Genomic DNA, 69090 nt, shown 5'->3' with positions numbered 1-69090 from the left:
TTTTTTTTTTTTTTAAAGATTTTATTTATTTATTCGACAGAGATAGAGACAGCCAGCGAGAGGGAACACAAGCAGGGGGAGTGGGAGAGGAAGAAGCAGGCTCATAGCAGAAGAGCCTGATGTGGGGCTCGATCCCAGATCGCCGGGATCACGCCCTGAGCCGAAGGCAGACGCTTAACCGCTATGCCACCCAGGCGCCCCCCTTAGGCCTTTCTCAAAAGCTTCACAGGAAGAAGGGTTTGGCCAGATTAAAAGGCAACCAGGAAAAGCCCAGGAGGTCAAAGGCTGGGGCATGAGGCCTAGAGCCCAGCACAGGGCTGGGGAAGCCGAGGCCAGGGTGGGGCCAGCACAGGTCTTGAGTGCAGGGCCAGGTCTGGGCAGTCTCACCAGCAGGTTGAGTTCTCGAAAGGCAGGGGAGGTACAGTTGAAGAGGTCAGGCTCCAGCCAACCCTGGTCCTCATCACACAGCCGCATGGCAGCACCTAGGGGCAGATGACCCCTGGTCAGGCCTGGGTCCTGGACACTTTCACTGAGGAGGGAGCACAGCACCCTCCCTGAACACAGCAGGGAGCTCTGAGGCAGAGACCAGAATAATCGGCATCTGTGGCTGGACCCCTGGACACTGCAGCCCCAGCCCCCAGCCCCCAGGCCAGGTGGGTCCCAGCTGCCTATCAGTTAATTCATGAGGGGTCTGTGGGTCATTCTGAACCACTGGTTACATAAAGCTGAGCATAAGGGCTCTCGCTCTCTCTCTCTCTTACACGCACACACCCACACCCACACACACACAGAGGCCAGGCCACGTTCACAGACACGTGGCCCAGGGCAAGCACACACACACCAGCACTCACATCTGCACACACATAGATGTGTGGACCAGGACAAACACGCAGACACACATGCGCTCTCGTGTACGCACACACAGACATGCGCACACAGACCAGGTTTTCCAGGGGTATTGTGACCAAAGTGAGGGTGGGGTGGCAGTTCTCACACTGGTTTTAACTGCCCCAGTGGTGGGCTCTGCTGCCATCTCTCCCTTGTCTGTGCGACTGGGATGGGGGTTGAATGAGAATCAACCTGGGCCTTAAGAGAGCTTATAGCCACCAGCAAGAGGGACCCTAACTTAAACACAGAACCCCCTCCCCTGCAAGACAGACTCACAGACACGTGCACAGGCACAGAAAGACACACACATGAGCATGCGTACACAGACGATGTCTGTCCAGCCACTGTGGAGACCTCAAGCAGCAGGGAGGGTTCTGCAGGGACCTCAGGCAGTGGGGAGGGGCCCTCAGGCAGCAGGGAGGAGTCTAGAGGGTCCTCAAACAGAGGGGAGGGGTCTTTCGTGACCTTAGACAGTAGGAAAAGGCCTGAAGACCCCAGAAACCGAGGAGCAGTCTGCAGGGATCTCAGGAAGTGGGGAGGGGCCTCTGAGGACCTCAGGCATCAGAAGAGGGCCCCCAGCATCCTCAGAGAGTGGAAAGGGGCCTCCAGGGACTTAAGCAGCTGAGAGGAGCTCTCAGAGACCTCAGGCAGCAGGGATGTGTCTGCAGGGATTTCAGGCAGCAGGAGGGTCTGCAAAAGCTCTGGCAGTGGGGGGGGGGGCAGCACACCTGAGCAAACACGTACCCCTTACCTGCACCCCGCAATCCTGCCCAGAAGCCAAGAGAAACAGATGGAGGCTCAGTGAGGGTGTGGGGAGGGACCCAGAGCTCCGAGGAGGTAGTGAGGAGCCCACGTGGACCCCTCCCCCACTCCCACTTCTTTGCAGGAGCAGGGCCACCCAACTCAGGTAAGGAAGTAGCTCCAGCAGTCAGAGGACAGGCCTACTCCCACCCTCAGTGATGCCCCTGCCCCCCAAGGTACTCACCCAGGGCCCCCCGAGGACAGGGCACTGAGGCCAACATGCCAAACTTGGTCTGGGGCCACCACACACCAGATCTCAGGGACTTGGGGCAGGCGTCATAGAGCACTGGGGAGAGAGGAGGCACTGAACCAGATGGCCAGAGGCTGGGGCCAACGACAGCCACACCCACGGCTCCTCTATCCCCCACACCAGACCCACCACCCACCACTCCCCTGCTGACCTTATTACGGGAGCTGGCCTATCAGACTCTGTGACAAGTCATTGAATTACGTGGGGCAAATGTGGGGGTCCCTAGGTGTCAGTGGTCTCCTTCGGGAAAAACCTCCCGGGGCCCCTATCTAAGGAGCCACGCAGGCCAGGCAACTTGGTGGCAGTGTGCAGAGCCAGCCCTATCTATGTGGAACTGCATGGAGCCTGCTCACCTCGGCAGCCACTGGCTGTCACCTCTGCAAAAGGACTGTCACAGCTGTTGCACTGGCGGCCGAGGGCTCCTGGGCGACAGGGGCACTGCCCACTGTGGGGTGCGCATGAACGCGAGGTGGAGCCCACAGGGTAGCAGTCACATGGGAGGCATGAGTCGCTGCCCCGTGGTCGGTAGTGGAACTCCTATTTGAGAATGGATCAGGGGCCTGAGGTCAGAGATCAGGGCTTAAGGTCGGGGTCTCAGGCCTGGGGAATGAGTGGAATCAGGGGCAAATGGTCAAGAGAACAGTACTCACAGGCCAGAAGGAAGGTTGGACTTCAAACGAAACGTAAGGGAGGGATCAGATGTCAAGGACAAGAGGTGGCAGTTAGGTGACAGGACAGGGTAAGAGGTTAGGGCCTGAGTCAGGTGGCAGAGATCAGCAAGCTGGATAAGAATCGAAAATCACAGCTGGAGAAAAGTTCAAAGGTCAGGGGTCAGGGGTCAGGCATACCTTGCAGTGACACTGCCCGTTTGTCTTATTACAGTTGGGGTCAAAGCCCTTGTGAACGTCACAGTTGCAGGGGCCACAGCTTGGGCTCCCCCACCAGCCCCGAGGACACTGTTGGTCCATCCTGGAGGGAGACAGCCAGGTGAGATGCCTCCACGTCTTGGTGACCCTTCCCGCCCCCGGCCAGGTCTTTCCATCATCTCAGCCTCTAGCCCCTCACCTGTGCTCACAGTGGTGCCCAAAATAGCCACCCACACAATCGCAGGTATAGCCATGGGGGGCTCCTGGGAGGTGGCGGCATGAGCCCTGGTTCTGACAGGGATTCAAGAGGCAGGCGTCCACACACCCTGGGCCATAGTAACCTGCAGGTTGGGTCAGCAAGCTCAGGACACCGGCCACAGAGCACGGGAGGAAGTAGGCACCTGTTCTTCCAGTGCCTGCCTCCTCCAGGCTCTCCAGATCCCCCAGTCTTCACCAGGAGCCCCTGGTTCCTACCCAGATCACTCTGCCCTATCCCCAAGTCACACCTGGCCAGCAGGTGCAAGAAAAGGTCTGCCAGAGGTCTCGGCAGTCAGCATGGGGTGGGCAGGGTCCAGATGCACAGGCATTGGTCACGACACAACCAGGTTCCACGTTCACTCGGTGGCTGGGCGGAAGCAGGGCTGGGGATCCCAAAGGTGTGGAGCCAAGCCATACCCCCTGCGGACAGAGCCAGCAAGGCGTGAGACCCATGTTAAAGCACCTCAGTCCCTACAGAGCCAGCCACCTGATCTGATGACCCCTGACATGCAGACCCCCCAAAAGACCCAGACCCTGACCCCAATATCCCCAATTCAGCCCCCCCATGGGACCCCTAATCATGCTGTCCCTGACACAGATCTCTAATGACCCTTGATAGTCTAAGCTAGACCCTCACGTCCAACAGCACAGAAAGGCCTGACCTGTCTGATGGCTCTGGGTCACATCCCCTCCCTGTGCCAACCCCTATGTGAATGCAGCTTTTCAGGCCCCAAGGTGCTCCTAACCTCTGACCACTCACCCTAACGGCCCATACCATGTTCCCATGCTGACCCCCACCTGGATACAGCCAACCAGACCCTGAGGAACCTCCTCTTCACTGCTGGGGGGCAGGCCTCCCACATGGAGTCGCTTTACCTTCAGGCCCTGTAGTTCACTCCCCACTGCCATGGTGTCCTGGGGGAGGAAGACAGTCAGCACTGGAGGTGTGGGGGTGCCTGATGGATCCCTGCCCTACCCCAGAGTCAGTCTTGACCTTGTCTTAGCCCTGCATGACCATCCTCTGTCTGTCTGGACCAGGGGATGGGTCTGGGAATGAGCTGCCCCGGAGTACGGAGGACCCGCTGGAGCATGGGGGATGGGTAAGAGCAAGGTTTCGGTCAAGAACTGGGCCCAGATGGGCCTCTCTCCTGGACCCAAATAGACCCTGAAATTTCATGGCTTTGAAGAGGTTAGGGCAGGGACCACAGGAGGTTTCCAAGAGTTAGGGAATGTACTGGCTGCAGAGATACCCCAAGACCAGGCAAGAAGTCTGGAGAGCCTCTCTGACATGAGCAGGCCTGGCAGCGGAGCAGCCTGACTGGCAGGGTGGGCTCAGAGCAAGGGTATGAGGAGGGCACTGCAGGGAGAGTGGGGTGCAGTGGAGGGAATTGAGAGGAAATGGACTGGGGGGGGTCAAATGAGGTGGGTCTGGTTGGAAGACTGAGAATGGACTACCACAGAGTAAGCGATCAGACCTGAAAGAGGCTAAAGTCCAATGAGACCATGAGGACATGGTGGCCCCGCCGGCCCCCTGGCTCCTCCTGCAATTCCAGCCGCAGATCGTGCCACCGGCCATCACTGACAGTCACCTGGTCCAGGAGGAGATGGGCAGCACGGCCCGTGCCCCTGGTCACCGTCACAGACAGCAACCCCCGATCAAGCTGCAGAGAGAGAAGCGCAGCCCTGAGGTCAGGGCCCCAAGCTGGGCTGGGGCTGGGAGTGTCAGGAGGCGAGGTCTAGGGGCTCTGACGTCAGCACTGCAGGGCCAAGGCTATATCTGGCACACAGGGGGTTGTGCCCAGGGACGTCATGTTGCTGAGAGTGAAGTTAGGGACAGACGTCAGGATCAGGGGTTGGGGATCGGTGCCGCTAGCACAAAAGAGACATGCTGGGGCCCTGCGCCTGCAAGGGATATCATGGTGGGAAAGAAGGTCAAGGGCTAGGATCCGGAGCAAGGTCAAGTATGGTCAGTTCACCTGGTAGGAGCATGCGGTATGACCAGGCTCAACCCCAAAGAAGTGTTGCTGGTGGCATTTGAAGTTGAGACCTGAGGGTCTGGGGAGGGGCCAGGAGGACAGACACACCTGACAGAGGAGCGTGCTGTGTGGCCCAGCCTGCAATTGCATCAGGACTCCCTGTGTCGCCCGTGTCCGGAATGCCAGCCCCAGGTACCATGGCACAGACACAGCCATGTCGTTTCCAAAGTCCCAGCTGAGTGTGCCATTGCCACGGAAATGATGGGGGTAGGCCATGGCTGAGGGGATAAAAAGAGCAGGATCACAGGCCCCACCTCAGGAACAAACCTTACCCTGCAGGCCCCTCTTGCCCCGTACTGCCCACTCACTGAGCCTACAGTCTTTGCCACCGAAGCCCACAGGGCAGTCGCAGCTGAAGCCGCCCCAGCGTTCTGAGCAGAAGCCGCTGTTCTTACAGGGGCCCGAGTCACAAAAGTGCAGCTTGGCCTGGCAGCCTGGGAGAGGAAGGCACATGGAGGGTGTGAGAACATGGAGGGGCGGGGGGCACGAGTGCTAGACAGGACACAGGGGTCCAGGGGGGCCAAAAGTGGCCACGATTTCAGCCCTGTGTTCTCTCAGGGTAGAGTTGGAAGGAGGTGGGCCCTAAAGGCTAGGCTATGGCACAGTGCTTGCCCGCAAAGGAAGCAAAGATGAGGTCAGATTTGGAATCACTCCATGTAGCCCTCCACCACCCCCCTCTAATATGGGGACACGGCCTACCTGCCATGGTGCCGTTGTTCGCAACAAAGGCTGCCATGTCCACTCGGCGGCCATCAATGTACAGGTCCCGCATGCAGCCAACGAACTCCTTGTGCGACACAGGGAAGTTCTCGGGGAGGTTGGGGACACCCCCCAGGAGCAGAGGGCCCGTCAGGTCCAGGGACCTGGGGATCAGGGGTCCACATCATTGTTGGGATGGGGGCCAAGGTAGGGGTGCTCCTGAGGGTCATAGGAAGTGTGGGGGGGGGTAGGACTCAGAGGGTAAAGGTGATCTGGGGGGAGGGTAAGGTCAGGCTAGGGAAGAAGCCGGGGCCTAACTTCAGTTGTGGGCATGCAAAGGAGAGCTCATGATGGACAGATGGTATGGGGAAAGGTGAAAGAGGGCTAGGATGAAAGAGTGAGGCATTTGGGTGGTTGGTGAAGAGTCTGGGGCACCAAGTGGGGATGTGGGGCATTAAAAAGGAGCAGGGAGAGTGCAGCCTAGGGGCTGAGTACCTGGGGACCATGTGCGGGAGTGGGGAGTCTGGGGTAGAATACAGGGATGGAGCTAGGTGAGGTGGGGTTTCAGTGTCCTAATGGGGAGAGGGAAATGGTGATATGGGGAAGGATGGGGAGTTTGGCGGGCTGGGGTGGGGAGTGGGATATGTGAAAGGTTGGGGTGGGCTCTGGCAGGCAGAGGGCATGGGGATCAGGGGCTGGGGTCTCACTTCTTGGAGCTTGTTTGCACGCCAGCAGCCGCACATGAGTAGTTGCCAATCTCAGCACCGAACTGCAGAGCCACCGCCACGTCGCAGTCATCCACACTCAGCACAGCCACCTTGTCCTTGGAGGGGCCCTGAGCACCCCCCAGGGCATCTGTCCGGGGCTAGAGACCCAGGCATACCACTCAACAGGACCCCCAGGGTGACCCCGGAGAGGCAGAATCTGGCCTCCCAGCTCCCCTCACACTCCCATGCCAAGGGTGGTGCCCACCTTGTTGTAGTATCTCAGATGCACGGTGTGCCACTGTCCGTCACTCAGGCCCCCTGGAACTGTAGGGCTGACCACTGTGTTGGACTCACCTGTGGGGAGGATACATGTGGAAGGTTGTCTGGAGCTGCCTAGTTGCCTCGCCCTCCCCATCCCAGTCATAAAAATGCAGCTACTCCCAGAATGTAGCATACGGTCCTGGATACATCAGGTCAGTCCCATCCACTGGTGACCAAACTGGCTCGACCAGAGTGCCAGAAAGGAGACAGATAGGAGAGACAGGAGATAGGACACACTTCTGGACAGATAGGAGAAGCACACACTTCTTGGAGAGATGGACCTTCCCCCAGGGAATGCGTAGGAGGGTCAGATCCTCACTGATGTCTGCTTGGTATGGAAGTAGGTATTTAGGGGTGCAGTGAGGCAAACCCGAGGGGACTTGAGGCTTATACCCCCGAGCCATCTCACCCACGCATGTACACTCGCCCACACACACATCCACGGGAGCACCCACCCGTGGAATATGTAAGCCGCACTTGCCCGGCCACGAGCTCCAGGGCCAGGAAGTCGTGCTTCTCGTTCAGGCGCCCGTTGTAGAAGAGCAGCCCACTTGGCTGCACCGTTGCGAACCTGGGTGGGGTGGACAGGGAGCGTCATGAGCAGGACACCTGGCAACCACCACCCCTCGACAGAAGTTTCGCGGGGCGCCCGCACAGGCTCGGATGGGGCAGGAAGTGATGAGAAAGGATGCCGTGATGTCAGGGACAGTGCAGGACGTCAGGGACAGTGATGTTCCGAGACACCCAGGTGAGGCATCTGGGGAGGGGGCAGTGTCCTGTGGGACATCAGGGTAGGTCAGCTGGGAATCTGAGTCAGGATCATGGACGGCGTAGGGTCATGGAGGGACGACGTGGAGGCGCGCAGATATACCGGGCGAGCACCTACGAGAGGGACAGCGTGAGGTGGAAGCGCTGTCGCAGGCCGCGGAACATGACAAACGAACTGGGAGGGAAGGAGCGCGCCGCCACCTCGCAGCGCGGGCCCTCGAAGGCGCCGCCAGCCGGGCACTGGCAGCGGAAACCGCCGTCGGGCCCGTCGGCACAGGTGCCCCCGTTGCGGCAGACGCCGGGGACGCAGCGTCCGGCCTCCGTGTCCAGCTCGCAGTCTTCTCCTACGGTCAAAACGCGGCCGGAGGTCACCGCCTGCGCGGACTCCAGCGGGGCCCGCCCCTCCAAGGACTCCCCGCCCCCCCCAAAGGGCGAGCTCCCTGTGGGCACGCCACCTATCAGCCTGGCCCCGCCCCCACGCTCCCGCGGCCCCGGCCCCGCCCACAAGGCCCGCCCCCTTCTACGGACACGCCCCCTTCACAGCCTCAGTCCTGTCCAGGCCTCTCTCTCTTCCTTCAGGGCCTTATGCTCCTGCACCGCCGGGCTCTACCGCCTCGCCCGAACCGCGCCCACTCGACCCCGGTAGGCTCAAGACTGACGCTGCATCCTCACTCGCCCCCACGCTCTGCCCAAGGCGCCCCAGCCCCGCAGCCTGCCCACCTGTGAAGCGCGGGCGGCACACGCAGGTGTAGCCTCCCTCGCGCCGCGCGCAGGCGCCGCCGTTCCGGCACGGGTTGGAGTAGCAGAGGTCTAGCTCTGTCTCGCAGAAGTCTCCGGTGAAGCCGGGAGGGCAGCGGCAGCGCAGGCCTGCGATGGGCTGGATGGGTCGGAAGAGCGTGGAGGCCGAGGCCAGGAAGGGCGCGGACGAGTCAAAGCGCAGCACCGACACGCACTTCATGTAGTTCTCACAGGGCTCGCGCAGGCACACGTTGTCGTCGAAGGGCAGCACTTCCAGGAGCGAGCGGGCGGCAAGGGCCGCGCGGCGCACGTATAACTGCTCTTGCAGCTCCTCGGAGCTGAACCAGGGACCCGCAGCGCCCGCCCCGGCCCCGCGTGGCGCCAGCGCCGAGAAGCTCACATTGAGCACGGTGCCCCCCACGTCCGTGTCGTTCTGGATATTGAAAATGAAGACGTCCTCCGCGGGTGTGGCAAGCACCGCGGCCACGCCCTCCAGGAAGTGGCCCAGCAGTGGTGACAGGAAGCGCTCCTGCCACATGTTCTCGAGGCGTACGGTCAGGCTGTTGGCCAGCAGCTCCTCCGTGATGATGACCACGCGCAGCACACACTGCGCCGTCACGCTGTGCAGCCCATCTGCGGGTGGGGGTAGGGACAGAGGTCAGTCTGGAGTCAGCGGCTGCCCCTCCCCAGGACTCAGAGGGCTGGGGTCAATGAATACCTAGACCCCCAGCACCTGAGTCAGCAGGCTGACCTTGCCAGGACACAGGGGGTCTGGGGCTTGTGACCACCAGCATCAAGGTTCAAAGTTGCTGCTTCCTCTCCCCTCCCTCCAACACCAGCAGAGATCTAAGCCAGCCTATGGGTCAGTAAGCCATTCATCCAACAGCACACAAGAAGGTCCCTAAGTGGTCAGTAACCCACCCTCCCCCGGTTATCATGGTCAGCAAGACACCCTCACTCAGAACTTAAAGAGGAGCCAGGGCCCCTGACAACCCGCCCCTATCCTCAGGCATTGCATAACCAGCAAAACATCCCCTCAAATGGGGTTCTAGATCAAGGATTACCCATCCCCTATCTCTGGTCAGCAAACTGGTTTCCCATGGCACTAAAAGGGTGCCACTCAGCCCCACCCCACAGAACCCTGACTCAGCAAGCTCCCTCTCCTCAGGAAGGTCTTGGACCCTGACCACCCACGCCCTCCTCAGCATTCTTGGGTCAGAAAGCTGCCCATTACACCAGACCCGGGTCCCGTGATCTCAGTGGCCACCTCTCAAAATGAGAATGAGGTGCTTATATCCCTTGTCCCCAGGCTCTAGTACACATTGAATGGCCAATAAGGATTGGTTGTTGAGTGAACTGAGGGATAAATGAAGGCTGCTCCTTCTTTGGCAGAGCCAGGAGCCCATGCTCCAGAACTGGGGAATGAACACCAATTGAAGCCTAGCTCCCAACCTCTGGAGCAGTAGACAGAGTTGCAAGAGGCTCTCCCACCTGCACCTGCCTATGAGGGAGTGTTTGTGGAAGTCTGGGGCTTGGGAGGTGGGAAAGAGGGAGGTGAGCCTCTGGACATTTTCCGGAAGGGCAGGGACTCAGTCCCTTAGATAGCAGCCAGGCCAATGTGGGCCCACTCTTTGTCTGCAGCTGCCAGAGTAAGCTGCTGTTTTTGACTACTAAACTATTGGCCTACCTCCCCTGTAAAAGTGAAGGTCAGATTGGACCCAAAGTAATGCTTCATCTGAACAAGGGTGTGGTGTGGGCTGACTGGCCCATATTGGCTTTTCCTGTGACCTCCAGAGCATTAACCCAGGACCTGCAGCCTTTTGGGGGTGGGGGCACTATCTCTAGTGTAGTAGACAGTTCATACAGTCTTTATGGGGTCTGCTAGATGTCCTAGAATCTTTGGGGTTCTGTGGAGTCTACCCAAGACCCTAAGCAGAGACTATGTGAACCTAACCTGTGAAGCCTACGGCAGATCCTGTGAGGTGCAGGAACTCAGCACTTAAGGGATTCTTGGAAGGCCTGGGAATCCTTCTTTGGTTTGATGCCCTGTGGAGCCCCTGAGGCCCTGACAGGTTGAGGTCACTGGGTCACTTGCCTATCCCCACCCCTCCCCTTACCTGTGACAGTCACCAACATGGAAGCCACCAGTGGGCGGTTGTTGTCTAGCTTGCGGCTGAGTCGAAGCTCCCCACTGGTCTGGTTGACCACCAGCAGCTGCAGCTCATTGCCCCGCTCAAAAGAGTAGGAAAGGTGGTCAGAGACATCAGGGTCATAAGCTGGGATGCGTCCAATAACGCCTGAGGGGAAGGTGTCTGAGCGGTTGGATACGTAGTTGTTGAAGAGGATCTGGAAGTTGTTGAGCACAGGGCTGTTGTCATTCTGGTCAACCAGGCGGACGTGCACAGTGGCCCGACTGACCAGAGGGGCAGATGTGGCCTGCACCACAATCACATATTCCTGGCGAGCCTCATAGTCCAGGTCAATGAGTGCAGTCAACTCTCCAGAGAAGATGTCCATTTGGAACAGCTCAGGGATGTTCCCCTCCACAATCTGGTACATTATATGGGCATTGGGGCCTTCATCAGGGTCTACTGCAGTAATCTGAGCCACCACGGAGCCCACAATGCTGTTTTCCTTCACTCGCACCTCAAACTCCTCAGCTGGGAAGACAGGTGCGTTGTCGTTTACATCCTGCACCGTCACCTGGATGCTGACTGGAGTTCGCAGTGGGGGCACACCTCGGTCTACTGCATAGGCAGTAAGTTCATACACCGGCACTGCCTCCCGATCCAGCCGCCTCACTGTGCGGACAATACCAGAGGTGGGCTCAATGGTAAAATCTCCATCCCCATCTTCCCCATTCTGGAAGGTGTACTGGACCCGGCCATTGGCATGAGCGTCCCGGTCAGTGGCTGAGATCTGCAGGACACTGGTGAAAGGTGGGGCATCCTCAGATACCAACCCTGTGTAGTGGGAAGCCACAAACTGTGGAGCGTTATCATTCACATCATTGACCATCACCTCCACATAAGTGGTGTCTGCCTTCTGTGGAATGCCGTTGTCCCGAGCAGTGATAGCCAGTGTGTAGGTCACCTGGTCCTCATAGTCCAGTGGAGCCTGTAGTGTAATGGCCCCTGAATCTGCATCAATTCGGAACTGGGGCAGGTTGTCCTCCAGGAGATAGGTGATACGAGCATTCTCCCCCACATCATCATCAGAGGCACTGATGACCACCACCGTGCTACCCACTGGCCGATCCTCATTCACACTCACGGAGTAGTGGGCACTTTGAAAGACAGGCCGGTGAGTGTTGGCATCTGTGATGTTGATGTGCACATAGCAGTGATCATGAAGGGCACGGTCCGAAGCGGTTAGCACCAGCTTGAAGTAGCGTTCCTGCTTGTAGTCCAGTGGCAGAGCCAGTGTCACCAGACCTACACCCCCCTGGGTGCTGATGGCAAAGCGATTCCGGGTGTTGCCGCCTGTGATCTGGTAGCTGATGGCACTGTTGGCATCACGATCTACAGCGGTCACACTGACCACCGTGGTGCCCACAGCTGCGTCCTCATTCAGCCGTAGGTGGTACTCCTTCATTGTAAACTCAGGCCGATTGTCATTAACATCTAGCACAGTTACTGTGACACTGGCTGAGGCCGAGAGTGGGGGTATGCCATGGTCTCGGGCCTCCACACCAAAGAAATAATGCTGCACAGACTCACGGTCCAGGGGACCACTCACAGAGACCCAGCCAGTGGCACTGTTTATCACAAAGGGCATATCAGGTGCCACACCAGTTAGGGAGTACTCCAATCTGGCATTCTCCCCATGGTCCGCATCCACTGCCTGAATGTGGATGACCGAATGGCCCAGGGGTGCATTTTCCAGTACAGAGACCTGGAAGGGTGTGCTGACAAAGATAGGTGTATGGTCATTGATGTCCACTACCTGGATGCTGGCCAGGCCTGTGTTGTTGGACAGTGGTGGCCGGCCTGCATCTTGCGCCCGGATGCGCAAGGCATACTCTCGCTCTGCCTCAAAGTCCAGAGGTGCCACCACCTGGATCTCGCCCGTGAGGCTGTCAATTGCGAAATGACCACGACTGTTGCCGCTGATAATGTTGTAGTGCACCAGTCCGTTGGCATCCTTGTCCCGGTCAGTGGCTGTGACGCGTAGTACCACCGTGTGAGGGCGCACATCCTCGCGCACCTGCGCCACGTAGCGCTTCTCGCTGAACTGGGGCGCGTTGTCGTTCTCATCCAGCACAGTGATGTGCACACGCACAGTTGCGGAGCGCGGCCCGGGCTCTTGGCCCTGGTCGCTGGCCTCTACCACCAGCTCGTAGCTTTCCATGTGTTCGCGGTCCACGCGACCGCTGGTGCTTATGAGGCCAGACCGCGGATCAATCTCGAAGGCAGCGGAGGCAGCGGCGCGCGCAGCTGGCGGCCCCACGAAGCGGTAACGCAGATTGGCGTTGGGGGGCGCGTCTCCGTCTGTGGCACGCAACTGAAGAATGGGGTAGCCCTCCTCCACGTTCTCGCGAAGCGTCTCCCGGTATTGCGCCTGCTCGAACACGGGCGAGTGGTCGTTGCGGTCGGCCACTGTAACGGCCACCATGGTGGTGGCCGAGAGGCGCGGCGAGCCGTGGTCCTGCGCCGTCACGCGCAGGTAGTGCCGCTCCATGCTCTCGCGGTCTAGAGCAGCCTCTGTACGGATGAGGCCGCTCAGTGGGTCAATGCTGAACAGCTCCAGCGAGCGGCTGTTCATGAGCGCAGCCAGAGAGTAAACTAGGCGTCCGGCCTCGCCTGCGTCCGGGTCCTGCGCCGCTACGCGTAGCACCGCGGTGCCCGCCGCCTCGTTCTCTGGCACTAGCGCCTGATAGTTGTACTGAGGAAACTGCGGGTGGCGGTTCGCAGCGCGACGGCGGCGGACCCTGCTTGCTGGGGATATTCTCCAGACTCTTGGCTGAGCCGGGAACCCCGGGGGGCGCGGCCCCGGGCGCTGCGGGAGGAAGCGGCGGCGGAAGAGACTACGCGAGCGCATGCGCTCGGGCGTCGGCTCGGGAGCTGTCCGAGACTCGAGCGGTGCTGAACCAGGAGCGGGAGCTGTCCTCTCTGTGCGCGGTGCTGAATCCAGCCCAGGGCCAGATCCCGCAGCCCTGGGGGTACAGTCCGGATGGGAGGCTGTCCTCTCTGCTCGAGATGTCGCAGTTCTCTCGCCCTGACCCCTGCGCTTCGGCGCCCACAATCCCCCGCAGCAGCGCATGGTTCCCACTTTTTTGGGGGTGCCTCTCCCAGCATTCCTCTGGGAAGACACCAGCTTGTAACCACGGGGCCGAACCAGAAGGTCGGAAGGGAAGGGCGAGTTGGTCTCCAGGCTCGGGACCCCTGGGGACAGAGCCTCTGGAGACAGACTATCTCTTCGCAAGGGTCCTGACTGCCTGCAAGAGGAGACCTCCGCGCGCCAGCATAACAGAGACCCTGGTCCCTGTCCTGTTTCTCGCCCGCGGCTGTTTAATGCCTGGACCCCATATTTTGCCCCCAGCCCCGCGTCCGGCTGCTCAGGGGGCCCTCGACCACGCTGGGCGCTTTGCCTTCCCTCTCGGGGCCCCACGAAGACAGGCTCCCTAACTCCCAGACCAGGCTCTCCATCCTCCTGGACCCCGGGCGTCTCGGGACAAAGAGCTAAGGCTCCGCCACCGGTCCGCGCCCCTGGCCCCGTAGCGGCAGCTACTTCTGGGTCCCAGCCTTGGCCCCCGTCGACCCCCAGCTCCTCCCGGCTGAGAGGGAACAAAGAGAGGAGGAGAAGGAGCAGGAGTAGTGGGGTCGTCGGCCCCCTGAGACTCCACCACGGCGGCCGCCTCGCCATCACCCCCCGCCTCCCCACACGGCCTCCACCGCCCCTCGCCTCGGTCCGGGCCTTGGGCCCGCCCCGCCGCTCGGGCCCCCTCCCGGGCCCCTGCCGCCGCCCCGGTCCCCCGCCTCTCGGCCTGTCGCTCCGCGCCGCCTCCGCCCTCTGGGCACCATCTACTCCGCGGCCAGAACCCCTTTGGCGTGCGGCTCCGGCTTTTGCCGCCCCCACCACAGCATCCCCGAAGCTGCTGTCGCCTCCCGCCGCTCCAACATGGCTCCCGGCCTCAGCGATGGTTCGTTCCACCTCCGCCCCGAAGGCCCAAATCCGGTGGTACAGCCCGTCGCGCATGCCGACTCTGATTACTGAAGCTGTTTTCACCATCTTTGTTGAGGGCAAAGCATAACTGCTGCCCGAGGTGCTGAACAGGGCTAGGAGGTTCGCCGCCCCTCGATCCACCCCCCTTGCTTTGAGCCACCGCCCTCACCCGCCTTCCCCCTTCTAGGCGCGGTCCCAGCTACATCTCCCATCCTTTCTTCTGCTTGCAGGTCTCTTGTCCCCCTTCCTGAGCACCAGTTCCGAAATCCGTCCGGGATTTTGGCCTGAAAATTTGGTGCCCATGACGTGCAGAGAGCGTTCTCCTGACTCTTGGCATGGGTACCATGTGGAATCCTGGGGGTGGAAGGGACGTTGACTGGATGAGGACCTGGGACGCCAGACCCAAAGTTAATAGCTTGAACTCCTCGATCATTGAATTTTAACTCATGACACATGTCGCGACCATCTGCCTTTTTGGAGCGTCTCTGCAGAGCAGGGACTGGAGGTGACCCCAAGGCGTGAGTAGAGACCAAACTCTCTCTGCCTTGCTGGTTCCCAGCAGTCTCCCGCTCTGGGGACCCCTCCACTGAAGGCTACACCCTCTTCCAGGCCGCAGGTCTCGAGTGTTCTGGGATGCCACTGGAGCCCGACGTTGCCACAGGGCTACTGCCACGGCTTCCTCGGATCCCCGCCCCTCGCCCGCCACGACCGCGTCCCTTAACCCCTTGAAGGGACTAGCGGAAGCTCAACCTTCCTCCCACGATTCATTATAGTTCTCCCAGCGCTGAGCAACTCCAGGCGCCAATCGGTACCAGCTGGCCAATGGGCAGACACGGCGGAATGGACGTCACAGAAGACGACACGGGGTTGAGGGAGAACTATTGGCACAATGGGAGGCTCCGCCCCCGACGGCGGACTCATTGTCTGAGGGGAGGGTTCTGTGGCTTCCAGGCTGGCCGGGAGAGATCATCCTGGAGGCTTTCTACGGTCGCGCCGGCAAAGGCAGCAGCGGCAACGCCCTGCAGCGTGTTGTGTGAAGGGCGCGGGCGTCCCGGGACCGAGGAGGGGTTTAGGGCTGGATCCCAGAACGCTCCAAGGGGCGCGGCTCCTCCTAGGAACTAACGGAAAACTCCTGGCTAAGGCCTCGGGCCCACTCCGACGGTACCTATGACATCATCATCAACCAATCAGACGGCACATCCTTTGGCCTCTTGACTTCTTCGCTTCCGGGAGGTGGGGTTCCCGTGGACTCCACCTCCCGAGCGCTCTGTCTGCCTACGGAGAGCCGGCCAGTGGGCTCCAGAATCTGAGGATTCCTCAAAAGTCGGAGATTTGCGCCGGGTGTGTTGTCTGGGTTCCACTCGGCGTGAGGGTGGAGCATCTGGTGCGCGGCTGAAGGCGGAACTCGGCTGGATGGGGGCCCAGTCCGTGGAGGGGCTGGAGGGGCGAGGCCGAGAACGAGGTTTTGGCTGCACGTTCGCCCTCCGGGTCCACAATCTAGCGAATTCAGGGCACAAAACTTAACACCAGCCAAGGAGGGAGGCAGGCGGAACGCTAGGGGGAAGGGTGCTAGGGTCCCGGAGGAGGTGCCTCAGCCAACTTAGCGATCTGGGACGGCTTCCCGCTAGAGAAAATGCTTGAGCAGAGCCTCAAATAACCAAGAGGAAGTCTGCCGCTGCGAGGGAAGGAGGAGCCATCCTAGCTCTTGGAGGCTACGTGGGCATATGCAGAGGCGTAAAGAACCGCCGGCGGAGGGAAATAAGCTCTGCTGTCTTCACTAGGGCTAGCGGTGGCTTCAGCGGATCCTCCTGTGGAGAGCAAGACCTAGACTTCTTAATATCCCTGGCTCGCGGTGTGACTGCGGTGGCTATCCGTGTCGCGCCCTACTGTTCCTGCCTCCACTGCTGTCCTCTCTGGCTGCTGTACCGTGGAGGCCTCCCGCTCCCCACGTGCACTCACCTCCGCGCCCCACCCCCAGCGGCAGCTTCTTAATGTGCCCCCGCAAAGACGGAAACCAAGTATTGGTGATAGTTTCTCCCTTCAACTCCAGACCTGCCCCTACTTCCTAGGAACATAGCAAGATCTCTACGGTTCATCCTCTGTCTTGTCTTTCCAGCTCTAAGCTAGAGGGTCCACCCAAGGGCTCAGAAACCTGGGTTGGAGGCTGCTTGGGATAGATGGAGAGTAGTCCAGAGACCAGAGGGCAAAGGCTGGGCAGAAACTGCTCTCTAGGACATCGTGGCTACTCACTTCCTGCCTTTTCTTTCGACCCTGTGTTTAGCCCCCCTCCTTCCTCTCAGTCAGGTACCTTGCTGGAAGAGCAAGCCAGAAGACCTGGCCAACCCATCCAGCTAATTATCCAATAGTTCTTTGATCTCACTGAGATCTCCAATTCATCATTCCTCACCTCCTCAGTTCCTTACCTTTACCATTAGCCTAATAGAATCCAGTGTTATAACAACTCAACTGCCCTGCTTTTCTTAGATAAACATGGGCTAAAACCTAACCCTACCCAAAATAGACTATTTGTGTATCCCTCCCCTCTGGAGCAGCAGAACATTACAAGAGGAAAACATTTTACATTCATGACCACAAGTCTCAATACTATATCAGAAAGCATAGCCAGTGCTGTTAAGGCAGGAAAAATAATAAAAAGTTATGAGGATTGGAAAGGAAAAAATAAAACTTACGCACAGGCAATAGGGTTGGGTGTGTAAAAAATTTGAAAGAACCTATAGATAAGTTATTAGAGTAAGCTTAGCAAAGTTCTTGAACACAAGGTCAATATATAAAAATCAGTTGCAGGTCACCTGGCTGGCTCAGTTGGTGGAGCATGCAACTCTTGGTCTTGGGGTTGTGAGTTTGAGCCCCACGTTGGGTGTAGAGATTACTTAAAAATAAAATCTTTAAAAATAAAAATCAGTTGTAATTTCTATATGTCAGCAACGGAAAAAATGTTTTTAAATATTTACAAGAGCGTCAAGTAACAAAATGCCAGGAATAAAGCTAATGAAAGTCATGCAATGACTCTTTACACACACACACACACACGCACACACACACACACGCACACACACACGCACGCACACACGCACACACACACACACACACACTGAAAGAAATAAAGACAAATGGAGTGAAAAGCTACGTTCAAAGATTGGAAGATTTAGTATTGTAAAGATGCCATTTCTTCTAAAATTGACATTGACATATGGATTCAGTGCAACTCCAATAAAATCCCAGTGTGTGTGTGTGTGTGTGTGTGTGTGTGTGTGTGTGTGTAAACTGATAAACTAGGTTCTAAAATGAGGGCCAGGAATACCCAAGAGAGTCTTGAAAACCAAAGTAGGAGGACAGCTTCCTCTACTGGGAACAAGAAAGGTTCAGAAACCAAGCCTATGGTTCCAGAGCAGGAATAGACTGCTGGAACATAACCCAGAGACGGGCCTAAAGATGTGTGGAGACTTGAATTTTGGCGAGGGTGGCTCTTAAGAGTCAAATGAGGAGAAGATGGGTTTTTCAAAAAATAGTGCGGGCTCAGTTGGATATCCATGTAGAAGAAGTTAAATGAGAACCCTACTTCTTATTACCCACGTAATCAATTCCAGATAGATTTGACATTTGAATATGAAAGGAAAGACAACACATAAGATCTTCATACTTGAAGCACAGATTTATTAGGATACAAAATGCACTAACCACAAAGAAAGTCCTGAAAAAATGGATTACATTACAACTAAGAACATCTTTTCATCAAAAGACCACATTAAGGATGGGAGAAGATATTGCAAGATAGACAACCCAAGGACTCATATGCCACATATCACAAGTCAACAAAAGATAGACAACCCAGCAAACGAATGGGCAAGAGATTTGAACGGGTACTTCACAAATGATCCAAATAGCCAGGAAACTAGCGAAAAGGTGCTCAACCTCTTTAGCCATCAGGGAAACGCGAGTTTAAAAAATAAATACTGCTATGGCCTAGGGGAATGACTTAAAAAAAAAAAAAGCCTCACAATACCTTTTTGGGAAAGAGACAGAGGAGCTGGAACTCAGCATGACGAGGGAGCATACACTGGTACAGCTACTTTGCACAACTATTTGGAGAGTGGACTTTCGACCCTGTAGTTCCACTCATGAGAACACACCCCCAATATAATGCACACGTGGGACAAGATGACCTGGGTAACAATGTCCCTGATGCCTCTATTCATAATAGACAAGAACTGGAAACTGAGCGGTCACCAGCAGTGAATAAATGAGGGTATATCCCACACGACTTTGGGGGTGAACAAACTGCAACCACATACTAGGACACAGACGAATCTCAGAAACTTCATGGTGAATGAAGAAGCCAGACACAAGAGTTTATACTGTATGGTTCCATTTATGTCAGGTTAGGCAAAACTTATCTGTAATTCCCTCTAGGGAGGAGGTCTAGGGAGGACGTGCGTGTCAGGACAAGCGGGCTTTGGGGACTGGTGATAGTGTATTTCTTGACTTGGGTGGTGGTTGTATCAGCATTCTCTCATAATTCATTCAGCTGTACTCGCTGTACACTGTACTTTTCATGGTTATGTTATTCTTCCATAAAAACAAGAGAAAAAAGATTGTTTTCACCTACTTGGAGTCTCTGTTATCTTTCAGGGACTGAGCAGGCATGTGATCTTCACCCAACGCCTTACCCTGGCGTTGCCAGATATGTGGGTAGCCTGTGGTCCGCAGTGCACGTCCCACAAGCACCTTTATGTACCCGCTTCTACCGCAAAGCTCAGCCCAAACAAACCCCCATCCCTCACTGCCCCTCAGAATCTCCTCTGAGTTTTTTTTCTTGGTCCATGCACCGAACACTCCCGTTTGAGTGGCTTAGTTGTCTGTCTCTGCCCTCTTGCCTCACCACATCCCACATTTTCCATCCTTCCAAGCAGCCGAATGGGTGTTCTTGCAAAGATAGTTCTCTCGCTGTGGAATTCTGCGGCTCATCATCTTTTCCCCTTACGGTCGTCATTTTGTTTTGAGAGTGCCATCAAGGTGTTTGCTGGGGGGGTCGTGGAGCTCTGGATCCTCTCAGAGCCTGTTTGCTGCCAGAGGCCAGTAATTAACTCTGTCAGCGGGGGCTCTTGCGACCCTTACAAACACATGCCAGGGCCCCTTGGACAATTGCGCAGAAACTGACCAGGGCTTCTGACCCTCCTGCCATGGGTTCTGCTTCGCTCATCACAGGTGCCAGCACTGGGACAGATGGCACAGCACGGCCCTTGCCCTTCCACTGTCAGTGTGTGCATCGCAACAGCGAACAGAGCAAAGCACGGAGGCCGTCGAAAGTTCCTGTCTCAGCTTGCTGAGGGACCTGTGCTTTTCACTGAGTTACTCTCTCAGGGGCATCACGGTTCTCTGCCTTTCGCTCTCCAGTGAGGAAGGAGTCGTGACTGGAAGGCCATGTCACGGACTCTGGATGTGAAAGGCAAGGCAGAAAGCCGCCCAGGGTGAAGAGTGACCAGGTTGTGTCCCACAGTTCTACTGGGGGGGGGGGCATTTTGTCAGCCCCTCTTCAGGTCCAGCAGGGGAGCCTGTGTGCTTAACCCGAGAATCAAGAGTTAGGGAAGGACATCTCCTCATCAGCTTCCCACGCTCTGCTTCTGTGACCTCCCTGTCAACGTTCCTGCCTCAGTTCCCCGAGGTCCTGTGCCCGGGGGACCCCACCCCTCACCCTGGCCTCTTCTGTGCTTCTTACTGCATTACAGTCCTGTTGGGAAAATAATGGAACAGCCATCTGCCTTCAGCACCCCAGCGAGAAAAGTCGTGACTAGAAGTCACGGTATCAATAATCCTGAATGTGTGCAAGTGTCAGATGAGGATTATCCTGGGTGAAAGTTGGACGGAACTAATGAAAACCACTTCTGACTGGTGTCTGCCTGTGGCCTCCTGACCCTCCCCCATTTATGGCGAGAGCCTTCGTTAACTTGGGAGCCCACAAGGAAAATGACGTTTTTGCCAACTCGGTCCCCAACTGTCTGCCAACAGTAGTGCGAGCCGAACCCCACGCCTGTCGAGATACTCTTTTTGCCCTACGTAATGACATCTCTGAGGCTGCAAAACGAGGGGATCCTGTTGGACCCACTGACAAACGAGGAAGGGAACAGAGCTGGGCAGAGCCTGCATGTGCAGGGAGGCTGGGGTGGGGCCTGCTTCATTTGAGAACAGCTATGAAGGACAGGGTTTCAACATGGGAGAAGGGAGGTCTGCAAGGGTGGTCGCCTGAAAACAGGCCGCGGGGCACTCACTGGCTTAGCTGCGGCCCCGGAGAAATGGGAACTCGGGGAGAGAGGCTGAAACAGGGCTCAAGGGACCTTGATGGACAGGCCTATGAGGGACCATCCCCTCCTCACGCTGGAGAGGTCAGGGCAATCAAGTGACAAGGTCCTGAGGCCCCAGCGTCCCTGCCCATCCTCTCCCACCCCAACCCAGGATCGTGCGGGGTTGCTGATCACACAGCTGTTTCTGGATGCCTGTGATTTATTCCCGAAGGTGAGCTGCAGGACACAGGAAAATACACACGGCTTTTCAGTCTGTTTTTACGGAGAAAATAGACTCTGTCATTGGCTTTCTCGGTGCCATCACCCTATTCTGTGGAGCTCCAGAATAGATGGCCCGTCTCTAAGATTCTGCTCTCAAAGCAGCAGCTTGGCCAAGATCTCTGGGGGTGGGAGCAAGGGAAAGCAACCCCCACGGGGAGGGGGGAGCACATGAGCAGCACTTACTTCGAAGCTAAGGCAAAGAACAGAGCTGGCGGAAGGCGCCTCCCCTTACCCCAAGGACATGGCTTGCTGAGGCCCAGGACCCAGACTAGGCAAGACAGGGATGGGGCTCTGGCCCAGCCCGGAGCAGCAGCAGGGCTCTGAGTGCGCGTCTGTGTTGAGGGGAGGGGGCATGCTGAAGAGGCGGCCTACCGGGAGATGGAGGGGCTTCAGCTCACACAGGCCCTCTGCCCCAGCAGAGCTCCCAGAGCGTGGTCCCCAATCCTGCACTTGGCCCCTCGCACTGGTTCTACTTCAGGTGTGGGGGGGCCCTGCTCAGGTCCCTTCCACCACCACCTCCCCCACACCGTCTGTGCAAAACATTCTGAGGGCCAAGCCTCCGCGTCCCCTGCACCCTGACCAGGGCTGAGGGGAAGGGAGGGAAGGAAGGCGCTAGCTGGGTTCCTCGCCCAGCACGGGGAATTCCTTGCACATCTCTCGGACAATCATGCGGTCCATCTGGCCCTGGGGCGAGGCTTCCTCCTCGGTCAGGATGCGCCGCAGGGTGGCTTGCAGGTCGGGGAGCCGGTGGCGGTGCTGCAGGTAGGGTGTGGAGCGGATCACCGCGTGCATCAGGGAGAGGTACTCCACGCGCAGCTGTGGGAGGAGGGGCTGAGCTCAGGGACCCCAGGGAGGCACCGCCACTGCCACCAGACAGGAACAGGCCGCCACGTGGGCCCCCGGGCCGTGGACCAGCTCACAGCACTGAAGATCAGGGCTGCACCCCCAGCACCCACCATGTGCTTGGCCCAGAAATGTCCCTCGAGAGCCGCTGAGTAAGTAAATGAATGGATCATCCCAGACACAGACAGTCCCAGAACGTGGCCAGCCCACAGGAGTCCTGGCTCAGACAGGTGGCAAGGGGAAATGGCCAGCTTCTGCCCATCTTTACTGCTGGGCCCTCCCGGGGCCGCTGTCCGGTCAGAGGCCCCCCGCTTCCCACTCTCTCCTCCCACCCTGAAGATCTCACGCACACCCACAGCTTCAAATAATGACCCCCACTCACATCTCTGGCCTAGACCTCTCCAGTGAGCTCCAGAAGAGAATATCAACTGCCCACTTCTCATCTCCTGCAGACCTCAAAGAGACCCCTGCCACACATGTCCACCATCAAACTCCTGACCTTACCCATCCTCTCAAAACTGAAGACTGTCTCAGTTTTGTTTTTTTTTTCCGTATGAAAGAGCATGGCTGTCCATCTAAACGCACAGGCCAGAAGCACAGGTGTCCTCTCTGATACCCACCCTGAGGCCCTGGCTGCCATCCTACCTTCCACATATGCCCTCAGTCCAGTGCCAACATCCCCCACCCCAGCACTTCGGCCGAAAAAGCTTCAACAGCCCCTCCAGTCTGATACCCCAGCTGCTCCTTTTCCTCACTGAGACACCCAATCCACTAACCCACCCGCACCCCTGCACTTTCCCTCTGTCTGCCCCCTCACCATCCCTGTCACCACCCCTCCCCTCCCTCTCTACTTGTGCTTAGGGGAGTCAATACCTTCTTCAGGCAGTGTCACCCTGTAACCCCCAACCCTGGTCAGATCTCAGCGCCTGCAAATCGGCTCCCAGCATCTAAGCAGTGGACAGCCTCAAGGCCAGGCACAGGCCTGAACCTCCTTCCCCACCACAAACTTCAGATGGACATGCACTGCCCTGGACTCCCACCACTTTTCTCTGCTACATTCACGCACCCTTAAGGACCACTGCCCACCTTCTTCTGTCAGTTTTCCAGATTTAAAGTACCTGGACAGCTGGCCTTGTGCTTCATGGAGAAAACACGCGATCTTTCAGAAAGCTCTCTTCCCCTCCCAGCACGCGCATCGAACCTGTGCCCGCCAGAATGAGCTGCCCTGGCTCCTGTTGGTGGATGGGGGGTCCCCCCAGAGGTCTGGTCCCTTCCCCACTGCCTGATCTACTTGACTCCTGCAGCGGCCCACTCTCCTGAACACGCCAGCCATTTCTTGATGCTTACTGGATCATTCCCTCTGGCCCAGAGACTACACCACCATCTACCTTTAAAACATTTCCTGAGGGGCGCCTGGGTGGCTCAGTCGTTAAGCGTCTGCCTTCGGCTCAGGTCACGGTCCCGGGGTCCTGGGATCGAGCCCTGCATCTGGCTCCCTGCTTAGTGGGGAGTCTGCTTCTCCCTCTCCCACTCCCCCTGCTTGTGTTCCCTCTCTCAGTGTATCTGTCTCTGTCAAATAAATAAAATCTTTTAAAAAAAATGTTAAAAAATTAAAAAAAAATAAAACACTTCCTGACCCCCACATCTCCTTCCAGGGCCCCCCCCCCCCCGCTCTTCTGCTCCCTTCATAGAAAGACTCACAGCAGTTGTCTCCGTTTATGGCTTCCAATATCCCTCTCACTCCCCTCCAACTTCAAATTCTCTCTTACACATTCCATTCAGACCCTCTTCCCTCCACTTCTCGGATACTGCTTATCAGTCACCTCTGGACTCAGGGGGGCAATTCCAACAGCCAATTCGCAGCCTCTGTCTTACTCAGGCTCCTAACCGTGGGGACAGCTCATCTCCCACCTCCTCCAAATCCTGCTTTGTGCTCCTGCTCTCTGGGTCTCCCCCTGGGCTCCTCCCTACTTGTCCGCACTGTGCCCTGAGCCGAGGCCTGAGCTTCCCGTCTGACCTGTCCACCTCACGCCCTCGGTGTGGCCCTGAAGCAGGCTTCCCGTCACACCTGTGCACAGGCAACCCCAGTCCCAACTCAGCTCCACGGCTCCCCGACGGGCTCTGGACCTGGATGACTAGCGCTATCTTCTCAGTCTTGACACATCAGAACACAGCCCTGTCTTCTTCCCCGAGAGTGCTGCCCCACCTCAGCAATCACACTTCATCCACCTGGTTGCTCGACGGAAGTCCAGGGCAAGCCCTGAGACTCACCTCTGATACACGAGCCTGCCCTCGCCCCCACGGCCATGGCCTCTCACCGCCCACCTGGGCCCTGACAGCCGCGGCTGCTTCCCTGCAGGCCTCCCGCCTCCCCTGGGCTCTCATACAGTCTACGCTCCCTTTGCGGTGTCAGTCGGTCTCCCTCCTCTGAGACCACGAGCTCCTGCTGCAGCCTCTGAGGCCTTGTGGAAAAGCCACCTCCTCCTGCCTGACCCCCCGGCTTCCTCCACCCCGGCTCTGTCCAGGCCGCCTGGGTCTGGGCACACCTGCCATGGTTTCTGAGTGGCCCCCCACACTGGCCCGGCTCCAGCTGCAGCCTGTCCTCAGTCTCCGTTCAGTGTCCTGTCCCCCCTTCAGTTTGTTTCAGTGTCTACGCAGCTCCCACCCCCGCCGCCGCCACCTTGTCTCCAGGCGACAGGTCCGCGATGTGACGCACGGTGATGTCGATGAGCGCCATCATGTCCGTGTGGTAGAAGATGGCGGCTGTGGCGGGGCTGGCGAACACGTCCTGCAGGAACTTGAGGATGGAGTGTGGCGGCTGCGGCTCGTGTTTGAAGATGCGCACGGGGTCATCTGGGAGGCAGGGGGAGGAAGGGTCAGGGTGGTCGTTGTGGGGAGCCCGGGGGGCACCGCAGGGAGTTATGGGGGTCACGGAGTCAAACGGCAGGGCAGTGGTACCACACGGATTCCTGGGCCCTCACCCCCTCTGTTCAGGAGCAACAGCAGCTTCTCGGAGAAGATCTTGACGTTGGAGTGTTTGCTCAGGGCCGTCATGATGACGTTCTGGTCAGGGGCTGAGGAAGGACACGGGTGTAGACCAGCGCACGGGCACCGCGCAGGGAGCGCCCCCGCGCCCGTCTGCCCCCTCCCGCCGGCCCCGCCCCCACCTGGCAGGTGCAAGTTGAGAGCTAGGAGCAGGTTCATGCACAGATCCGGCAGCTGCTCTGTGGTGTCCAGGGGCAGCCCGTCCTCGACGATGCTCAGCAGGAACTGGGCGAAGGGCGTGCCCAGGTGCTCTGGGAGGGGGCGCACAGAATCTGAGCCTCCCCGCCTCCGCACGCCACCCAGCCCCCTGGGTTCCTGTGAGCCCCCCGGGAGGACGCCCTATCCCCGTCAGCCGTGGGTGGTGGGTCCCCCGGGGCCCCGGGCTCCCAGCGGTCGGCGGCCTGCCCGCTTACCGTAGTGTGCGTAGGGCACTGCCTCCCCCATGGAGAAGACCATGGCCAGGATGAGGGCGGAGTAGCAGAGCTTCTGGTGATCTGGAGGGCAAGGCAGGCGGTGAGAGCCCCTACAGCGGGTGGGAACCCCCCACGCGGCAGGAAGCTCCCCGTCGCCTCACCCTGCGTGTCTGTCTGCATGTCCCGTGCCAGCTCCACAGGCAGCACGGACGACACGAGCGTGGAGATGATGGCCGCGTCCAGGTTGCACATGGCGCCAAAGCACTTGAGAAGCAGCAGCCGCAGCGACGCCCGGTGCTCCTGGCAGGAGACCCTGTGCGCTCAGAGCCCGGAACCCCCCCTCTGCCCGGGCGCCTCCACGCCCCCGCCCCTCTGCCTCACACACACCATCTGGTAGTAGGCCACCAAGGCCAGGACAGACTCGAACTCATTCCTCTTGCACATTTTCTTGCAAACTTCAGGGTCTGCGTCAGTCTGTGGGGAGGAGGAAGCGGGACAGACTCACTCAGTGTGAGCCTCGTGGCCACACACGAGTGAGCTGAGTGCACGCAGGGGAGACTCCTGAGCAACGGGGGTGGGGGGGGCGATGTGGGAGGGGGACACCTGTGGGCCCCCACCCCGCACCAGAATATGCAGCAGCTCCTCCAGGTAGCAGCGGATGACGCCCTCGTCCTCGTACAGGGCCCAGCTGCGCTGCTGGGCATCGTCCTTCCGCCGAGCCAAGTCTGCAAAGATCACCTCCAGCCGCTGCTGGTCATGGCAGACCTGCCCTGAGGGCAGGGCCGTGCTCAGGTCCTGGGGGCGGGGGGCGGGAGAGGGGGAGGAATGGCTCAGCACACTCCTTGCCCATCCCCATCTCCAGGAAGCCCCCAAGGCTTGGAAGTCAACCCAGACCCTGAGGATGTCACGGGCATGAGCTCCAGGCCAACAACAGGCAAGGGTCCCCAGCCTCACCTCTCAGAGCTGCCTCTAGTTCGTGTCCTCCCAGAACCTGTGATGGGACCAGCCCCTGGTTCTCTTCCTTCCTCTCCTCTGCCCCGTCTCGAGCTCCCACTGAAGACCTGCTCCCACGGCCCACACCTCAACACCAACACCCCCAAGGGCACCAGCCCAGTTCTACACGCCCTCTGCAAGTAACCCCACTGCCCCCAGTCTTGATAACATGCTGCGACCAGATTCTGCGGGGTGCCTTCCAACAACTCGCCTCTCATCCCAGCCCTGTATAAACATCTTCCATGAGGAAGGCCACCGACTCAGTCACCGCCTGAATGTGACTGAGATGCTACCCTCCAAATCCACACAACGCGCTACCAGGCCTTGTCATCTCCCCACTTCCCGTCTCCCAAGCAGCTGCCATCTGATAAGCACCTGCCGTGCAGCACAGACAAGCCCGTTGACCTGCTGTTCCACGCGCCCGCCCCCCACCACGGCTGCTGGGTTCTGGGGCCCTAAGGAGGGAGCTTGGGCCCATCTGGTCCCCATATGGAGAAGATTCACTGCCCTCCAATCCTGCTTCCTGACCAGTGCCCCAACCCCAGCAAAGGATCCCACCCACCCCACAATGCCCACGCACCTGACTCACACCTGAGTCAGCCCCGAGGCCTCCGCCACAGCTCTCGAAGCACCCACTCCTCTCCACTGCCAAGGCCAGCAAGCACGGCCCTCTCTCATGCCCTTTGTCCACTCTTCCCCACCAGCCAGAGAAGACTCTTGGCCACTCACATCTGGTCTCATCTGTCACCTGCCCCGAGTCTCACCTCCTCCCACACCCCGTTCCCCCACTCCCCGTGTTAGAGCCATGCTGGCCTTGTTCCACTTCCTCCTGCGAGCCAAGCATGGTCCTGCTTATGGCCCTTGCCCAGGCTAAGCCTCTGCCTGGAATTCTCTTCCTCCCTTTCTCCTCCGGGGATCGGCTCATATGTCCCCAGCACCCAGCACAATGAAGGCTGAGCTAGAGCTCAGCAGACGCCTGTCAAGTTAAGGCTGGACACAAGTGTGAGGGTGGGGATGGGGGGGGGGAGGCAGGGCGGCCCAAGGATGGGGAGGCCCCTGGCCCTGCCGCCCACCCTCACCTTGCCCTCTACCAGCGAGAGGAGGACCTGCTCCATGACAGGCGAGCTGGCCGGTACGGAGGCCTGGATGTGACCCACCACGACGCCAATGGCCACACGGCACAGCTCGTGGCTCAGGCCGGTGTTTCTCCGCACGAGCTCCATCAGCTCTGCCCCGATGGTCCTGGGCACGGCAGGCTCAGCCACCACCTTCTCCTCTGTGGTCCCCAGGCTCAGTGCGCCCAGGGCCTCCAGCTCATCAGGGGCTGAGGCTGTATCAACCGCCACCTCCTCTGTCGGGGGCTCAGGGGCTGGCACCTTGGAGGGAGGGGGCTGAGCTTGGGACACAGTGGTATGGGTGCCTCGGCGGGGCACAGGTGGGGGCGTGGGTGAGCAGCTGGGGCCCAGCTCAGACGAGCTAGAGCCGGTACAGAGCGTGTCAAGGGAGGTGCTGCTGACTGAGGAGCCGCTGGACACAGAACTGCCCCCGGAGGGCGTGGTGTTGCGGCCGCCTGTGGGCAGAGAGTGGATGCTGTGCTGGGACAGCCCCCTGGGTCCCTTACCCCTCCAGGCCCTGAGCCCCGCCCCTCCCAGTACAGGGCCTGGTTTCTCTGCCAGACCCGCCCTGCCAAGCCCAGAGCCCCTAACTTCCTGACACAAGCAGAGCAACCATTCCAAGCACAGGGTGCCCCCCCAACTGCCCCAACCCTGCCTCCTCACCACTTCCTGGGGCCATCAGGGCCTCCCGGTCTCGGCGCTTCACGGGCGGGGGTGGCGTGGTGGGCGCTGCCCGGCGAGGCTGCGGTGGGATCTGGGGGGACAGAAGTGGGCTCTGGGAGGACAGGCTGCCAGCCGGGGTACCGCCTGGCTAGGGAACTGGGCTCTCGGCATGGACAGGGCTACGGCTCTGCACCACTGACCCGAGTGGACTCTCGGAGCCTCTGGACCAAGCCTTAAGCTCCACCCACCCCCCTTCCCCTGCATATCCTCGCCACATACCTGGTAGAGGCCTCCGTCCGCTCCGAGATACTCGGAACTGGGCAGGCTGTGCTGCCGCTCGAACCCAGCTCGACACATCCCATTGGGCTGCCGGGAGGCAGCAGCGTCCAAATGGTGATCACTGGTGGACGGGGTCATGGCTGCGGGACTGGAGGCTGAGGGGCCTCTGCGGGACAGGGTCTCCTTCCGGTGGTGGATCAGCTTCCTGATGGAGGGACAGGGAGATTACTGGGCGAGTGACCTTAAAACTCCCGAAGTCCTCACATGCTCCTTGTGGGATGCAGACGGGGCCCCTCACAGCCCAGGCTCCTCCCACCTCCCTCATGCTCCACCCCACTCTGCCCTACCCCCAACTCTGCCTTCCAGGCATCCCCAGTACTCACTGAAGGACCCCCACCCGACTGCTCACTGGGGTAGGGAGGTGGAGGGTGCCCTCCTCCTCCCCTCCCCCACACTCACTGAAGGACTCCGCGCTGCTCCAGGCTGTACTTGCCACCATCCCGCATGGCTGCGTTGTGCACAGCCTCGATGGCCCGGTCAATGGCTTGGAGGACATCCTGCTCCAGGCCCTGAGCAGGGGCAAGAGTGGGCAGTTAGACCTGGGGGCCTAGGGAGGGTGAGCCCAGACCCAGCCCAGGATGGAGCCCAGGGCAGACAGGAGACCGTTACAGCTAGAGCCTGGAATGCTCGACATGAGCATACAAAGTTGAACTATGATAAGAAGTAAGGTTCTCAAACTGTGTCACTCAGGGAGCTGGGGCACGGGGTGGCCCCATGCTGCTGCTTTACATACTGGGGCCCCAGTCAGGCCCCACAGTGAGGCGCTCAGCTGTCTCTGAAAACCAGGGGTCTAGACTAAAAACACAGCCCAAGGACCCCCAGCTTGAGACCAGGAGGACATACCTAGTCTATCCCCAGGCTTGGCTCAGAGCCCAGGCTGATATGCCAAGCAGGGAGCCTCTAGCGTCTGGAACCCTTAACAAATCTCTCTGGATCCTGCTGATCCTTTTCCAAACCAAGGTCACGCTCCAGAATAGCCCTGTCCTCTCAGAGCCTTCTGCGGACCCCAGGGATGGGCCTGAGGGACCTCCTCTTTCCACCCCTGCTTCTAGCCTTTATACCCCCTAGTTATTCCAGGAATCTTCCAGACTTGCCCTGGGAAACAGCAGTTCTGTATTTGTGGCGAAGGACGGACATAAGAGAGGGGCCTGGCCCCTGTCCCAGATTCCATGCTCCCAGACCCAGCAACTCAGGGGTCTAACCAACCAGCCAGCCTGGCATGGTGTGACGAGTAGGGGGTGGCAGCTGTGGGACCATCCACCTCCATCCCTCCCCTGTCCATGATGGTCCATCAGGCTACATGGAAGTCTCAGAACTGAGGTGACGTCACACCAAGCGGGGTCAAAGAAGCGTCCCTGATGGGGACAGACAGATGGATACAGAGGTCGGCAAAGCCCTCCAGGTAGCATGGGGTATGCCAGAATGCAGGGAGACAGCAGACAGAAAGGGGGACAGAAAAAGAAACACATATCCATAGAAAACAACAAAGAGAGAGAAGGGGAAAGAGGGAGGGAGGAGGGGAGGGAGGGAGAGGGAGAGACAGGCAGAGGGAGACAACGCAGAAAGAAATTGAGAGCCGGAGACAGAGAAAGGGAGAGAGTCCGAATAGCAGACAGAGTTAGGGAGACAGAGACAGGGAGATACACAGAAAGAGACTACGAGGGGTTGGTAGCCTTGCCGCCCTCCCCAAGCACCAAGCCCCACTAGCCCTGGAAAGGATCCTCACAGGCCCTTGAAGAAAAGGCTTCCAACCAACCCCCAACCCCTCTCTAGCTGGGTCTGACACGCATACTCCAGAGCCAGCAGCCCTAGTGTCCAGGGCCCCAGTCACACCCCAGGCACTCCGAAATGGGAGCAAGCTGAGGGTCCAAGGTCTAGGGCCCAGCCCCTCTGGTAAGACCAGACGACATCTCCAAATTTATCCAGTTATTTCTGTCCTGAACTGGGCTGGGACAGGATGTTTCCTAAAGACTAGGGACTAGGATGGGGCGGGGGTGTCTGGCATAGGCCAGGCCTGGAGGCTCCAGGCCCTCCTTTCCCCTGAGGTCAGAATAGACCAGCTGGAGACACGGCACCCCAGCCCCCACAGCAGGACTATTCTTGGGGAAACAGAACTGGAGATGCAGCCTCTGGAAGGAAACAGGGCCATAGTCAGACCAGGGGAAGCCATGAAGAGGTCTCACTTCCTCACAACCGGAGAGGCCCCCACCCCAGGCTGCGGACAAGGAGGAATGGAGCTTTTCAATTTCAGAGAAAATCAGTCTGAAAAGTCAGGGCCTGAGGCTTGTGATGGGGGGCAGGGAGAGCAGTGCCAGGGAGTGCCAACAGGGGCTGAGATCTTTGGTTCCAAGAGGGTTGGGGGTGGTCTGAAGACGAGCTTAGGGGGTGGCTGAGTACAGAAGAGCGAAAGACACTGGGGTATTAAGGTTTGGTGGGTCATCAGGGGCTCCAGGGTCTCAGTGGGGGAGTGAGGCCATAGGCAACGGTTGGGGAAACAGGTGGTGTCCAGGGTGGCCCGGGTCTCGGTGGTGGAGGCAGTGGCTCCAGGTGCGGGTCTGAGGGTGGGAGGAAAGAGTGTGGGATCCAGGGGATCCAGGGAAAGGACCGATTATGGGTCTGCGGTCTCAGGGATCTGGGGAACTGATCAGAATTCGGCCGTACTGGAATCTCAGAACTCAGTCTTGAATTCTGCTCAGATGGGGCTTCAGATATTGGGTCTCAATGGGTCTGGGATCCCAAGGAGTCTCAGTCCCAGAGTTAGGCTTGCAGGTCCGTAGTCCTCAGAGTTGGCTGTCAAGGGCCTGGCCTTTTGTGGGGGTGCGGGCTCTTGGCGCCCCAGTCCTTTTGAGTCTGGGGTCTCAGGGTCAGGTGCTCAAACTCTCTATCTGCGGGAGGTCCCGGCGGGCCTGGGGTTCCGGAGTCGGTACCGAGCGCCTGTGATGGGGCCCAGTTCAGGGACCGCGGAGGCCGGGCCGGGGAGGGGAACACTCACCTGCAGGCGGCGCAGGTAGGCGGGCGGCACGTAGCCCGTCTCGCCACTGCGCGCCCGCGCCGCCAGCCACCAGTGCGCGCTGCTGCGCTCCAGCACCAGGAAGGTCTCGCCCGCAGCGAACGCCAGCGCGTTGGGCTCCGCCGAGCGGAACGCGTAGAGCGCACGATACATGGAGCCGGGCCGGGCCGCGCCGGGGTAGTGGAGGCGGCGGGGGCTGCGGAACCAAGACGCCAGGCCCGGAGCACCGCGATCGCCCCGCCCCGCCCCGTGACACACGACGCGTGCGCGCACCCGCCCGCCGCAGCCCCGCCTCGGGAGGGGGGCGGCCCCCGCGCGGCTCGCGGCGCCCCCTGGCGGCTCTAAGCGGAGCGGCCCGGCGCGGTTCTAGACCACTGCGGGTCTGGTCCGGACCCCTCCGACTCCGAGCCAACGATCCCTGCTGCGTACCCGTCCGGGGAACCCCACCCCAGCTTCTCCTGCCTGGCCCTCCACTCAAGCCCGGGTGCTGCGACCCGTTCGACCTCCCGAAGGAGCGCTCCGTCCGCGGCCCAACGGCAGAGCCCGTGTCCTGCGCCCTGGTCCTGAGCGTCCCCGCCACGCCGGGAGAGTGGGTCCTGACCTACTAACGGTAGCGTAGTCCCATTGTTGCATCTCACTGATCCAACACTTGGAGGCGCCCGCGGGGGCCGGTCTCCTTGGTGTCCGCAGGCCGCATGATCCCTCTCCAGGGAGTCCCTAATGCAGCCGCACGCACAGAAACCAGGTTGGCCGTTCCCCAGTCCAAAGTCCTCCCGTCCTAGTTGCCCACCCACCTCCTCTCTTCACTAGCTTCTTTCTACTCCTCTAATGTGGGTCTCTGCATATGGTTTCCTCTGCCTGGGACTCATTTCCCTCCCTCACAGCATATGGTCATCAGGGTCCCAGTCGCTGTCACATTGCTTTCTTTATAGGACTTACAACTCCAAATTCTTATTTCTGAGCAGACAGGAGAGCTGGTGAGGGTGAGGAGGGGCGTGCTTTGTGGCCGTAAGAGCTTGTTTGACCCTGCACACCTTTTCTAGTCAGCCCTGACCTGTCCTTGATGTCCTGAGAGAGGGAGGGACCCAGGGGAGAGGCCCGAAGGGTCCTGGGGGTTTCCTATTCCTGTCCGGGTACTGGTCCAGCCACATTCCCCACTGGAAGCCTGGGCCCAGGGTACAGGAGGTGTGGGCACAAACAGGCCAGTGTACACAGTTGGCATTTTGGGACATAGCGCACATAGGCATAGTGGGCCTTGGAAAGGAGGTGCTGGGAGTTTCAGGGAGGTGTGGGTCTGCTGGAACTGGACATCAAGACCCTACTTTCTTGGCATTGGGTCTGTGCCCTTCTCCCTGGTGTCTGTTCTGCAGTTCAAGACCACCTGCCACACCTCCCAGAACCCTCCTAGTGAAGAAGTAGCTCTTAGGGACTGCCTTGGCTAGAGCTGGGTAGATGAGACTGGCGTAGTTGTGGTGGGTAGCAGTGGTGACATGTGGTGTGGTTAAGAGGAACACCTTTTCTCACTGGAACCCCCCACCTCCTAGGACCTTTTACTGTGGAGCCCATGGCTGCCAATAGACCAGAGCCTGACAGCTACCTGAGGCCCCGGTTTGGCTCTAGGACATCTGAAATCACAGCGCAGGAGCTGAATCCAAGGTCTGGCACATATGCTGCCCAACTATGTCTTAAGCTGCATGGAGGGCAGGGAAAAGACCTATATCAAGAAGTCAAGTAGTTCTTTGCTTGGGGGTGCTGGGACACTAAGCCAGCACAGACCCCAAAGAGACCTAAGGGCCCAGCCAAGAAGCTGTGGTTTTAGGTCTATGAGGTGGGGGCAGTAGCAAGGAGAATATTCCTGGGCTAGGGTGGAGGATAGCATGTGTGAGGCTTCTGAGGGTTGGGAAGGGGGCTGGCTGCCTGCCCCTGGTAAGAACGACAGCAGCACTGTGTACAATTAACAAAAAGATTTGTATTAGAACATTTACACTCAGGGAAGAAAGAGGTATCTGCATCATCAAATGTGGAATGTTGAAGAAATAGTTAAAATAAATAAGACTCCGAACGCGGTTGGGGCTGGCTCAGGCTGGGACTCACAGAGGCCTCTGCACATCAGCTCCAGGCTGCAGGGGCCAACGGCCTGGCCATACTGGCCTCCTCCCCGACGCAGCACAGCTGTGCCTGGGACACAGAGAGTCTCTCAAGTGCTGGTGCGGCCAGCAAGTTCACTCCCCGCTTTCCTCACTTATCTCTGTGACAATGTCTATCAGGCTCTGGAGCCCAAAGATATAGCCAGCATCCTGGCCCTCATGTACCACGCTGTCCTCGCCATACAGCCTGCAGGTGGTGTGTGCAAAGTCGATCATGCGCACGTCCACTGAGCTGGTGCCGATGGGCTTGTAGGCGTAGGCACCAGCAGACTCGTCAGCTGACTCCTCTGACAGGTCCTCCAAGTCCTCAGCATCTGAGTCCAGGGCCACCTCAGGCCATTCCTTGCCATCATAGATGACCAGTAGGGAGCTTGAGTAGAAGCGGTAGGACTCCTGTCGCTCCAAAATGGCCTTGAGCTCAGTCAGCTTCTTAAGCACAGGGCCCAGGAGCTCACGGCGCAGGTACCGACCATTGTGGAAAAACTGGAAAAGTGCCTCCTTGAAGCCCTGCACCGATAGCTTCCGTCCATGGTACTTGTTCATGAACATAAGCTGCCCACTGCCTGCCTGGTACACCTGTGGGAGGGAGACCAGCAGGTTAGGTACTGACAGCCAACTCAAAGCCTGAACCCTGGGGAACAGCAAGATGACAGCCCTGGATCAGCTCCTTGAACCTGTGAGGTACACCAGTCACACAAGACACTATCCTCTCTGATCAACCGCCACTCAGGATGCAGCCCTCTGACCTGGTTCTGTCCACAGACCCCTGCTTAGTGTATAGGTTGGTGGAGAGGGCCTAACCTCCTTGCCTTTATTCCCGCTCCTGTCCAGAGGCTCTGGACTCAGTCAACCAGGTCAGCCCCAGAGGGTTCACCCAAGCATGCATGCTTTTATCCTAACCAGAAAGCGTTAGGAAGCATTAGGAAGTCATGCTGGAATCTTGAGAAAACAGGACTATGCCAGGGTTCGGGAGCGGCAGCTACTGGATGCCCCAGCCAGCCCATGCTATGTCCCACCAGTCCCCTCACCTGCATGCCACACACACGGACACCGATGACTGCAGATGTGCTCTGCTGGCACTTGCGGATCTGGTTGGCTGCCTTCTCCTCTGAAGCATCGTCTCCGTGCTGGCGGGTACCCATCTTGAGGTCCAGGACACAAGGCACCTCACAGCGGGAAGTCAGGTTTTCCAGTAAGATGAATTCTGAGTGGTTAAGGACTATCCTCGCTCTGAAGAGAAGGTGCTGCTGCATGGGGCGCCTTGGCAGTCCCGGGGCACAATGCCTGTGCACAATGCCTGTACACAATGCCTCAAAGAAGCCTGAGTCCACAGAGGGCCCCATCAGTCCTGCTATCCCACCATGTGGAGAGCCCAAGGCTGACTAGAGGGCTAAAAGGCATATTCAGCTCTTGACAGGGAACTGCCTGGGTCTAGACTCAACACAGGCCTGGGCTTCCCGCAGCCTGGGAGACACACACACACCATTTCCTGACTCGGCGAGGTATGGGAAGAGGGTTCCACACCAAACTGTCCTAAGTTATAAACAGAACATTAAATAAGTAAATCCTGTAGCCTTATATGTGAATTGGAAATAACTACATGAACTCATGAAAAATTTTCTCTTTAAAATATATGTGTATTGGGGTGCCTGGGTGGCTTAGTCAGTTAAGCATCTGCCTTCGGCTCAGGTTGTGATTCCAGGATCCTGGGATGGAGTCCCTCATCAGGCTGTCTGCTCAGTGGGGAGCCTGCTTCTCCCTCTCCCTACTTGTGCTCTGTCAAATAAATAAAATCTTTAATAAATAAATAAATGTGTATTTTCCTGCTGTGTGGTCTAGAAACTATGACCTGCTAGATGTATGAGCACCCCTAGCACCAGACCAGTTTTCCTGGGGCAGGGATTGGTGAACTATGGCTCCCTACTTGTTGTATGGCCTGTAAACTAGAAATCGTTCTTAAATTTTTAAGTTATCAAAAAATATATATAATGCTTCATGACACAGGGAGATTAAATGATATGCAAATCTTGGTGACCATAGTTTTATTGGGATACGGTCCCGCTCATTCATTTACATTATTATCTATGGCTACTTTCATGCCACAATGGCAGAGCTGTGACAGACTGTAAAGCCTGCAAAGCCTAAAACATTTACTATTTGGCCCCCTACTGAAAAGGTCTGTAACTCCTGCCTTAGAGGAATGAGGAACTCACATCTGGAGTAGGAAACATACATGACTCTGGACCATCTTTTTATACCAGAAAGTAAGACAGCCATCACAGACTACCGTGACTGTGCCAGAAGGACTCAAGAGCCTATTTTAAAAGACCAAACGTGGGACAATTTGCGCATCAGTAAAGATAAAAACTGCAATGGACTAAACCACAGCAAGTATGTTTAAATTCATAGATTCATAATGATACTGAAACTCACTGGTCACCTTTGGAGGATGTCGAAAAACCCACCCATTATTCCAAGTATTCAGTAAATAAAGGAAAAGAAACATTTAATCTGCCTTTCCTATATCAACTATACCTCAGGATAAGCATATCGTTGATGGGAAAAAGTTTATCTTTACAGACTCCAGCTAAGAAGGAATGACAAAATTAGAAAACTGCCTAGTGGAAAAATGGACCTAAGGCAACAGCAATACAGGAGAGAAAGACAAACAGTGCACTGCTGATGGCCAATACCATCTCAGAAGGATTCCTGCCCCTACCCCACAACTGAACCTCAATCTGATCAAGCCTGGAAATCAAACTATCAACTTAATGGAAACAGAGGGAAAAGAGTAACCTGTAAAAGACATCACAGGAATGTAATCGGTAAAATCCAGATGGTGGGAAACTTTAGAAGACCTAGTTTCTTTCTTGTTTTTAAGATTTATTTACTTATTAGGGGTGGGAAGAAGCAGAAGGAGAGGCAGAGAGAGTCTCAAGCAGACTGTCCGCTGAGCACAGAGCCCGACCTGGGGCTTGATCTCACGATCCTGAGATCAGGACCTGAGCTGAAACCAAGAGTCAGCCGCTTAATCAACTGCACCACCCAGATACCCTGAAGACCTACTTTCTTTGACAAGAAATTTCCGAGAAGAAAAAACAGAAAGGGTATTTAAAAAGACTTAAACATTTCGACCAAATGCGACATGTGAATCTCACCTAGATCCCCATTCAAGCAATCCATCAGTAAAAACAGATTTTTAAGACAATTAGGAAAATGTGGACACAAACTAGATATTTGATACTAAGGAATCACTGTCTACTTTTAAGGAGCAAGAATGGTAATAATGTCTTAAAATATCCTTCTCCTAGAGATGCATGCTGAGGTGTGTGCAGGTGGCAATGATCCAGGAGACACTTCAGAAAGAGCTCGGCTGGGGGTGCGAAGTGTAAGAAGACAGTCATGGCAGGAGTTGGACTTAAGTGAGTTAACTGCCGCACCTGGGTCACTGGTACTTATAACTTCAAAGTATTATTCTATGTTTAACATGTTTAAAATATCCCCTAGTAGAAAAAAGAAAAACCTTCTGCTCCGTTAGCTCTGCTGGAAGCTGGAGGTTGCTAGGCCCCTGTGCAGTAGTGCAAAGAATTCTAGCTTTTTTTCCTCCTGTCTCTGTATATTGGGCTCAGAGATTATACCGTGTCTCTATGTGAATATGGACAGTTAGCATTTACCAACATGTACCTGTCTACTTACTCTTGTTTAAAACTTTTAAAAAATGGGGTTATGAAGGTCAGCAAAGGGTAGGTTTGAGATGTTTGGGTGGGTTAAGTGGGCATTTTGACAACATGGCTTCTCCTTTGGCATGTTTAATGGTGATGTTTAACGGAGATCCTTGCAGTTTAAGATGATGCTTCAAAATAAAACTCACTCCTAATGATGACTTCAGCCCTGCCACTCCATGGGAGAATCAGCAGAACCCGTAGGATCTTATTTGGAATTGACATTCTCTATTGTAATTTTGTTCTTGTTTATTTTTACATTTTCTTTTTATTTCACTGGAAAGGAAAGATGCTGCTCAGTTTTAAACGTTAAAAGTGTACAAGTTGCTTTGTTACAATAAAACTGAATGTGTAAAAATAAATAAAATATCCCCTAGTAAAAAGTTAAAAATAAATAAAACATACTCAATTCTGAGGAATTTCCTGCCCCCCATGAGATTAAAAAAAGAAAGAAATCAGTGAAACATAGCTTAATGGGTTAGAAGGGGAAAAAAGAAAGGCCCCCGTGCTACTCTTCATGTGTCAGCACCCACCTGCCACCCCACCCCTGGCAGGTAAGCAGGGGACTTCTGAGAACACGAACCAGGCCCTTGCACTCTAGGGTAAGCCGCCCTGATGCAGGCTGGTCCCTCCATGAGGTGCCCCTCACCTGCCTCCCCACCATCTATGTTCCCAGACCAGCCCCCGTTCCTGTGGGAACAGATATCTGCCCATGGCTACTGCACAGGGTGCCCTGGCATAACTATGGCTAGAAAACAAACCCAACTTCTCTGAGCTCTTGGGATCTCACCCATCCTCCCCTCTCCCCAAGGCAGAGATACTCTGTGAACAAAGGATACTGTACTGGTTCCGATGTTTTGCATTCTCCTTCATTCTCTGTAACTGTTGCTGGTGACACTTCATGCTCCAAGGGTTGTAGTGTTTAAGTTGGGAACTGACATTCCCTTTTTTCTCTACACTGTAGTACAAGACTTCAGATTTCTTTAACCACTCAAATTCTTCTTCTAATTTATGGCTGTACGGAGACAAGAAGCCAATAAATCACAATGTCTTATCAAAATTCAGGGCCAAAGAGGCACGAAAGAACTTCTGGAGTGATGGGAAGTTTGAGATCTTGATGTGGTGGTGGTTTCAGTGTACACATTAAACACTTCGAATAGATACATTTTATTGTTAAGTGTATTATACATCAAGAAAGTTGATTTTTAAAAAATTAAGGGCCCAGCTCAGTTTTTTCTACAGTAAGGAAAACCTAAGATGCAAGAACAGTCTCTGCCTCCACTCCTGCACCCCCACCACTCCCTCCCAAGCAGGCTTTACTACCCTCTTCTTCCAGGCAGTAACACCCCCCAGCTTCTAATGCATGCAGGTTCCCGGATTCCAAATGCTGGAGACTGGGAAAAGCTGAATTGAAATCCCATGGGAATAAGCCAACCTACTTAGCTGCATTATAAATGCTTCAATTTATATATATTATTTATATTTTTACAAGCTCTGCCAAGGGGTGACACCTGGAAGGCTCTGTATAGGTGAATCCTACATTTCAGGGATACCCAACTGACCATTTTGTCTCTCACCATCAGTGAACAACCTGAGGTGATGGGATGGCTCCTGTCTTGGTCACTGCTGCATCCCCAGGACGCAGCACAGGGCCTGGCGCAGGGCAGCTGCAGAGGCAATGAGTGACTAAAACTCTCTTATGGCTGCCACTGTAGCTGTTTATCCAAAGTGGCATAATTTAATCCAGAGTCTTTTTTTTTTTTTACCTTACATGATTAAGCTTTATTTCAAAATAAATTAACTAGTAGGTTATATCCTAACAAAAGGCTAATAACATTTATAAGGTAGAATAAACAACAAATTGGATGACTTCAGGGAGAGAGAGAATCCTAAGCACGCTCCATGCATAGCGTAGAGCCCTACATGGGGCTCTGTCTCACAACCCTGGGATCATGACCTGAGCCAAAATTAAGAGTTTGAAACTTAACTGACTGAGCCACCCAGGAGCTTCATGTCTGTATTAATGTGGATTTGGATGATATGGTACAAATCGGATTCATTGTTAAGTCTGTACTTCCCTTTGTTTATAACTTCCCTTTAAAAATCAATTCCTAGGGGTGCCTGGGTGGCTCAATCAGTTAAGCATCTGACTTTTGATCTTAGCTCGGGTCTTGATCTCAGGGTTGTGAATTCAAGCCCCGCGTTGGGCTCCACACTGGGCATGAAGCCTACCTAAAAAGATTAAAATAAAATAATAAAATAAAATAAAATAAAAATCAATTCCTAGACTTAGGATATATTTTCAAAGGCCAAATTGCACTTTAAAAATTTGTTTAAAGGTACATTTTTATGGGGGCGCCTGGGTGGCTCAGTCGGTTAAGTGTCTGCCTTCAGCTCAGGTCACGATCTCAGGGTCCTGGGATCAAGCTCCAGGTCATCGGGCTCCCTGCTCCTCGGGGAGTCTGCTTCTCCCTCTCCCTTTGCCCCTCCCCGTCTACCCCTAACTCATGTTCTCTCTCAAATAAAGAAATGAAATCTTTAATAAAAATAAAAGGTATTTTTATGAAGCTTTCCATAAATTTGGTAAAAGTCTTTTTTTTTTTTTTTTAAGATTTTATTTATTTACTTGACAGAGAGACAGCCAGCGAGAGAAGGAACACAGGCAGGGGGAGTGGGAGAGGAAGAAGCAGGCTCCCAGCCGAGGAGCCCGATGTGGGGCTCGATCCCAGAACACCGAGATCACGCCCTGAGCCAAAGGCAGACGCTTAAGGACGGCGCTACCCAGGCGCCCCTAAAAGTCATTTTTATTTTAGAAAGTGCATAAAACTCCCTTTTTGTACACACCCAACCTATATTTGAAAAATCAAGTGATTATCTTTTGTCCTAACTGCAAAATATGAAAGAAATGTGATTTCTGGGGTGCCTGGGTGGCTCAGTTGGTTAAGTGTCCAACTCTTGGTTTCAGCTCAGGTCATGATCTCAGGGTCGAGAGATGAGCCCAGCATAGGCTTCCACACCCAGCAGGGAGTCTGCTTGAGATTCTCTCTCTACCTCTCCCTCTGCTCCACCCCGCTGCACACTCATGTGTGCTTGTGCACTCTCTCTCTAAATAAATCTTTTTTTTTAAAGAAAAGTAAAAAAATAAAAGAAACGTGATCTTTCTATAATCCAGAGGTAACCTCAGTGCTGAAGAGATAAGTGGCCTTGCCTTTGAGCTTCACCTGTAATACATTAGGAAGTCTAGTACATCTTTTCCATTTTCTATTTCAAAAATACTGATCTTAAAAGGCTAATATTTAACACAAACTTCAAAAGTGTAACCCAGAATCACCAAAGAGAAGCTGCCATGTGGGAACTGGCCACTAGTGACAAGGCACCTACTAAGTCCATTGTTTGAGTCCCTAGCTCCAGGGGACTGGGCTGTAACTAAGATCCCCTGACACCTCCCCTTCCACGGAGTACAGGGTTCCCCCCTCAGTTTATACCTACCTCTTCATCTTCTCCTCTTTCCGGTGTTGCCTCACCCAGTCCTTGGGGCTCTTTTCCGTTTCCAGAACGTGATGTTTTTTGTTTGTCCACCTCAGGAGCTTACTTTTTGGTTCACAGTCTGAATTGTCTACACTGTCCACAGTTCCATGGTCCCCTTTTAATGGATATGCTATTAAACATAAGTTCCTGTCTTCATCTTCTTCGAAGCGTACAGACACCACACCTGGAAGGGGGGTGAGGAGCAGAGAGAACTTTCAATTCCAGAGAAGACGTGTTATAAATAACATGATTGTAACATTTGTTTTTTTCTTACCCTGTTCCTTAGTCTCTATGTTGCCAGAGGCCCCAAACTCATCTGCAAACCTAACAAATATCAAAACAGCTAGAAAAGATGACACCATACAAGACAAGCGATTAGGGAGTAAACATGGCCGAGAGTCTTCCTCTCTGATGCACTCAACAAGGCAAGAGCCAAAGAATTACAAGACACATTTTTCCATCATTGAAAATGTTTATTAAGTTTTATGTAATTCTTCTAATCCTAAGAGAGACGTAAAAACATTTGCTCTTTATATCTTCTGGGGATTTTTGATGCCTAAACAGAAACTCCGACGGCCTGAGGCTTGCTTTAAAGCAGAGCCTGAACACAGCGGGGGACAAAGGTTTGCCCTGAGGGGTAAGAAGCATCCAAGGGTTGGGGAAGACTGGGCAAGCAAAACAAAATAAAGGAGCAAACAAAAACAAACCACACAGCACAACAGACACCCTAGCAAAGGCTTCTTGCAGCACCCCCACATGGGTAGGCACCCCGAGCCGTTTGTCCTCAAACATGTTACTTTATTGGTCTTTGCAGTCACAAAAGAACAAAATGAACACAAGGCAAATAGGGTCGGGCCGGGAGCACAGACGCGTGGTGGCCTTGAAAGCGGCTCTCCCCCCTTGAGTCTCTAGAACCTGCCATGTGTAATTAGACAGTCTTTGAGGAGGGGGCTGTCAGGTGGGAGCGTTTCAGCAGGTGCCGACGAGTGCCTTACAACCGACTGGCTGAACACCTTTCCTCCCAGGCCTCTCTGGCCCGGGATCACTCAATTTGCTCAGTCCTTGCTGCCCGCCCGCTTGCTCGCTCGCTCGCTGCAGGGGAATGCGTGCTCAGAGAGAGATGACACTTCTGAGGTGGTCCCTGGCTCTGGGCGCAGAGGAGCAGAGGAGCCCGGGTGGGGAATTCAGGGGACCACACTTCCCTGTGGCCTCGGGGAAAGAACCAGGGGGAAAAAGGGGGCAGGGGCGGCCAGCTAACAAGGGGCCTTTGGCTTTGTCCTGGAAAAAACAACAGAGAAGGACCAAGTGAGGGCCCTCAACTCCCCCACCCCACCCCCCACAACACACATGCATATTCAGAGTACAGAGAGAGGCGCCCAGTACATTCTGTCTTCAAAGAGCATGTTTCAACAGTCCCAGAAGAACCTAAGTTGTTCAAGAGTCTTTTGTATAACCAGGCAATGTAAATTTAATTTCCTTTAATGGATTCTTTGATTTACAAAATATCCCCCCACCCCAGGAAAGACCACACCATGCTGGTGGTTGCTGATGTCACCCCAAAAATGCATTATAAAAAGAAAGAGAGAGTCACCATATGTGAATCAAAGGGTTGCCATAACATTGCAATTCGGGGACATTCCGTAATAGCAAAGGGCTTCGGCTAATCAGCACAAGCCTCCCACTCCTGCATTCCATCTGACTCAACCCTGCTCCCAGCCTACCTAATCACCAGAGCTTCTGGTTTCCTGGAGGACAAAAAGCAGGCGGCAAGGATTCTGGGTAAAATCCTCCCAAAGTCTTCCCCCGCTGTTCCCCCATGGGGGGGCTATGAGTTACTGTGATCAAGAGACACCTGAACATAAAACACAACTACACTTCCACCAGAAATAAACTCAAAACAAATCCACAAAACAAAACAATTGAGCAATCTTACCAGGGCTTGCAAACTGAGGGTGTGAGGTGCTGGGCTGAGGGCCAAGAGGAGGAGGAGGGAAAACACAGAGTGAGGGGAGGGGTGAGGGCTCCCGGGATGGCTGCCCGGGCCTTCCACGGCTGCGCCGCCTCGCATCTCCTCGCCAGGCGCTGGCGACCCCTATGGCAGCGGGGGCTCACCTTTGTACTGGGGAGTGAATTTGCGCATCTCGGCTGGGAGGGTCTCGTAGAACTGGTGCTCCCTCGGAACCAGGGGCTTGCATAGAGTCGTCTCGTTGAAGCGGAGCACGCATGAGTGCCCCCCGACCTGGTGGACAAAGGGCTCCAGAAGGACGCCCTTGGTGCGGGGCTCCACGTCCATGGCCCTGAAGGCTGGGCTCATCCTCCAGGCGCAGGCGGCAGGGAGAAGGGGGAGGCGGCGGGGTCCAGCGGCCAGCGCGTCCTCCGTCTGTCGTCTGTCCGTGCGTCCGTCTGTCTGGCCTCAAGTCCTCGGCTGAGCGGGCCAGGACGCTCTGCTGGAAGCAAAGGGAGACACTGGCATTGGAAGCGGCCTGGGAACCGCTTTAGAGCCGCCAGCACTTCAACAGAAAGACAAACAACCCGAGCTCAGGCGGGGCCCCGCCCACGCCGCCCACCCCGGCTCCGCCTCCTCCCGCAGAAACAAACAGCCGGAGCTACCGCGGGGCGGGGCCAGATTCCGACACGCAGGGACTGGCCCCAGGTGTCCCCAAACAGCCCGTGCCCTCCACTAGGCGGGAAAAAAGCAAAGCCACGATAAGGTAAAGTCCCATTTCAAACCTAATAATTCAGATAAATCTTGCCATTCTCTAGTACGATGAACTTCATACTTTTTTTTCAAGATTTTATTTGAGAGAGAGCGCGCGCGAGGGGAGGGGCATTATCAATATCCCCCCATCAGAGTGGTACGTTTGTTACGAATGATGATGAACCTACACTGACTCGTCATCCTAGTTTACATTAGGGTTCTTAGTCGTTAATTATGTTTTTATAAAATGCAGTTAAAGGGAAAACCTGCTTACTCACCATCTGGTAACATTTACTCCCCCGGGGTGTCCACTCCCCCCCACCCCCAAGGCCAAAGACAAGCTCCATTAACCTTATTAGCAGTGCAGCTTGGGCCTAGCTTTAATGATTAACGTCTGTATCTAAAAACAACTGATCAAGGCTGGCTAACTCCATTTAAAAAGATACACAGTGTTCTAGGTCACTGACTATTTTTATCAGTTCTATCCTGATCTCCAAAAGCTGGGGCACACCTTTAAACCAAAGCTATGCTCCTGGGGTAATCAGGGCTCTCATCCACTCTGAGGTTCAGGGCCTTAGACCTGACTTTGCATCCCTAAACACCCCAGATCTCAGCAAAGCAACCTCTATGCAACCGTTAACCATTTCGCGGCATGTCAAGCTAGTTCTTTGTTTTCTGTCTGTAATTTACAGACTACACAGTTGCTACTAGCACTACTTACAGGGCGTGGGACATTTCATTATCTGTAGCGTTCTTAATGAGAACTCTTCCAGTTCCCATTACCCCAACTGACATGCTGGTGGTGAGAACAGGTCTGCTGAAGATGTAACCACTGTCTTCTAAGGTGAGTAAAGCACCTATTACATGCTAGGCTCACGACAGAAACTTACCTCGTTTTGTCCTTGGGATACTTTCTGTGAGGAAGACACTATTCTCTCTGCTGCAAACAATGAAGCTGATTTGGGGAGGTGAGGAAACTCATCCAGGGCCAGGGACAATAAGCCTCAGCTCCCAAATGAACCTCAATCTGTTGGATGCCCTCACAGGGCCACCTCTAGGTCCCAGGGTCTTTGGCACTAGTGCCCTGATACAGCACTCCTCCTATGTACATGGGACATTTCGCCTGGTATGAGAGTGCCTTCACCATGTACATTTTCTATTTATAACGTAGCCTCTCTTAAAGAGTTTAAAGTAGTTGTTAATCTCTTTTTAGAGAGATCTGACTGTGGGCCCCAAATGGACTAGAGGATTAGGAATCAATACACTTTCCTATATTCAAAGAGACAAAAACCAAAGGTCCTGATTTCTCTCCTGGCACCACCACCTCATCATCACAGAAGCCCTCAGGAGGGTATGTGCTGAGAAGGGTTCTAAGCTCCAAGGATGAGTACATTCCAGCCATTCCAGACTCTCTCCAGAAGGTGGAGCTCTGAGATACTTGGCCACACCAGCCCTTTCTTAGGGTCTACACAGACCAGTTCCTATTAATCCACTGAAAAGACCTCTGGAGTAAGAGCAATACCAAAGAAAACCTACTGTACTGATCCACGGTGGGTCGGCCAGTACCCAAGCACAAATCAGGTACCATAATTATTGTCAATGCACAAGACACTCCTCATGGTCCAGGCTTTAGAAACACAATCCAAACCTTTCATTAAAGTATAAACTGCTTTTGTTGTCAGAGTAATGCTGACACCAATGTGAATCCCTTTACAACTCTGTTCAAAATTCCTTAAGTGTATTCAATTAAGTAGAAAAATCTCTCTCTCCAGGCATCTCTCTTACCCATCCCTACCCTAATGAAGAATCTACAACAAAACTGGTTTTTCATGGCAACTCTCTTGGTGCATGGGTGTGGCTGGAGGCCAAAAGGCCAGGTGAATGTCTCCATCTCCTCCTCCCAGGTCCTCAGTGTATTCATTAGCTGCTGGGTATGATGTGGCACCTTGCCACCCTCCCCCCAGCACCCAACTCTGGCAGTCCGCAAGACATTGCTCCCTGGGGGGGGCGCCTGGGTGGCACAGCGGTTAAGCGTCTGCCTTCGGCTCAGGGCGTGATCCCGGCGATCTGGGATCGAGCCCCACATCAGGCTCCTCCGCTATGAGCCTGCTTCTTCCTCTCCCACTCCCCCTGCTTGTGTTCCCTCTCTCGCTGGCTGTCTCTATCTCTGTCGAATAAATAAATAAAATCTTAAAAAAAAAAAAAAAGACATTGCTCCCTGGGGAATAATCATCTTGGGTAGAGAGGCAAGAAAAATAAGGCTAATCCTCGCGTTGAGCCAAACTCATAACGGAGGAAACTGCCAAATATGAGGTGGAGTTAGGGCGACAACTGATTACCCTGTAGTGAGGTGGAGACAGATTCTAGTCCCAGTTCAGCCACTCAATTACTTGGAGAAAATCTCCAAGTCCCTGGATCCCTCTGGGTTCCAGTTTTCTTTCCTTTTTTTTTTGAAGATTTTATTTATTTATTTGACACAGAGAGACAGCCAGCGAGAGAGGGAACACAAGCAGGGGGAGTGGGAGAGGAAGAAGCAGGCTCCTAGCAGAGAAGCCTGATGTGGGGCTCGATCCCAGGACCCTGGGATCACGCCCTGAGCTGAAGGCAGATGCTTAACGACTGCGCCACCCAGGCGCCCCTGGGTTCCAGTTTTCTGGTTTGTAAAATGGAGAAGAGAGGCATGGAGTAGACCTCTACTGTATGGGTGGTATAATGCAAATAGCAAGCGGTAACTAGTAGTTTGTTTTAATCAAATAGGAAAAAAAAACGTAAAAATCATTGCATTGCAAATAATAAGGTTCCTGTTTTGTGATTCTTTTATTTCTTAAAAATTTTTTAAAAAGATTTTATTTATTTGACCGAGAGAGAGCGCAAGTAGGCAGAGTGGCAGGGAGAGGGAGAAGCAGACTCCCTGCTGAGCAGAGAGCCTGATGCCTGGGATCATAACCGGAGCCAAAGGCAGACGCATAACCGACTGAGCCACCCAGGCGCCCCTTTGTGATTCTTTTATTTCAATTATGTTTAGTCTCTCAATATGAACATAAATATGGCTTCACCATGCCACATATTTCTCACATTTGGGGTTGCAGATGAAGAAGTGGAGCTTCTTTCCTAGCTTCCCTTATAGGCCATATCTCTGTGGGAAAATGAAGGATCAAACTTCCCAAGGATTATATACAGCAGATCAGCTCCCTCTCTAGTGGCCTCAACCTGGCCAGAAGAAAGAAAAGTGCCTAAAACACCTGCTCTTTTTCACCTGCTACTCTGTCTCACATGTGGTTTGAGCAGAGGGATCTCTCAATGATTTTTAAACATCCAAGTTCTAAGACTCAGTTTCCCAGGAATCCTGTAGTATTAGTGGTTATTGAGAAGTCCACGCAAAATGTGTGGACCCTGTGCTTAGGGGGAGGGGGAATAAGCATAAAATACTGCTTTCAGATTCAGCATCTACTTTAGCTTTCCATACTGCCTCACATTGGTCCATGAAACTATGAAAAGGTAAGGAAAACAGAACATAATTCATCCTAAGACAGGACACAGATTTCCTCCACAGCCCATCCCCCTCAATCTGTCAAGTTGGTGTAAGGATCTGCTGGAAACAATGCCTTAATATTCTTAGCTTCTAAAATATTGCAGATGGGGTGCCTAAGCGTCTGCATTAGGCTCAGTGTTGGGCTCCGCAGGGAGCCTGCTTCTCCCTCTCCCTCTGCCCTCCCCCTTCATGTTCTCTCTTTCCCTCAAATAAATAAAATCTTTAAAACAATTTTAAAAATAAATAAAATCTTGCAAATAAAACAACTATGACTCATGAAAACCCTTGAGCCCTTCCCTTAGCTCACACACCTAGAATTTAGTTAATGAGGCTACAAATGGGGTCTGCTGGGGCCACTTACTTTGCCTCAAGTAAAGCCTCAGGGTTGGATAGTCACGGGGTGGTGTGAGGCACACTAGTCTGATGGTGCAAAAACAACACTCACCATTCACACCTCCTCTGCGTAAGTCCCAGAGCCACCACTATCTGCATACAACCCACAATTACACAACCCATGACTACACCACCAGGGTCAGTCACTGCAACTCTTAAACACTGTTGGTAGGAATGCAAAAAGTGGTACAGCCACTTTGGAAAATAGTCTGGCAGTTTCTTAGAAAGTTAAATACTTATTATATGACCCAATAATCCTATTCATATGTATTTACCTAAGAGAAATGAAAACAAATGTCCACACAGACTTGTATATGATCACAGAGGCACTACCTACAATAGCCAAAAGGCAAAAACCCAAACATCCATCAAATGGGTGAATGAATAAACAAACTGTGGTATATCTCTATAATGGAATATTATTCAGCAATAAAAGGGAATGTACTGGGGCGCCTGGGTGGCTCAGTCGTTAAGCCTCTGCCTCCAGCTCAGGGCGTGATCCCGGAGTCCTGGGAGCGAGCCCCACATCAGGCTCCTCTGCTAGGAGCCTGCTTCTTCCTCTCCCACTCCCCCTGCTTGTGTTCCCTCTCTCGCTGGCTGTCTCTCTGTCAAATAAATAAATAAAATCCTTAAAAAAAAAAAAATCATCAGGAGCGCCTGGGTGGCGCAGTCGTTAAGCGTCTGCCTTCGGCTCAGGGCGTGATCCTGGAGTTCCGGGATCGAGCCCCACATCGGGCTCCTCCACTAGGAGCCTGCTTCTTCCTCTCCCACTCCCCCTGCCTGTGTTCCCTTTCTCACTGGCTGTCTCTCTCAAATAAATAAATAAATAAATCTTTTTAAAAAATAATAATTAAAAAAAATCAAATTAGACTTAAAATTGATGAGTCTTATCGTATATAAATTATTCTTCAATAGAGGGATTAAATTTTTTCTTACACTTTTTAATTTACCAAATTTTCATAAGTACATATTATTCTAATAATCAGAAAAAAATTAGACTTTTTTTTTAAAGATTTTATTTATTTATTTGACGGAGAGACAGCCAGTGAGAGAGGGAACACAGGCAGGGGGAGTGGGAGAGGAAGAAGCAGGCTCCCAGCGGAGGAGCCTGATGTGGGGTCAATCCCAGGACTCCGGGATCACTCCCTGAGCCAAGGCAGACGCTTAACAACTGCGCCACCCAGGTGCCCCAGAAAAAAATCAGACTTAAAAAAGATCCTATTAGCTATTAAATGGCTTCTATATGCAAATGCTTTGTTTGAGATTTACCTTCCCACACATTCTAACTGGGCTCATTTGCCTCACACTGAGTATCTTGAGTTACTCCTGCCAAGATACCTGGGTCACCAATTGGTAAAAATAAGGACTCCCCCCTTTCTGTGAAGGCATTCCCAGATGGTTCATAACTCCATGACACCCACTGCTAAATCTAAAGCCATTTGCTCACTTTGAAAGTGGCACACTCCACTAACTAAGCCAGCCAGGTGCACCCTGCTCCCATTAAGACATCTCTTATACCCCATTGTGAAAGTACTTACTCCCATGTCTAGCAATAGAAGAGTGCATGACGGACTATCAGGATATTATGAAAAGTTTGCTTATCAATTTTATGATTTTTAAACAATTTGAGAAAATGCTTACGATATCCTTAATACTAGCACACTTCTACCAGTTGCATGGTTATCTTTTTCAATTCTTATAAAGTCAAAGCAAAAGCATCCTTTACACATAAGCAAGCAGAACAGAAGCATAAACGTCCAATAAGCCTTTCTGTAAAACCCAGAAGGAAAGAAAAATCAGCATTAAATCTGCTATTATACTAACTTCCTTGTTATTTCTCAAACATGCCTGGAATATACCTACCTCAGGGCCTTTGCACTTGCCATTCCCTCTGCTTGGTACACTCTTCCCCCAGGTATCCCCTTGGCTCACTCTCCTACCTCCTTCAGCTCTTTATGCAAATGTCACTTCTTTAATGAGGTCTTCCTTAGCTACCCCATCTGAAAATGCCATACCTCCCTGTCTACACTCCTTTATACAACCCTGCTTTATTTCTCTTTTGCACTTATCACCACCACCATCTAACATACTATATGTTTTCTTATTTGTCTTGTTAATTTTTTTTATCCCCCATCCTGACCCCACCAGAAAACAAAGTCCATAAAATCAGAGATTGCTGACTGCTCTGTTCACTGCTGAATCTCCAGAGTCCAAAACACCAGCACAGAGTAGGTACTTTACAGGACGTGCCTCAAGTCACTACTGCGTCATGAACACCTGCTGCACACAGATCAACAGAGGACTCAAAAGGCACCCATTGCAATTATCCAAACCCACACTCATACAGTGAGTACAATTATTAAAATGAGGCATGCAACACACTTTACTAAATGTATTCTGAGCACTGACTGGTGTTAATTTTGCATTTATAATTCCCCACCTATTAAGTCTACATTCATTGAGGAATATAAATGAAGGACCCTGCACCTGAACACTCATCTGGGATCTCGTAGTGTGGAAACATTTCACGTAAACAGAGCTTAAGCTCTTAATGTAATGACAATCAATGTCTTGAAAATTCTCTCTTGCAGAAAATCAGGCAAGAAAAGAATGGTCATTCAAGAATAAACTTTTAAAAATGTGGCCTTGGAACAGATGACTGGATTAAGAAGTTGTGGTCCATATATACAATGGAATATTACTCAGCAATCAGAAAGAATGAGTTCTCAACATTTGCTACAACATGGACGGCACTGGAGGAGATAATGCTTAGTGAAATAAGTCAAGCAGAGAAAGACAACTATCATATGATTTCTCTCATCTATGGAACATAAGAACTAGAATGATCAGTAGGGGAAGAAAGGGATAAAGGAAGGGGGGTAATCAGAAGGGGGAATGAAACATGAAAGACTATGGACTATGAGAAACAAACTGAGGGCTACAGAGGGGAGGGGGGTGGGGGAATGGGATAGACCGGTGATGGGTAGTAAGGAGGGCACATATTGCATGGTGCACTGGGTGTTATACACAACTAATGAATCATCGAGCCTTACATCGAAAACCGGGGATGTACTGTATGGTGACTAACATAATATAATAAAAAATCATTATTAATAAAAATAAATAAATAAATAAATAAAAAATAAAATAAAAATGTGGCCTTGGGGTGCTTGGCTGGCTCAGGTGGTGGAGAGCAGGACTCTTGATCTCAGAGCTGTAAGTTCGCACCCCACACTGGGTGTAGAGATTACTTTAAAAGAAAATGTAGCCTCAAGAAGATTAAAATTCTATCATAGCTTAAAACAAATACACTAACTAGCATTCAGAAATTATGTGTTGGTACTGAGAGCTCACATCCCAAACACCCAAGGTTTTCAGGTTGCAAAGTTATCATTAAAACATCATTCTCCTGGGGGGCCTGGGGGGCTCAGTCAGTTAAGCGTCTGCCTTCGGCTCAGGTCATGATCCCGGAGTCCCTGGTTTGAGCCCCGAGAATCAGGATCCCTGCTCAGTGGGGAATCTGCTTCTCCCTCTGCTTGTGTTCTCTCTCACTCGCACACACTCGCTCTCTCTCAAATAAATAAAATCTTTAGAAAAAATTTTTTAAAAATAAAAGGTAATCATCCCCATCTTTTGCAGGCAAAGCAAAGAAAGGCCATGGGTTGGTTTTGGGTCTCTGATGAAGGCCTCCTTCAGCAACACTGGTGGGTCTGCCATCCAGCTTTAAATGAGTTATCTTAGCAAGACAATGCAGAAGGAAAATCATTCTTCACATGACCTGGACTTACTGGGAAGCTGGGTAATAGATGAGGTATAATTCCTGGTAACAAAATGAATATACAAAGAGGAGTTTTAGCAAAATAAAGCCAGGAAGGAAGAAGAAAGCTATCAATGTTTGCCTTGTGGGAGGCACCAAGGATAAGGGCTGACCAGAATGACCCATCTGGGTACAGGGCATCAAACTATCACCAACCTCAGGAAAACTCCCACCACTGTGCCACAGAGTTTAAGCCCCATCAGGACATCTCCCCCCTACCTTTTAAAAAAGATTTTATTTTTAAGTACTCTATACACCCCATGTAGGGCTCAAACTCATAACCCTGAGATCAAGAGTCGCACACTCCACCAACTAAGCCAGCCAGGCATGCCCCGCCCCCATCAAGACATCTCTTATACCCCATTGTGAAAGTACTTACTCCCATGTCTAGGAATAGAAGAGTGTATGATGGACTATCAGGATATTATGAAAAGTTGCTTATCAATTTTATGATTTTTAAACAATTTGAGAAAATGCTTACGATATCCTTTTTTAAGTTAGAGAAGCAAGATATAAAACTATAATCTATATTGTCTGAACTAGGTCCAAAGAATTACAGAGGAGAAGACTAGCAAAAAGTACCAGCTATGCCAATGAATCATGTACTTAAAAGGGGCTAAAATGGTAAATTTTATGTTATGTGTATTTTACCACACACAAAAAAACTAAAAACGAAGTACCAGCTACTCACAGGGGTCATGGCTGCCTGCCCCCTTCCAAAGCCCTGTAGCCACTGCATTCAAAATGCTGAATGCCTTGAAGTCTCCCAGCTCACCTATGAAAGACTTGATACAGGTTTCCCAAATTTGACAACAATCCCCCAAATATACATGACAGAGATGAATTGTGAAGCTAAAAGAAAGTGTTCTAACTTGTCAATAATAGAAAGCAGATGGGCATCAACCTAGGGGAGCAACTATGTGCCCTTTCTGTAGAAACATTAGAACACTGTTGTCACCGAACAGTCAGTCAAAACGCTGCCCCAAAATGTAGGGGGGAAAGTACTGCAGTTGTAGTATTTGTCTGCTTTTTGAAATGTGAACTTCTGGTTTCTTTTTTCAATCGAAACAAAAACTTTCTACCAACTTGTTTTCATCATTGTAAATTCTTCTGTTTAAAGATGGCAGTTATAATTATATATTTATATAAATAAATTATATATATTTATATTATATAAACTTCAGACAGCATAAAACCTGGATCTGCCCTGTACCAAGTGGTAAGACTGTTATTTCCTTCTCTTCAAGTTGTTTAAATGTCCCAAACTTCTTGAAATATTCTCAAACTTAGAGTATATGTTACCTTTATAATAGGGAGGGAAAATATTAGGGGAAAAAAATGAAAGAATTCACTGAGACTAAAATAGGAAAACCCAATAGTTGTTCAGCTCTTGAAGATTTTAAGCTCATCCACAAAAAAGCATTGCCCTAGCCCACACTGCATGGGCTCCATTCCACGACGGAGAGCCTGAAGATGGACCACATGTAAATAAGTGAGGATAACAACCCAAACACACCCTGCTCCTAAGGTGTGTACAAAGCAGTGGAAGACCAAAGGCGGAAGTAACCAACTCCTCAAGCTTCAATGACAACGGGATACAACCAAGCCAGAGACTAGAGACCAGAGCCGCCATTTATGGAGCACTTAGTCTATTTTGTAACACCCAGCTCTTACACCAGCCCTCTGGAGTAGACACCACCATTATCTATCTCCCTCACAGATGGACGCACTGAGGCGCCAGGAGGTCACCATAACAGGGAGGCCTCACTACAGAAAACAGGTGCCTGAGATGAAAGAGTTACTGCTAAGAATGGCTGGAATCATAGTCCTAACCTCAAAGGAGCTACAGCCTGGCTGGCTGGCAGGGTGTCCGTCCACCCGCAGCCCCATGCCAAAGCAGCAGAGTCAGAGAGACAAGACACAGAAGCTCTGCATCGATTTGACACAGATGCCTGTGTCATTTTCTCCATTAATATTTTATTCTAGTTTTAATAAAGGAAAAGCTCTAAGTTGTACATGGAATTATTTCACTAAAGCCACAATAACGTAGATCCTTCCTCCAATGCTGAGGGACAAATAAAACGCCAGATTCTGTTCCAAAAATCCAGACAAGCTTTTCTATAAGGGAAATAGCAGCGTCTCAGATGCTTCTCCTCTCTAGAACCACCTTCATGACCACACTGCCTGATATCTCTGCCTCGGATCAGATTTCTGGAATGAAAGACTAGTGGGTCCCAAGATGGAAGGAGATGAGAAGCTTTCGGCCTACCTAGAGGTATGTTCATCAGAGTTACATTGCTAGAATTACAAAGTTTTAGCAACTTAAAAAGATTTTTCTAGGGACGCCTGGGTGGCTCAGCTGGTTAAGAATCTGCCTTCGGCTCTTGCTCTGCAGGGAGCCTGCTTCTCCCTCTTGCCTGCCATTCCCCCTGCTTGTGCTCTCTCTCTCTGACAAATAAATAAATAAAATCTTAAAAAAAAAAAAAAGCTTTTTCTAGCTAGAACTGTAGCACCACTCCTTCAAGGAAATTGAAATTATTAATTCTAAGGTGTCACATGTCCTCTTTATCAGAATATCACATTTTCTTATAAAGAATTAAATGTTGGGGCGCCTGGGTGGCGCAGCCGTTAAGCGTCTGCCTTTGGCTCAGGGCGTGATCCCAGAGCCCCACATCAGGCTCCTCCGCTGGGAGCCTGCTTCTTCCTCTCCCACTCCCCCTGCTTGTGTTCCCTCTCTTGCTGGCTGTCTCTGTCAAATAAATAAAAAAAAAAAAGAATTAAATGTTATTTCATACACAAACCAAGAATTTTCAGTCCTCCTTAAAAAGCCCGTTACCCCTCTTTCAAGGGCAATTCTCCAATTCCAGTCTCCTCCTTGGTGCAGTCTATGACTCCCACCACCCTGTACGAAACATACACAACTGAAACATACAGAAGTGACCGCCTCACACTGCAGCTGAAATTGCCGTGAGGTCTCAATCTGAGGGACTTCCCTACCTTGAGTCACAGTTCTCTCTTGTGCCAACAAGTAATGGTCCATTCATTGGTTTTAGGCAAGATTATATGCTCTCTGCATGTAGTCAGTGTTTACCCCTACTCCTCTCTCAGCAGGCTCCCAAACCAGATGACACATGAACTCATCCTCTGAAACACAGGGAGCCAAAAATGATTCAGTCCTCATGGGCAGCCACAGAACCCAGGCAGCCATGACCTGCCCAGGCCAGCACCCTGAGTGTTATACCTACTGACGGAGGGACCAAGGTGTATCCTGCACTGCACCAGGTCCTGTGTCCAGGGGGCACAATTTCCTCTGGGTCCTTGCAAAACCTCACTCAGGTAAATACTCTCCTCAAGGGGCTGCAGAGTAGCCCAGGCTCATAACATCACTCTGGAAGCTTTTTTTTTTTTTTTTTTTTTTAAGATTTATTTGAGAGAGATAAAGAGTGGGGGGAGGAGGAGAGGGAGAGAAAGTCTCAAGCAGACTCTCTGCTAAGCGTGGAGCCCAACATTGGGAGCCCAACGCAGGGCTCAATCCCATGACCCTAAGATCATGACATGAGCCAAAACTAGGACTAGGATGCTCAATCGACTGAGCCACCCAGGTGTCCCCCAATCTGGCAGCTTTTATCACAAACCATTCTGCACACAGTGTTCCTCCCTGACCAGCCAGAAAAGAATCAGATATGGGTGTGAGAAAATTCCTGACACTGGTACAGGTCACAACACTATGCCATTTGCAAATTATCCTCCAGAAATCCTGAGATTTCTTTCCAAAATAAAGCATAGCAAAATATTTACAAATTTCAAGGAAATCGAGTTCAAACATACCCACAGTACTGTAGCAAATCAGACACTGACTACTTCACAATCACCCAGCTTGGGAGAAGGGCAGTGACTTCAGTCACTCAAGAGCGCATCTGAGGACTGGGAAGGAAGGCCAATGGGGCACTTCCACTTCTGACATCTTGCCTCTTTGCTCCCTTTCTCTGGCTCTATACAAAGAGCCTCCAGTACTTTCAAAGTAAAAACACTCTTTTGAGAGTGAGATCAATCATTCCTGGAAGAGGAGCAGCCTGTCCCCTCCTTTCCCAGCCCTCACCTGCCTTAGACCTGCTGGCCACATCCATCAGTTTTTCACAGCCCAGACTCTATCAGCTGCCACCTGGCACCTCAGCAAGGTCCACTCTTCCAAATGCCCCAGGACCTGCATCTGGGGCTTACGGTCCTCCCCTAGCCTCCCAAGGGAGGTGCAGCATCCCAATCAACCCACAGGCCCTCAAGCATGCAACCCTGGGAAGGTGTTGCTGTGTCTGTCCCATAAGGCCTAGCATAGGTACTACAAAGGGCAGGGGCAGCTCAAAGGACCTGGGGAAAAGACACTTGTGTTCCCATACTCTGGTAGGGACAGAGCAAGAAAAACCCAAACCCTCAGCAGAGAGCTGGCAACCAACTACATTAACTCTCCTCCAGGGCACTCACCACAGTGAACAGACACTGTTCTTGGAAGGACACCTTTCACTGCCTCACACGAACAGAGCATAAAAGCAGAAAACTTGAAAATGTTCAGTAAGAACTAATTTAGGGGGGCGCCTGGGTGGCACAGCGGTTAAGCGTCTGCCTTCGGCTCAGGGCGTAATCCCGGCGTTATGGGATCGAGCCCCACGTCAGGCTCCTCCGCTGGGAGCCTGCTTCTTCCTCTCCCACTCCCCCTGCTTGTGTTCCCTCTCTTGCTGGCTGTCTCTGTCTCTGTCTAATAAATAAATAAAATCTTAAAAAAAAAAAAAAAAGAACTAATTTAGGAAGACCGTAATATCAGCAATGGACAATTAAATAGTTTAATAGTGGTATATGTTTTTCCTGTCAGGTTGTTCAAACTCATAAAAATATACCTTCTGTGGTCAAATACACTATATCCACCCTTCCTCTTCCTTTGTTGGGTAACTCCAGGCTATCTCTCAAGGACAGTCTGATTCTGTTGAGCATGAGAACCGAAAGGTGCTGGTCCACACACCTCCACAGAGCACCTTGTAAAAGCAGCTCAGGTGAGACCTCAGCAGAGATTTAGCATCACTTCTTGCTCATGAGAGGGGAGGAATGAGCTAAGGTACAATCCACAGACACCCAGTTTCAAGCACATTAAACAAACGGGCATCAGAGGGAAAGCCGGCAGGCTTGGAGCTAGGTTAATCCCAAGACAAATGTTGCTGCAGTCTTGGCAATGACACCAAAGTTGTATAAGACCTGGGATCTCAACCCCGGATAAAAAGGCAGGGAGGAGTGTCACAGCAAAAATTCATATCTAGTGTTAGTTTTACAGTTGTAAAACAAAAATAATCCATTCTTATAAAATAAGCTTTGAAGGGAGATCCAAGATTTTTACGTTCCCCAAGACAGTATGACGGAACTCACACAGCCCATGGGACCTCTCATTTCTGTGTGTGCAGCTGGGGATAGAAAAGCCTGGAGCAGAAACAGCAGCACTAGTCAAGTGTTCTGTCTTCCTGGTTTCTAACACATCTTACTTCATTAAAAGAAACACTTAGGGGTGCCTGGGTGGCTCAGTCGTTAAGCGTCTGCCTTCGGCTCAGGGCGTGATCCCACGGTCCTGGGATCGAGCCCCGCATCGGGCTCCCTGCTCCGCTGGAAGCCTGCTTCTTCCTCTCCCACTCCCCCTGCTTGTGTTCCCTCTCGCTGGCTGTCTCTCTGTCAAATAAATAAATAAATATTCTTAAAAAAAAAAGAAACTTAATCTTCCTTAGGCTTGGGATTGGACACTCAATTTCTAAAACATGTAGGAGTGTCTCAAGATAAATGGATGGCTACATAGAGAGAACAAATAATACGAAATGCTCTCCCATTTTGACCAATTATGACTTTCAGTTAAATATATTCACAAGAAGAGTTAAAACAAACAAACCCAGCAGTGCAAAGAAAGTTTTGTGAATTGTCTACAACAGAAAGCAATCAGAAGAGGCCCAAGAGGCCCAGACTGACTCCAGCTGTCCCAAAGAGTTTATGACAGCAGGTACTGGAACTCCAAACCAAAGTCTGAAACCCTTCAGTCCAGAGCGGGATGAGATCATCCTGGGAATGAAAAGAACACAGGTAAAAGACCTAGCATAGTGAATATCCCATTAGCAGCTGCTGGAGCTGTTATTTCTATTTTCCCATGGGCAGGGTGCTGCAGGTGCTGACAATATAACTTCAGCAACAGCTACATTTCGCAAACATTTAAAATCAAATCAAGGCACAACTTTTCTGTTTAACCATTTGTTTGTTTAAACACATGTTTTGCTACCTGTTCTGACCTGGAGACCATATTTATGAGCTACCATCCTCCCAACCATTTCAATCTTAACTACGTGGCATCTTAGTGGCATTAAATACAAAAACTCTTGTTACTAGAATATTAACTTTTAGCCACCATATACTGATAATGCTGGTGTGTCACCAAAGCTTAATCCTTACTTGTAAGACTGAATTTGTGTAATTTCAATTAGAAGAGAACCCTATTTATGAAAATTTACACTAAAAACAAATATACAGGGGCACCTGGGTGGCTCAGTCAGTTAGGCATCTGCCTTCCACTCAGGTCATGATCCCAGGGTCCTGGAATCGAGCCCCGTATCGGGCTCCCTGCTCAGTGGGAAGCCTGCTTCTCCCTCTCCCACTCCTCCTGCTTGTATTCCTTTTGCTCTCTCTTTCTCAAATAAATAAATAAATAAAATCTTTAAAAAAACAAATATACAATCTTGAAAAAGATTGGAGAAAATGTCTATAAACAGAAAAATGAATCCAAAGTGCATCTGAGCTGGATGTGGACTACAGATGGTCATGTCCAACAAAGTCTTTTCTGGGTAAGATGTCCTCATTTCCCCTCCAACTTTCCACCTAAAATGGCAAAATGGTAATGTGCTACAGCCTCCCTGGTCCCAAGGCAACTACCTCTGGGGCATACCACCACAACCAACAGCAGGAAGAGCTTGCTTCCTCCCTCCATCCCCAGGGCTTAACCAAGTGCAGCGGTGGCCTTTAAAACAGGTCAAGGTGAGGAGACTTTCAGGAAGACTGAAGGGCCAGTCGGGAGGGGAGCTATACTGGGGATGAGCGATACAGGATTCCTTTTGGGATGTGTAATATGGTATGTGAACTATAGCTCAGTAAAGCTGTTACACAGAAAAAAAAAAAAAAAATCAACACAGTAACAGGGTCACACTGGAGAGACCACAACCAACTCTGGGTAAAGGTTCCAGTGATAATGTTACATCTCCACCACTAAGAGGTGAAGATCAAGTGCTCAGGAGGAGAGCACCTCCAAATGTGGCTATGAGAATAGCAAAGATGCACGCAGACAAACTGGAACAGAACTAACTCATGAAATACGTGGGTAAAAAGTATTAACTTCTAGGGGCGCCTGGGTGGCTCAGTCATTAAGCATCTGCCTTCGGCTCAGGGCGTGATCCCAGAGCTCTGGGATCGAGCCCCACATCAGGCTCCTCTGCTGGGAGCCTGCTTCTTCCTCTCCTACTCCCCCTGCTTGTGTTCCCTCTCTCGCTGGCTGTCTCTCTCTCTGTGTCAAATAAATAAATAAAGTCTAAAAAAAAAAAGTATAACTTCTAAAGGACTACATTGTTTTAGATAATAACTGTGTATGTGCAATTAAAAAATAGTAAATATTGTAGGAAAGCCAACTTCCAAGTACATTTCTCTAAGTTTATACGCTTTCGAATTGTATCAAAAAATTATTTTAGGGGCACGTGGGTGGCTCAGCCGTTAAGTGTCTGCCTTCGGCTCAGGTCATGATCCCAGGTGGGATCGTGCCCCGCATCGGGCTCCCTGCTCGGCGGGAAGCCTGCTTCCTCCCACTCCCCTTGCTCGTGTTCCCTCTCTTGCTGTCTCTGTCAAATAAATAAGTAAAATCTTTAAAAAAAAAAAAAATTCTTTTAAATCTCCCTGGCAAATTCGGGCCTGCCTTACCCTGGGGTATACATGGTGCTTTACCTCCTCTTGGTGCCGGTCTTCATCTATAAGCCAGGCATGGTACAGTTTTACAGAGGTGCTCTGAGGCAGGAACAAGAGTAAAATATCTAGCCTCCTGCCTGGCTGTCCTCTGCCCACTGCCCTACAGTTCCTCCAAAGAGTCCACTAGGAGATGGAGGTCACAGGAGGGACCTGACAGTATGAGGGGATAAGGGCATACTAAGCCTGCACTCCTGTAAGGAGAGTGAAGAGAGGAGGCTTCAACGCCAGGCAGAGGAACAGAGTGCCATGGGACATCCTGCCTAGCCTTTAAAAAAACAGATTTTTAAGCTAGTTACAAGTGTGATAAAATGACCACCATTATTAGTTTGGGGTCTCTTCACCCTGCAGATTTTCTTCCATACACTTTTCTATTCTTTACATAAACAGGATCGGGCTGTCTTCTGTCTACATTCTTACTTAAGGAGCAAAAAAAGAGATACAATGCTTATACACATTGGAAGCATATATGAAAAAAGAGGTTTGAGGGAAGAAAAATTTTAAGCTGCTTAAGAAAAACTGTGAGTGTTTAGAAAGCTCTCAAGCTACTCTGTTATATGTTATACCATAGACGTGTTTCAGGTTACTTTGTGGGCTCATGAATTTAGAATCTGGTTATTTGAAGATATCAAAACCAAGGTGAAAGAGGAGAAGGCAACACTGCCTTCACAGTCCTGAGTCTGGGAGTTTGCACGAGGAAGGAGATGATAGCAAGAGTACCCCTAAGAGAGCTGCAACCTCTAGGCCATCAGGATCAAGACCAAGCTGGTCTCTCCAGCCTCTCCCAGGATGGGCTTCCTTCTCTCATGGGTCTCTCCTCCTTCATCCCTGGGGCGGAAGGTGGGAAAGAGTCCTGACAGCTCTTAGGCCCTGGGGCCCCCAAGACACCAGGGCTGCCTTCTCCAGACACCTGTCCCACCTGGAATGACCTCTCCCACATTCAGTGGCACACTTGGCAGGGCACAAATTCTCCTGCCTTCTCCAATGTACCCAGAGAGGCTGGTGCCCAGCCCCCACAGGGGAATTAAGGAAGGAAGGGGGGAGGGTAGAGAAACAGGATTTGGTAGATGGCTAGGTGTACCACACTGTTCTTCAGAAGGTTACTGACCTTCAGGAGGTTACTGACCCCCTGGAGAACCTGAGACATCTGTGGGCCTCTCCTGAAAAATGCATACCTTCACTGAACTCTACACACAGACTGTGGTGCAGGCACCTGTGGACCCTATCTTCAGAACCCGATACAGGGAATCCGATTAGAGGGATGAGTCAGATACTGAGCTTTCCCACGTCAGAACAAGGATGTTTGGTTCATGAAGTCAGAAACAGCTCAGAAGACACTGAGTTGAGCTGCAGACACTTAAATATAAGGGGATGGTCAAGCACTTAAGAAATACTCAGCAGAGAATTGGGAGCAATGGGATCAAAGCTTGAGTGAACCTAACCTGAAAAGAGATTTGGGGGTTACCTACAAAGGGAAGACAGCAGGCACTCTAAGAGTGATGTGCAAATAAAGAAGAGCACTGGGTCAGGGCCCTCATAGGTGCGAACTGCCTGTGAGCAGAGGGGGCAAGGTCAGTATGAAAGAAGGAGGTCTGTAAAGAGACAGAGGCAGAACGTCTATACCTTCCTGGAAGTCATGGAATCTCCTCCCAGTTGCACGTGGAAAATCTAGGGCTCATAGTCTTCGGACTATACGACACAGAGGGAGGAGGAGGGTCTTGCACTGTGTGGCCCTTTAGGTCCACGACAGACCTCCGAGTTCATGGTTTGGGGCTCGGTTATGAGTGAGCCTTGGCAAAACCTTCACAATGTCTTCACTGAGAAGACGTACAGGAGCGACCCCTTCAAACCCAGCCACCATAGTCAAAAGGTCTCAAGCAAAGGAAGTGATCAGCAAAAGCCAGCATTTGGGAAATCCTGAAGGATAAATGACAGTTGCTTCAACAAAACAATTATTAGAAACACAGAATGAGCCTATATAAATTTAAGTAACAAAAGAGATACTTCAATCAAATGCAATGTGCAGGACTTATTTAGATCCTGATATGAACAAATCAACTGTAAAAAAAATTATGGGAAAATCAGAGACATTTGAGCATAACCAGATATTCAGGTGGAAAAAAAAGTATTATCGTTGGTATAATAATGGTATTGTAGATACCACGGGCAGCTCCTTGTCTCTTAGAGATAAACAATGAAATACTTAATAGAAAAAATACATCCAGGGACTATGCCACCTAAAAAAAAATTCAGGTTTTGTTTGTTTTTAAGATGGGGGGAGACAGGCAGTGAGATGAAACAAGATCAACTAGGAGTTGGTAACTCCCAACAGGTGATGGATGACAGACCCAAACCAACTGTTCATCAGCTTAGGAAACTGTCTTTTCCATTGGGATAGGCCAGTGATGGGTATTAAGGAGGGCACATAATGCATGGTGCACTGGGTGTTATACACAAATAATGAATCATGGAACATTGCATCAAAAACTGGGGATGTACTGTATGGTGACTAATATAACAAAATAAAAATTATTTTTAAAAAAAGGAAACTGTCTTTTCCTTCAAACTCTGAAGTGGACTATAAATTCAATTTTGGGGAAAAAGGACCTTTTCTTGCTACCAGAATATATTGCAAAATATAATACTACTGGTTACTTTTATTACTTGGTATTCAAATAGGCAAAAATATCATTATCTTAAAAACAAAAATATGCTTTAAAATATAATCACACAAGAGAAATGATCTGCTTACCTTCCACTGTACAAAAATGTGCTCAATTTGTTAGGGCGATTATCTCACTAGGTGAAATAACTTCACTTCAAGGGAAAATTCTTCCCCAGAGCATCCTCTTTATGAACCAAACAATGGAAAATTTTCACCTCAGCAGGCTGGCCTCGGAGGCTCAGGCTCAACCCTGTTGCCTAGATACCAGTTACATCTCCAGTGCTTACAGAAGGCTCTGGCACCCCTCTGCAAGGGAGACTTCATCAGTCAGCAGTTGCTCCTTCCCTCCTTCCACATTCCACTGCTCCGACAGACACAGGGATGGTATACAGTGTACTGGTCTGTCACTTGTGAAGCTCCAAAGCACAAAAGAATTCTATTACATCTGCTAAAGTGGTTTTTACAATTCTATCAACTCTGGTGCTGGTACTCATGCACTTGATTTCTAACAATTCCTGTCAATTCTACTCTAAAGTCACAAAGCAAATGTATCAGTTGGAGTAACAGTTAACAGTTCAACTGACTTTTTCTCCAAAGTTAGTAAGAGTTAGTAAGGCTTTTATTGAAGATTTTTTTATTTATTTCTGAGAGAGAGAGAACACAAGTGGGGAGGGGCAGAGGGAGAGGGAGAAGCAGGCTCTCCACTGAGCGCGGAGCCCGCCAATGGGGGTTCAATTCAGGGACTCCAGGATCCTGACCTGAGCCAAAGGCAGATGCTTAACAGACTGAGCCACCCAGGTGCCCCTCAAACTGGCTTTTTACATCAAATATGATAAAGTATTCATTTTCCTGGCTTCTAATTCTGATAGTGGCTAAAATTAAAACAATAACACCACCACCCTGAAACTTCTCTTTAAATACTTAACACCAGGTTACAGGATGCAATTACACAAACTCCACAGCAGCAACCTAAGTAAATAAGCATCTGAGTTCACTTAAAATGTAACCCTGCTAAAAATGCAAATACTGCAAATATTTTAAATACTAGAGTTCATCAAAATTACTGTAATCATGGTGCTTTATTAAAAAAAAAAACACAGAACTGGTGAACTCGAACATTTTGTTAACGCTTTTCAAAAGTTTCAGTACTTTTTCTTAAAACTATTCTTTCCGAACGCTTTATTTTGTTTCATGAACATTTTACTAACAAAATGTTTCATTCCAAGCAGTAACTAGCTCTATTTCCCTGGTATTTAAGAGCACTAGGTTTTACTGTCGTCTACATTTTGTTTTCACAACGTCTGGACTCACTTTTCTGCTCGTGCAGCTTTACCATAGGAAACCGAGCGATACAAAATATTAGGATGGGAGGCAAAAGCAGTCTTGAAGCAAATACGAAAGAAATGAAAGCTCCACCCACGGTGAAATTTACCACTATTAAAGAAGCCTTCCTCTGATCCATTTTAGGACTTTTGTGGATACTAAGATGGGCAGATTGCCTCACCAGACGCCAGCGGACAGGCCCAACTGGCATTCAACGCTCAAAATGGCTGCACATCTGCCGGCCCCAGGTAAACAGCACCTGAGGCGGTGGGCTGGCTCCTCCACCCAAAGACTCGAGGAGAACCCCCCTCCCCACCCCAATAACCAGGGAGCCCATGGACACCGCTGTCCTGGGAAGCAATGACCCAGGAGATCTTTCCCCCACAAAGACTTGGAGAAACCTCCTCAATGACCGGGGGAGATCCTGCACCGCCAAGATACCCGAGAGCCCCCTCTATGACCACAGAAGATTCTGCCCCTTCAATATTAGGGGAGATGTTCTCCCCCCAGTAACCTGAAGAAATAATGCCGCTCTCAAATGACCGGGGGATATCCGGCCCCACCAAGACCCGAGGAGATCTCCCCGCCCCCAGGATCGCGGGGGAGCCCCTCCCCAAATAACCCGGGGACAACCCTAATGACCAGAGACCTCGCCCCTGAACGGCCCGGAGCCACCCTCCTCCAAATCTACCGGGGCGGCAGAGCCGTAGGCTGGACAAGGCGGGCGTTACCTGCGGCCTCAGCCCGTCCCGCGGTGCTTCGTCCTATTGTTTCTGTCCCATCAAGATGGCGGCGGCCGCGCCGAGCCCCGCCCCCCGCGCCTCGCTCCCGGAGCCCCTCGCTATTGGCTCGCACCAGGAGCCCGGCTCTTGGACTGGGCAGCCCGAAAATCGCTGTTGCTAGGGCCCCGGGATCCCCGGCAGCGGCTTCCGGGAGGGGTGGGGCAAGGAGCGGGGCCAGGGATGGGGCGGGGCCTTGCCTGCCTTCCAGGGGGAGGATGACCAGGGAGGTCAGGTGGGTGCTTGGGTGGACAGATGGACTTTGGGCTTGTGGGTTCAATGAGGGATCCCTGGGTGAACGGATGGCTCAACCAACTGTCCCATTTTTTCAGGGTCCGAGGGGTTTCCCGGGATGTGGGTTTTTCAGGGCTAACATTGAGACAGTTTGCAGCAAACTGGGAATTTCGTCCCCCTAGCAGATGGATGGACAGAGGACTAGATGGGGATGGATGGAAAGATGGGCAAAAGAGTGACTGTAGACGGTGAGTAAAGGAGTGGATATATGCACAGTGAATAGATGACTAGATGTAGAGGGGCGGACAGAGGAATGGCTGTAGAGCCCTCTGGGGACTGGCGGATGACCCTGTGCCCAACCTAGGTCCTGCTAACCTCCACACTGCAGGGCTTGTCAAGGCTTATTTGTCCTGGGTCCTATGGGTTGGCCAGAAGGGCTCCACCTGAGTGGATGTCAGTGAAGCTGGGAAATTCGAGGGAGGAAGGCGGTGCCACTGAGAGTGGGCAGAGCCTCCTGCCTGATCTCTGCTCTCTCTGCAAAGGAGGCCAGCATGGCAGCCCTGGGCTGCATGTGCACTGGGGGTTTGCGGAGGTGTGGATTCGTGCATATGCGTATTCATTCAACAGGTATTTATTGAGCACCCACACTCTGTGCTGGAAATATAGCAGTGAGCAAAAACAGTTTAAAAAAGGAGGGGGAGAGGGTGCTGCCTTTATGGGAGTGGCCAGGAAAGACTTCCTGTGACCTGCTGATCCCTCCTCTCCTGGAAGCATCTTCTCCGTATGTTTCAGGCCTCCATGCCCTCACGTCACTGGTTCTTCCTCTTTGCTCCTCTATCTACATTCTTTCTCTCATAACCTTAAGCAGGTTCATGGCTTCAAATTCCACCTACACGTCCATCACTCCCAGAGGTGTGCGTCCAGTCCAGACCCTTCCTGAGTGCCAGACTCAATACCCAGCTGTAAACTAGACATCTGCACTGGCTTCCACTTGGCATCTCAAACTCAACTTGTGCCACCCTCGCTCCAGCTCATCCCCCAAATGCACTCTGCCTCACCTCCCCCAGCTCAAAGGGGGTGGCTGCTTCGTCCTTTCTATTGCTCAGTCCAAACACCCCTTGACTGCTTTCCCACTTACATTCAAGAAGTCTTGTTCCTTCCATTGCATCATCTATCCAGAATGAGAGCACTTCTTGCCAGGTGCATGGCTTCTACCCAGTCCAAGCCACCACCACCTCTCCCTAGGGCAATGTCAAGGCCACCTCCCAGTCTCCTGCTCCTGCCCTTGCCACCTTTGGTCCATTCTCGACACATCAGCCTGCAGTAGACCCTCCCCAAGGAAAAGTCAGAGCTGGCAGGGACCCTATGATTCCCCATTACCTCTGACTGCATGTCCTCTGTTCATCTCCAGCCCCACTGCTCAGCAGCCTGAAGTTTCTTACCTATCACACCCCGTGCACTCTCCTGGCTCAAGGGCTGGGCTCCAGTTGTTCCCATATCTGCAATGCACTTTCCACAGATTTCCACAGGACTGTACCCTAATGCCCTCAAAGCCCCTCATTTCAGACTGCAACCTGCACCTTTCAGCCAGCACATGGGATCACCTTTATCCCCTTACCCTGCTCTACTTTTTTTCATAGCAGTTGCCTTTCTTTTTTTTTTTTTAAGAAATAATCTCATAATGCCTTTTATTTTTTAAAGATTTTATTTATTTATTTGACAGAGAGAGATAGCCAGCGAGAGAGGGAACACAAGCAGGGGGAGTGGGAGAGGAAGACAGGCTACCAGCGAGCAGGGAGCCTGATGTGGGGCTCGATCCCAGGACCTTGGGATCACGCCCTGAGCCGAAGGCAGACGCTTAACAACTGAGCCACCCAGGCGCCCCAGCAGTTGCCTTTCTTATGGAGGCATTTATTAATCTTATATGGCATTGCCTGGATTCCTCCACTAGAATAAGAGCCCTGTGAGGTGAGAATCTCTCTGTTTTAGTCATGGATAGATCCTGAACACCTCAAATACCAAGTAAGCTCCAGAAACACCTGTTGGCTGACTGAGTAAGAAGGATGCCATGTGGTATGAAGTGATAAAGTCTAGGGGAAAAAAATGCGGGCAGCATGAGAATATCCCAGATCAAGACTAGCCCTGGGTCAGGCCCAAAGGCCCCATACCCAGCAGGATTCCTAGGAAGCCCAACCCAGCTTCTGCTCCTGTTCCCTGCCTGTAGCCACAGAATAAAAAAAGCCCAGCAGACACCAGTCATTCAAGCCCTCTCAGGTAAGTACTGCCCCACCTTCCCCTGCCCTCCCACTCTCCCATTCCAATACTCCTATGTGTGGGGTTGAAGCTGGACAGGGCAGGGTCTCCCTGGGGAAGACATTAATTCATTCTTCTAGTTCTTCCATAAGTGCTGACCTGTGCTAGACACTGGGTACATAGGAAGAATGGGAAGCACAAATTTGAATGATTTATAGAATCCTTGCCCCACAGTAAGGAGTGTGCGGAAGTAAAGGATGAATATAACAGTAAAATAAACAACTTAAGGGGCGCCTGGGTGGCTCAGTCAGTTAAGCGTCTGCCTTTGACTCGGGTCATGATCTCAGGGTCCTGGGATCAGGCCCTGCTTAGAGCTCCCTGCTCAGTGGGGAGTCTGCTTCTCCCTCTCCCTCTGCCCCACCCCCCACTCATGCTCTCTCTTTCTCTCTCTCTCAAATAAATAAATAAAATCTTTTTAAAAAAACCTTAATTATGGGCAGTGTGAATAATGGAGAAAAGGAACCAGGGTGATGTGCAGGGTATGTTGTTTACATCCAAGGTGGCAGGAAAGGTATATCTGAGAAGGGGACATCTGAGCTAAGATGAACCTGGAAGCATGGCTGAGCAGGGAAAGATCTAAGAGAAGCCATTCCGGGACGAAAGCATAGCAAGTGCAAAGACCCCAAGGACAGAACAAGTTTGGCACATTGGAGGAATATGAAGACGTGCTTGGGTCTAATGGAAGAAGTAGCTCAGAGCTCAATGGAAAGCTCAGAGGCATGAAGGAAAGACCAGAGATCTGGAGGCCAAATCTAGGAATCCTCATGTGCAACCAGAAGTTCCAGAGGGAGAAATGGGGATGGATGAAATAGAGGCATGAACCAAATGCATTACAGAAGAAAACTTTTCTGACGAAGAAAAAGCTGTGTCTGCAGATGGGAGGTACTGACCTCATTCCCAGGCAGGATGGAAGGGAAAGATGATAGTAAATCCTTAAACTCCAAGGAGAAAGAGAATATTGTACAAACTCACAGATAGATAGAACAAGTTACCTACCAAGGAGGAAGGGCCAACTGGCCTTTAACTCTCCCCCATAACATAGGTAAATTATCTGTTACCTATACCCAGTAAAGGGTCAGTCCTCATGCCTAGAGGGGGGAGATAGCCATTAATGGAATGGAAAAAAATAGTAGAATTTCCAAATTACCAAGGGAAAAATGAAATGAATGACAGCTTAGAGAGAGAAAAGAGGAAAGTAGTAGGGAGTTGGTAGTTTCATATAGGTCAATTGAATAAAAAGATAAAATCACAAAGTAAAAAATAATAAACATAAAGGAATTATGGAATGGCAAACATCTTTGTCATACTAAATAAGGAAATAAGGATACCCTGACCCCCCATTAAAGACCTAGAGACTGGGTTAGAAAGACAAAAAAAAAAAAAAAAAAGATACATACTGTTTATAACAAAGATACTTGAAACCACAAGAAAAGAGAAGAAAAAAAAAAAAGACTGAAAATAAAGGAGTTGTCAGAAAGATCAGGCCAGCACAAACTCGTAGATAGCAGGAATAGCCACATGACACCAGAGAAAGTAGGATTTAAGGTGATAGACATTGAGAAAAATAAAGAAGGTCATTATCTAACAAAGGCACAGTTCATGAAAAAAATATAAAATGTAAAATAATCATAAGCCAACATACACCAGTTACTAAAACAACTTTTTGTTTCAATCAGGAGCTAGACAGGATTGGTATCAACACTATTATCATTATACAATGCTTTAGAGTTCTAGCAAATGTAGTAAGGCAAGAAAATAAGATATTATAAATATTGAAAAGACAGAGACTGCACTATCTTTTTAGTTAATGTCATGATTGGAAATCTAGAAAATCCAAAGGACTTTCTTGAAAACTACACTTAATAAGAGAAAATGTTAAGGTGATAAATACAAGAAAAATATATTAAAAATTTACTATAGGGGCGCCTGGCATAGTCGGTTAAGTGTCCAACTCTTGATCTCAGCTCAGGCTGTGATCTTAGGGTCATGAGATCAAGCCCCACATTGGGCTGTGCTCTGCATGGATTCTACTTGGGATTCTCTCTCCCTCTCCCTCTGCCCCTCCCACTTGTGCTCTCTCTCTCTAAAATAAATAATAAATAAAAAAAGTAAAAATAAAAATTTACTACAGGGGTGCCTGGGTGACTCAGTTAAGCATCTGACTCTTGATCTCAGCTCAGGTGTTGATCTCAGGGTCATGAGTTCAAGTCCCACGTTGGGCTCCATGCTGGGCGTGGAGCCTACTTAAAATTTTTTTTTAATTTACTGCAAATAAGCCCCTAGAAATCAATAAAAATGAGAAAAATATTCAATTAACAATAACAGAACTATAAAATATTGGGGAATAATTTATTATGAAAGGTATAGGAATTGTACTAGGTGGGAAATTTCCTATAGGAAATCATACTAGGAGTCTGAGAG

General features: G+C 52.0%; 3 protein-coding genes across 4 annotated transcripts in view; all 3 read right to left on the bottom strand.

Moving 5' to 3' along the window:
* The window catches only part of CELSR3 (cadherin EGF LAG seven-pass G-type receptor 3), a 25838-nt gene extending 11641 nt beyond the window's left edge, over positions 1–14197 (bottom strand). The window contains exons 1-18 of the mRNA XM_087867056.1: positions 10450–14197; positions 8315–8965; positions 7713–7938; positions 7282–7397; positions 6771–6859; positions 6506–6663; positions 5799–5962; positions 5408–5533; positions 5148–5317; positions 4539–4724; positions 3862–3978; positions 3312–3483; positions 3005–3146; positions 2788–2908; positions 2293–2476; positions 1874–1975; positions 1640–1654; positions 388–482 (exon numbers count right to left, since the gene is read on the bottom strand). Of these exons, the coding sequence (XP_087723182.1) occupies positions 388–482; positions 1640–1654; positions 1874–1975; positions 2293–2476; positions 2788–2908; positions 3005–3146; positions 3312–3483; positions 3862–3978; positions 4539–4724; positions 5148–5317; positions 5408–5533; positions 5799–5962; positions 6506–6663; positions 6771–6859; positions 7282–7397; positions 7713–7938; positions 8315–8965; positions 10450–14197 (6582 nt within the window). The remainder of the gene's footprint in view (positions 1–387; positions 483–1639; positions 1655–1873; positions 1976–2292; positions 2477–2787; positions 2909–3004; positions 3147–3311; positions 3484–3861; positions 3979–4538; positions 4725–5147; positions 5318–5407; positions 5534–5798; positions 5963–6505; positions 6664–6770; positions 6860–7281; positions 7398–7712; positions 7939–8314; positions 8966–10449) is intronic.
* A 7349-nt stretch (positions 14198–21546) lies between these two features.
* NCKIPSD (NCK interacting protein with SH3 domain) lies at positions 21547–31741 on the bottom strand. Its single transcript, XM_045778699.2, has 13 exons — positions 31482–31741; positions 28889–28998; positions 28430–28634; positions 28151–28241; positions 27452–27942; positions 26004–26174; positions 25767–25853; positions 25541–25679; positions 25380–25460; positions 25089–25217; positions 24903–24995; positions 24602–24774; positions 21547–21894 (listed from the first exon to the last, which is right to left on the bottom strand). Exons 1-13 carry the CDS (start codon positions 31650–31652, stop codon positions 21691–21693), a joined length of 2145 nt encoding a protein of 714 aa, XP_045634655.1. The 5' UTR covers positions 31653–31741; the 3' UTR covers positions 21547–21690.
* A 1707-nt stretch (positions 31742–33448) lies between these two features.
* IP6K2 (inositol hexakisphosphate kinase 2) lies at positions 33449–64229 on the bottom strand. 2 transcript variants are annotated; one of them, XM_045778512.2, is made up of 6 exons: positions 64075–64229; positions 43009–43343; positions 40858–41080; positions 38208–38383; positions 34675–34850; positions 33449–34222 (listed from the first exon to the last, which is right to left on the bottom strand). In XM_045778512.2, exons 2-6 carry the CDS (start codon positions 43208–43210, stop codon positions 33722–33724), a joined length of 1278 nt encoding a protein of 425 aa, XP_045634468.2. In that variant the 5' UTR covers positions 43211–43343; positions 64075–64229; the 3' UTR covers positions 33449–33721. The 2 variants fall into 2 exon arrangements, with proteins under 2 accessions (XP_045634468.2, XP_045634469.2); XM_045778513.2 differs by having other exon boundaries at positions 43009–43340.
* Between the last annotated feature and the right edge of the window lie 4861 nt (positions 64230–69090).

This window comes from Ursus americanus, chromosome 14, assembly GCF_024610735.1.
Source record: "Ursus americanus isolate L20-20 chromosome 14, mUrsAme1.1.p, whole genome shotgun sequence".
Lineage (NCBI taxonomy): Eukaryota > Metazoa > Chordata > Mammalia > Carnivora > Ursidae > Ursus > Ursus americanus.
Note: the sequence above shows the minus strand (reverse complement) of the source record. Positions and strands in the feature narration are given on the sequence as shown.

What these genes read in the sequence shown, in the direction of transcription:
- NCKIPSD (XM_045778699.2), bottom strand. Translation starts at nt 31,652, where the DNA reads ATGTATCGTGCGCTCTACGCGTTCCGCTCGGCGGAGCCCAACGCGCTG. An exon ending in CCTGATGGCCCCAGGAAGTG is followed by an intron (nt 27,943 to 28,150) that starts GTGAGGAGGCAG and finishes CTCTGCCCACAG; the next exon opens with GCGGCCGCAACACCACGCCC. An exon ending in TCTCAACTTGCACCTGCCAG is followed by an intron (nt 24,996 to 25,088) that starts GTGGGGGCGGGG and finishes GTCCTTCCTCAG; the next exon opens with CCCCTGACCAGAACGTCATC.
- IP6K2 (XM_045778512.2), bottom strand. Translation starts at nt 43,210, where the DNA reads ATGAGCCCAGCCTTCAGGGCCATGGACGTGGAGCCCCGCACCAAGGGC. An exon ending in ATTCACTCCCCAGTACAAAG is followed by an intron (nt 41,081 to 43,008) that starts GTGAGCCCCCGC and finishes CCCCCCTTCCAG; the next exon opens with GTGTGGTGTCTGTACGCTTC. An exon ending in AAAACATCGGAACCAGTACA is followed by an intron (nt 34,851 to 38,207) that starts GTATCCTTTGTT and finishes TTAACCACTCAG; the next exon opens with AATTCATCTTACTGGAAAAC.